The sequence below is a fragment of the Barbus barbus genome (assembly GCF_936440315.1).
Source record: "Barbus barbus genome assembly, chromosome: 24".
In the NCBI taxonomy this organism is placed as follows: Eukaryota; Metazoa; Chordata; class Actinopteri; order Cypriniformes; family Cyprinidae; genus Barbus; species Barbus barbus.
The window spans coordinates 30,320,158-30,382,681 of NC_136752.1; the positions used below are offsets into that span (position 1 = coordinate 30,320,158).

Consider the following 62,524-nt stretch of genomic DNA (forward strand, 5'->3'; position numbering starts at 1 on the left):
CTTCTGAAACCGCTCGTCAGTTTGCTGTTGAGCTGGCTTCTGAAACCGCTCGTCAGTTTGCTGTTGAGCTGGCTTCTGAAACCGCTCGTCAGTTTGCTGTTGAGCTGGCTTCTGAAACCGCTGGTCAGTTTGCCGTTGAGCTGGCTGCTGAAACCACTGGTCAGTTTGCTGGAACATCAGAGATTGAGGGTTCTGAAGCAAATTACTCCACTGTGGAACAGCATGACAGAAAGTACAAACTGCCAAAATCTGAAACAAACACCAACTTCCAGCCATTGTTCAACAGCTAGTCGCAAAGTAGAAGTGCAGCCTTTTGGTCTTTTTGTACGCTACAGATTTCAGCTAATTAATGATAGCTCCTCCCTCTTCATTAAACCTCACGATTCTCCAGACTTGCATGAGTTGGAGCTTATGCAACTGTGTGATTCAATTATCCTTGTTACATGCATGAAAAACAAACTTGAGCATAATTAAAAATAGCATACTTGTATTAATTTCTGCCATTTTGAATTCGGCCTTGGTTTTATCCTGCATTAGCTGAATCCAGGGCCACATTCAGCCCCAATAAAATGGTGCAAAGCGTTTATTGAACGGAAACGGTGGTTCGTTGAACACCTTGTTCTGATGACACAAATATTGCAACTATGGCAGCTGAGAAGGCCACTCTCTGTGTTCTTTTTGAATAATTTTCGGAGCCTGGTGAAATTGGTATAAATACGTGTTTAATACTGCAAAATACGTTTGATGTTACAGTCACTGCCCTTGCCGCCCAGAATAAAAGAGAACATCCCAGTCGAGTGAAAGGATTTATGATTATTCCTAATTATTGTGATCCAACATTTGCCTCGCATTTCAGGATGAAAATAAATTTCAGGTGAAGGATAATCCACTGTTTACCTCCGAGATCTATATGACCTTATTATTTTTATTGTGATTATCAGGCTTATCATTATTGCTGATCACTGTTTTTGTGCTATGATTTTGTAATATTTACCATTATATAATCAGAGGAGCATAGAAAAGTTTATGAAAGTGTCACTCCCCAATACAATAGCAAAATATATAAATATGTATAGTATTTTTATGTTACATTAATCAGTGTCTAGCACACCTTCCTAAGGAAAGCATACGGACCGGAACAGAAGACATTGCAATTACTACATGATATTTAGACAGACAAAGAAGTTCCAGATTTATACTTGTGCTCTTATTATTTCAGTTATTTTGCTTTTAATGTAAATAAACATGTGCAAACAATATACTTGCTCTTGTGAATTTATTTTGATGTTAATTACATTTACTTACAAATTCACCATCATCATGTTGATAAGCTATGTTACTATAAAACTCTTATGACAAACGTTTTAATATCTTCAATTGTCGCGTATACTGAGCTGCAGTGGACACATTTGTAAACGACTTCACTTGGACCCATAGTGCGAGCTGTCTCTTTAATACCGCGTGGTTTATATACACGTTGCTGCTGATTGGGCTGACATTTTTGACACACCCACCAAACATGAGAAAACGTATCTCAAACCCCGTTGCACACCGTTTCCAGGAAACATGTCGTTCAATCTGGAAACCATAGCAAACCATTAGGCAACGGTTTTGGCATACAGCTTGAAGCAAATCCAAAATGGCGGCTTGTATGTAGTGCGCGTGTTTTGTTTTCAGTTTTTATGTATAAGGATATCAAAGATTGTTTTACGATTGTTCCTGAGTTCGTTGTATAATTTTTTGCATTTTATTAAATTGTATTGCGAAAATGCGGATACACTCTGGACTCGTTTACCTGCTTGGCTGCCTGGCGTTGTGGATCCCCACTGTCGGCATGTTCTCTAACGCTAATGCTGATGAGGGGTGAGATAAGCCTGCGCTATGGCACAGGTGGACTATCCCGAGTGCTATGACTATCCTGGAGCCAGATGGCGGAGGTGGTATCCTGATGACTCGGGCGTTTGAGAAGTACCTCGTTTCTCGGATGCCTTTCGATTTGAGAGATGAACCAAGAGGTCTGCGATGCCTTTGTTCCTGGGGAAATGGAAAGTTATCTCGTTACGCAGTGTCCATCTGTAGCGATGGCCCGTCAGCCGGCTCAGCGAGGAAAAACTGGTGGGTTCTTGTTTTGCTCTTATTGTCGGGCAATATTCATCCGAATCCAGGCCCAGAGAGGGTGCAGCTTCAAACTCCAGATGAATTCAAGTCAAGCAACGGATTACGTTTTTTTTCATCTTAATGTACGCAGTCTGGTAAATAAAATGGACTTGATAAGAATATGGGCCGATTCAACAAATTCCGATATTATCGTTCTCTCTGAGACATGGTTAAATAAATCAGTGCCGAATTCCATGGTACTTATTGAGGGATTTCAACTTTTTAGATAAGACCGTACAAAAAAAGGTGGTGGAGTTGCAGTTTATGTTAAGTCTAAACTAAACTGCACTTGTATTATTTCCATCAGCAAACCAAAATGCTTTGAACGTCTTGCAATTAGATTACTTTTTCAAAATGGACCTGATATCGTCGTTGTGGGATGTTATTTCTCCCACCATCGGCATCAAGTGAAGCTATCACTTCATTAATTGACTTTCTTAACGAGTGGACAACATCAGAATTGATTTTACTTGGGGATTTGAATTGGGACTGGTCATCACATATGTCTGATCCATTCAGGGGTATTTGTGACTCTCTTTGTTTGGAGCAACTTATAAATTTGCCTGCCCGGTTAAATCAGAAAGATCCAGCTAAATCCACTCTACCTGATGTAATTTTAACAAATGCTCCTCATAGATTTACCGCAGTTGGAGTATTTTGTAATGGTGTCAGTGATCACTGTGCAATATATGTTTGAGAGATTGCAGGATTCCAAAGGGTAAATCACGTTTTATTTTGAAACGACAATTTAAATATATTAATGAACAAGCTTTTTTGCAAGATATTTATAATAGTGATTTGCGCTTTGTTTTACAAATACCTGATGTTGACTTAGCATGGGAGTATTTTAGATCAACTTTTTTAGCTTTATGTGATAAATATGCACCTTATAACAGATTTAGAATAAGTAATAGAGACAATCCATGGTTTAATGAGTCAATATCTTCACTTTTCAAAAAAAGAGATGTTGCGTGGGCTTTAGCTAAGAAAACAAATAATCAATTGGACTGGGTTAATTACAGAACAACAAGAAATAATTGTACTAAATTGGTAAAAAACTCAAAACGTGATTATTATTTAAACATGTTAAATGAAAATTTGAATGATCCAACAAAGTTTTGGAAGTTAACCAAATTAGTTTCTGGTTCAAAAACTTTTACCAGTCTGCCTGATTATTTGAAATTAAATAAGTGCGTAATTAGAGGAAAAGAAAATATTGTGAATACTTTTAATAGTCATTTTATCTCTGCTTAAAGAACAAATTAAAACATCTAACATAGATGCTATGGAAACCACATCATCTTGTTCCACTCAGTCTTTTGCCTTTACTCCAATTTCGGATATACAAGTTTACAAAGCATTATTAAATTTGGATTGTAAAAAATCAGCAGGGTTTGATAAAATAGAACCTTATTTTTAAAAAATTGCTGCAGCACTGATAACAGAGCCCATCTCTTTTATTTTTAATTTAAGTTTAACCTCAAATGCTATCCCTCGTGCATGGAAATCAGCTATAGTTCTCCCCTTGTTAAAAGGTGGCGACCCATTTGAATTAGATAATTATCGCCCGATTTCAAAGTTACTGTAATGAGGGGTCTGAGGCAGAGGGATCCATTTTCAGCTTTATTGATAAGACAGGGTCAAACAGGCAGAGATCAGTCAACAGCGACAGGGGTGTCAGAGATAAATCAGAATCCATAAACGATATCCAGGCTAGAGTCGAGGCAGGCGGCAGACAGGGGAAGTAAACAACAGTCCAGAGATCAGGTCACAAAGGCAGGTAGCAGAGAATCACAGAGTCGGATAAACAGTCCAAGGTCGTAAACGGGAGATCAATAAACATGGACTAAACGCCCAGTAGTGTAGCCGGGGCAATACAAGACTTCGCGGTGAGTTGTTGGAGATTGCCGCTTATATGGGGTAACAGTGATGGGAAACACCTGTGCTGCAATCAGTCTCAGGTACAGGGCATTGTACAGGGCAGTTCGGTTAATATTCCGGTGATGGTGCCCTCCGGTGGTGTTCAGGGAGAGCCACAGAGGGCGAGTTTGTGACAGAGCCCCCCCTCCTGCGAGCGGCTCCTGAAGTGAGGGGCGGTTCTCCGCCGGGGCCTTCCACTGGTGCGAGAAGCGGGTCTGTTGGGATGCAGACGATGGAAATCATCCGTGAGCGTGGGGTCCAGGATGTCCTGGGCGTTGACCCAGGACCTCTCCTCGGGACCGTACCTCTCCCAGTCGATGAGGTATTGTAACACCCTGCCTCGGCGTCGGGAATCCAAGATCTCCCTGACTCGATACGCCTCCTCGCCGTTTACCACGATAGGAGGGGTGCGCTACTCAGCGGCCTCCTCCTGGTTCCCTCTCCTCTCAGACCACCGGCGGGCTTGAGCAAAGACATATGAAAAGTGGGTGAGATACGATAACTGGCAGGAAGTGCTAAACGATATGAAACTGGTGTAATTTGACAAATTATTTTGAAAGGACCCACGTATCTGGGACTGAGCTTCTTGCACGGGAGACGAAGGCGAAGGTCCTTGGTGGATAACCACACCCACTGACCCGGAGCATAGGGGGGACCAGGTCTCCGACGACGATTGGCCTGTTCTCTGACCCGGCGTACAGCACGTTGCAGATGAATTCCAGGTCTCCTCACTGCGGTGTAGCCAGTCATTGACAGCGGGCAGATCAGAGGGTTCCCCTGACCAGGGAAATAGGGGAGGCTGAAACCCCTGCACACACTGGAACGGTGTTAGACCAGTCGAAGGCTTGCGTAGTGAATTCTGAGCATATTCCGCCCAAAGCAGATATCGACTCCAGTCGTTCTGATTGTTGTGGCAGTAAGATCTTAGAAACCAAATTAGTTCTTGATTGAGCCGTTCCACTTGGCCATTGAACTCGGGGTGATAGCCAGAGGTTAGACTGATGTTTATGTTGAGCTGCTGACAGAAGGCAGACCAGACTCTGGAGGTGAATTGTGGTCCACGGTCAGAGACAATGTCCTCGGGCTGTCCGTAGAATCGGAAAACGCATGTTCCAGCAAAGCCTCTGCTGTTTCGAAGGCTGTGGGGAGCTTGGGGAGAGGAATGAGGCGGCATGCTTTGGAGAAGCGGTCGATAACTGTAAGTATGGTGGTGTGATTTCTGGAAAGAGGAAGGTCAGTGACAAAGTCGATGGCGATATGGGACCAGGGTCGTTGAGGTATGGGTAGAGGTTGAAGTAAGCCAGCTGGGCATTGATGAGATGACTTGGTAATGTTGCAGGTGGCACAGTGCTGGATGAACATGGCAACGTCCTTCTGTACCGATGGCCACCAGAAACGGTTGTTAATAAGGTGAACAGTAGCTGTGATGCCGGGATGACCGGAACTGGGAGATTCGTGAATCATCCGTAGGATGCGTTGTCAAAGATCTACTGGAACAAAAGTTAAGTTAGGTGGGCATTCAGGTGGCGTGGGATCATCGGCTTGTGCCTCGGTAATCTCTGTCATAATGTCCCATTGTACGGGAGCGAGAATGAGAGATGTGGGAATGACCGGTTCGTTGGTGGTGTTTGAATTCAAATTGTCTGGAGAGAGCATCAGCTTTACCATTCCTTGAGCCAGGACGGTAAGTAACATGAAAGTCAAATCGGGAAAAGAACAGTGACCATCTTGCTTGACGGGAGTTAAGGCGTTTGGCTGACCTGATGTATTCCAGATTTCTGTGATCAGTGAGTACAATGAAAGGTCGTTTGGCGCCCTCTAGCCAATGCCTCCACTCCTCGAAAGCCAACTACTTTGACTAGTAGTTCTCGATCCCCAACATCATAGTTCTTCTCAGCAGCGTTGCGTTTCCTGGAGTAATAAGCACATGGATAGAGCTTAGCGGGGTTACCTTGACGTTGAGACAAGATGGCTCCAATGCCTGTGTGAGAGGCATCCACCTCAACCGTGAACTCGAGCTCTGGATCGGGGTGATGAAGAATCGGTGCGGAGTTAAAACGTTCCTTGAGTTGCTGAAAAGCCTCTGATGCTGCTGTAGACCAGGCGAGGTAGCGCTTGCCTCCCTTAAGCAATGACGTTAACGGAGCGGCTATGGTGCTGAAGTTGCGTATGAAACGTCTGTAGAAGTTGGCAAACCCCAGGAAACGCTGCAGATCCGTTGTGGTCTTGGGTGTGGGCCAGTTTAACACTGAGTTGATTTTCTTCTCATCCGGATAAGGTTGTATGCATTGCGAAGGTCAAGCTTGGTAAAGTATTTTGCAGAATGGAGCATTTCTAGGGCGGCTGGAACCAGTGGCAGAGGGTAGCGGAACTTGACTGTGATCTCATTGACTGTAATCCTCCATCCTTCTTTTTGACAAAGAAGAAACCTGCTGACGCTGGTGAGGTGGATGGTCGAGTTTGTGACAGTTACCGGTGATGGCAAAAGTATTTGAATCCTTTATAAATGAACAAGTAAAACAATTTTTAACTGAAAATGCAATTTTAAATAAATTTCAGTCAGGCTTCAGATCCGGTCACAGTACTATAACAGCAGCCATATCGGTCATAAATTATGTTATAAATTGCTTGGATAGTGAACAGTATTGTGCAGCTTTATTTGTAGACCTTACCGAAGCATTTGACTCTGTAGATCATACAGTTTTGTTGCAAAAACTCAGGTGTGTGGGTTTTAGACAGAAAATTATAGTTCATCAGAGTTAAAAATTATAAAAGGTGTCCCACAGGGATCTATTTTAGCACCCATTTTATTTTCAATATATATTAATGATTTGGGATGTGGGATAACCCCAGCTAAAATTCATTTCTACGCTGATGACACTGTTATTTATACAGTAGCACGTTCCTTGGACCAAGCTGTATTTTTTTGCAAGAATCTTTTAGGACATTGCAACTTTCATTGTCAAATTTAAAATTGGTATTAAATTCTAATAAAACGAAATAAATGTTTTTTACCAGACATGGCATTAAATCGGATTACTTTATTTTAAGTTTAGAGAGTGAGAGTATAGAAAGAGTTAGTTGCTACAAATATTTGTGTATATGGCTGGATGAAAGGCTGAGTTTTCAGGTACATATTGAAAATCTATTAAAAAAGTATCTGTTTTTTGTATCGTTTAAAGAAATGTTTTCCCTTTGAAGCAAGGGAGAGAATTATACAAGGTTGTTTTGCTTCGGTGCTGGATTATGGTGATGTGACTTAGATGCATGCAAGTTCTTCTATTTTAAAAAAGTCGGATTATGTATACCATGCTGCATTACGATTTGTGACTTGTGCCTCTCACACTCATCATTGTACCTTGTATGAATTAGTGGGTTGGTCCTCTTTGTTTCAGAGGAGAAAAATACTGTGGTGGGAGGAGCAAACGACAGACACAGTGGGTGTGGTGTCAAGCCTCGGAGAGGTTTTTATTAAACAATAAAAGGTAAAATAAAGTGTCCAAAGGGGGAAAAAAGTGTCCAAATAAACGGGGAATCTGGTGTCCTCGTTGTGCTGCGGGGCTTGTGCAGGAGGGTAGTGTTAAGAAGGGAAGGGGCGGAGTCCGGTGGCCACACGCGCTCCCCTCTCGGGGCCAGGAGCGAGTGGCGACGTCTCTTGCGCGGCTTCTTCCAACTCCTGGGTTCCCGGCGCTTCTGGGGGATTCGACGGCCTGGCATCCTGGCCCGTCAGCCTGGCCCGTCAGCCGTCTCACGGGTGCGGCAATCCTCCTCCTCGACGCACCCTTCCTGGACCCACGAGGACACCAGCGTGCATGCACGGGGAAGAGACCGGTCTCCCGAGGAGAGGCGCGCTCGGCATTTAAACGGCGGCGGTGATGAGGCTCTATTCACATCAGGTGCGCCTCATCACACGCCGCCAGCCCTGGCTGTTTCAGCGCCCCTCCTCTCTCACACACCCACTCCTGTCGGGAGCCTGGTGAAGGGCGGCGAATACGGGACGGGGTGGTGATGACAATAAGGGGGGAGGCAGCCGACTCGTCACAATACATATGTTGTTGTTTACAGCTAAGGCCTTGTTAGGTTAATTACCCTCTTATATATGTAGTCTACTATCTTATTATACTTGTCATTATAGTACAAGATCGACTGATAGATTGCTTTTACATGTTCCTAGAGTTTACACAGAGTTTGGCAAAACTGCTTTCTCTTTTTATGCACCTTTCTTATGGAATGAGAGAGTATTTTAATGTTGGAAAAACTTCCTTCGCTAAATACCTTTAAAAATGTTTTATGGTCTAACTGTAAGGAAACGTGTAAATGTTTTAATTAAGTATTAAGGTTTTTTTGTGTGTGTATGAGTTTTAATGTATATGTATACTGTTTTGTGTGAAACTTTTTTGCGATGCCATTTTGGCCAGGACTCCCTGGAAGAAGAGATTTTATATCTCAATGGGACTATCCTGGTAAAATAAAGGAAATATTAATAAAACGGTGTGAGCCTGAACGTGCCCCAGGTTTGAAAATGTCGTAGCGTCTGTGATAGTTCAAGACGGGTTTGGATAACTTTGCTGACCTGCTCATAATAAACGAGCTTCAGCGACCACAACGAGCACCGATTTGGTCACGATCCGGGGGTTTTGTCGCAGACTATGGAAATCTATCTACGACAACAAAATCCAGCCAAAAAGTCCCGTAGTGTGAGCCTGCCTTAAAAATAAAACAATCCAGAATTGTCAAAACGTCAACAACTGGATTCAACTAATGCAGGATAAAACCAAGGTCGAATTCAAAATGGCAGAAATTAATACAAGTATGCTATTTTTAATTATGCTCAAGTTTCACACAGTTGCATAAGCTCCAACTCATGCAAGTCTGGAGAATCGTGAGGATTAATGAAGAGGGAGGAGTTATCATTAATTAGCTGAAATCTGTAGAGTACAAAAAGACCAAAAGGCTGCACTTCTACTTTGTGACTAGCTATTGAACAATGGCTGGAAGTTGGTGTTTGTTTCAGATTTTGGCAGTTTGTGTTTTCTGTCATGCTGTCCCACAGTGGAGTAATTTGCCTCAGAACCCTCAAGCTCTGATGTTCCAGCAAACTGACCAGCGGTTTCAGAAGCCAGCTCAACAGCAAACTGACCAGCGGTTTCAGAAGCCAGCTCAACAGCAAACTGACCAGCGGTTTCAGAAGCCAGCTCAACAGCAAACTGACCAGCGGTTTCAGAAGCCAGCTCAACAGCAAACTGACCAGCGGTTTCAGAAGCCAGCTCAACAGCAAACTGACCAGCGGTTTCAGAAGCCAGCTCAACAGCAAACTGACCAGAGGTTTCAGAAGCCAGCTCAACCGCAAACTGACCAGAGGTTTCAGAAGCCAGCTCAACAGCAAACTGACCAGAGGTTTCCTCAGCAGTTTCAGAAGCCAGTGGCCCAGGCAGAGCCCCTTGATAAATGTGCTGTAGCAGATTACGAGCAGATCCAATGTGGACAACCTGGGATCAGTGGTGCTGAGTGTGACGCTATCAACTGCTGCTTTAACGGACAGCAGTGTTACTATGGGAGGGCAGGTAAGCTTTCTCAATCTTATTCTGTTCATTTTAAACAGATTCTCAGTACTAACCTGTTGTTCCAGTGACTGTCCAGTGTATTAGAGATGGTCAGTTTGTGGTAGTGGTGTCTAGAGACGTTACTCTGCCTAGACTGAGTCTGGATTCGGTTAGTCTACTGGGTGGAAATGACCCACCTTGCGGTCCTGTGGAGTCCACGCCTTATTTTGCTATATACCAGTTCCCTGTGACCGCATGTGGCACGAGCATGATGGTGAGCAGCTGCTTCTGGTGTAATTCTGCTTTGCTTATGGACTGGATGCCAACAGTGTTGCTATTCACAGGAGGACCGTGGATATGTGGTGTATGAGAACAGAATGACCTCCTCATATGAAGTTGGCATTGGACCGTTTGGTTCCATCACAAGGGACAGTCATTTTGAGTAAGTGATCTATGACTTGGTGTGAATTTTAATCTTTGATAAATGCTACAAGCTCACCGTCTGTTGTCCAGGCTTCTCTTTCAGTGTAGGTACTCTGGAACTTCTGTTGAAGCACTGGTTGTGGAGGTCAACTCTGTTCCTCCACCTCCACCAGTAGCTGCTCTTGGACCTCTCAGGGTGGAGCTCAGGCTGGCCAATGGCCAATGTGTCACCAAAGGGTGTGCAGAAGGTAAGGCCTTATCCTGTCTCCCTAAAGCCTTTCAGACTTGAGTCTGGTTAAACCCCAGTGTTCATCCTCAGGGGATGAGGCCTACATGTCCTACTACAGTGATGCTGATTATCCCGTCACAAAAGTCCTGCGGGAGCCTGTGTATGTTGAGGTGCGCATTATGGAGAGGACTGATCCCAACATTGTCCTGATGCTGGGACGTTGTTGGGCGACTTCAACCCCCAGTCCACTCAGTCTCCCCCAGTGGGACCTTCTGGTTGATGGGTGAGTGTACAGCCGATCTTATCCAGTTTGTCTACTGGGAGGCACTTTCTAACCTTCTCCCTCTCCTCTTCAGATGCCCTTACCAGGACGACCGTTATCTGACCACACTGGTTCCAGTGACTGGATCGTCTGGTCTTCAGTTCCCAACCCACTACAAGCGCTTTGTTGTGAAGATGTTCACATTTGTAGCTCCAGCCTCACTGGCTCCTCTGCAGGAAACTGTATGCCCCCGTTACTTGAACGGTTTTGTTTTTACTACTTGTGGATTCTATGACTTGCTCCTCTCTTCCCTGTCAGATCTTCATCCACTGCAGCACAGAGGTGTGCCATCCATCTTCTGGCTCTTGTGAGCAAAGCTGCACCAGGAAACGTGAGTTCTTGCTTTAACTTGACCAGCAGAACTGAAAATTTATAAGCGCGTTCACGCTCCTAAAATCTTCTCTTTCAGGAAGAGACACTGCTATCAAGGCCAGCTCGAGTGAGCAGACAGTGGTTTCTAGTGGAGAAGTTACTCTGGTCCTGTAAATCTAGTGATTTTAATAAAAAGATCTTTTTGTCTATTGGTACTTTTCACTTTGCCGAATCTGATATTACTTGCCTCTTCCGAGTTTGTGGGGTTTTTTTTTTCTCCCCCACACTTTTAAACCAAGGTTCCACGACCTTTTGTACAGTCATGCCTCGACTTGATAACCTGGGCCACCGCATAGGGTACCAAATTAAGGGTTAATCACTAACTTTTTGTTAACTGGACATTTAGCCCAACCAACATGCATTCATCACATCCAAGTCACCTTTATTTATGTAGCGCTTTTAACAATGCAAATTAAATGACAAGATTAAGCTCCTTTCAGTTAAAGGAATTTAATTGAGTTCAGTTTAAATGGTGTCTTTTGCAAGCAGGTCGACATCAGCAAGGAACCAAAATTCCATCGGTGCCAGAATGGAGAGAAACCAGGCTCTGTCGGGGGGCAAGTTCTCCTCTGGCCAAACGAACCAGCAGTTCAACTGCAGCACAGTCAGATTGTAAGGGTTCCAGTGGTCTCTTCCCGATGCTGTCTAAGTGGCGGGGTCCTCTCTGGGGCTCATCTAGGTGTCCAGGGGCCTGTTACATAAAACAAGTTTACCAAATAGGTCAGGTTTATTTTAGTTGGTTTGATTTATTGTCAGTTGATTTGGTTCTAAATAAGTCAGACTAACTGAAATAAACCTGACTTATTTGGTAAACTTGTTTTATGAAACGCGACCCTGGTCTCCACTGATGTTCAGGGCTGTAGAGGTCATCTCTGGGTGCTAATCCACCATCTGATCTGGATATGAACTGGATCTGGTGCCTGCAGTGACCATCTGGGCTGGATACGGACTGGATTGGGCGGCTAAGGTGACCTCTGAATAAGAGAAAAACAGACTAATATTAGTGTAGATGTCAATCTTCTTACGATGTAACGAGTACATTGTGTTATGGGGAGTGTTCCTGGACCTAATTAATGCAGCCTAACAATCCTTTAACGGATTTGAATATTAGAAGTGTGTGTACGCCATGATAAAGAGATGGGTCTTTAATCCAAATTTAAACTGACAGTGTGTCTGCCTCCCGAACAGTGTTCGGTACATTGTTCCAGAGTTTGGGCGCTAAATAGAAAAAGGATCTACCTCCCTCAGTTGATTTTGATATTCTAGGTATTATCAAATGGCCAGAGTTTTGAGAACGTAATGGATGTGGAGCAGAGCAGCCATCAAGTGTTAGACGATGTTCTAGGTTATTACTTTTGGGGGTTTTAGGTCCTAAATTAACACCTATTTTTAACACCTCTAACTTCGTGTTTCCTGATGATATTGTACATGTAAATCGTGAAAGTAACGGCCCTAGTACTGAGCTTTGAGGTACTCCATGCTGCACTTGTGATCGATATACCTCTTCATTCACTGCTACGAATTTATGGCGGTCAGATAAGTACGATTTGAACCATGCTAATGCACTTCCAATAATGTCAAAGTTTTCTAGTCTATTCAAAAGAATGTTGTGAACGATAGCGTTGAACGTAACGCTAAGATCCAGTACCACTAATAGAGATACAACCACGATCAGATGATAACAGCAGGTCATTTGTAACTCAGAGCAGTCTCAGTACTATGGGAAGGTCTAAATACTGACTGGAAATCCACACATATAATTTTTCTCTAAGAAGGACTATAACTGTGAGGATACTACCTTTTCTAGCATCTTTGACAGAAAAGGGAGATACGAGATCGCTCTGTAATTAACTAGATCTTGGGGGTCAAGTTGTTTTTTTTTTAATGAGAGGCTTAATAACAGCCAATTTAAAGGTTTTGGGGACATATCCTAATGACAAATTAATAATAGCCAAAAGAGGATCTATGACTTCTGGAAGCACCTCTTTTAGTAGTTTAACTGGAATAGGGTCTAACATGTTGTTGGTTTAGCTGATTTAACAAGTTCACACAATTCTTCCTTTCCTATAGTAGAGATGGCCTAGGACCTAAATGCATTGCTGATATGCTCACGGAATAGTAACCTAATGGACCACTCAGACCATTAGGATAGAGTCAGTTAGAAATACCAAGGGTTCACACAAAACAAGGGGAGTCCGCTTTTAGCTATTATGTCACACACCATTGGAACCAGCTTCCAGAAGAGATCGGGGGGCTGTTCCATAAAAGACGCTAAGAAAAGCGGGGATTAAAGTCCAAAACCTGACTTGAAATAACCTAACAAATCGGGACTAAAGCGGTTCCATAAACGACAATTCAAGTTCACGCAATCTGACTAATGCTATCCAGGTTCAGTGAGTCAGGATAATGTGATGTACACGCTTATTCTGAAGCAGCCCTTAATGTCGATCATGGATCAAATCGATCCACCATAGCAAACAGCGAATATTTGTGCTGTTTAACGCATTTGAAACATTGTGTTTTCCTCAGTGCATAATTGATACGTCACAGGTATATTTTTTACATCTGTAAATGTCAGAAAGCCATGCAAATATATCCATTTAGCTGTCAGGAGTGGGCGGGGCTTATGCGAGAGAACGAGCGCTGCGCTACACACACAGAGCAGAATAGAATACTAGCGCAAGAATTCTGAATAAAATATACATTCTGCTAAAATATGTTGTTGGACATTAAATGTGACACATAGAATTTTAATTTCCTACATATGTGTATTTTTATGATAGCCGCAACTGTTAATCACTAGCTCAAATGAGTTAAATGTGTGTTCCTCTTATCAGTTAAAATGTACTCTGATTTCTATTATAAATTTACATTTTTAATTCAGTGATTTTAACATTTGATTGTGTTTTTATGCTTTAAAGAGCCATTTTAGATTGTAATGTTTTAATGTTCTAATAACCATAAAAGGTACAGCTGTCATAAATTCAGAGAGAAAGGCTGCATGGCTAGAAACTTCTGATCAACTGAAGTAGCAACTGTGTTAAAATGTCATTCACAGGTGTATTTTCTGTATACTTTTATTTTTGGACCGATAATAAATTAAACTGACTGTATGTGAGAGTGTCAGTGGTAATATCGATGCGTTCCTATTGGTCAGAGTTAGAGGAGCTCAGCTTAGCCTGACAGTTAGCCTGCTCCGGACCAGGTTAGTTTGCCAGCATAAGTTGCCACAGTGACTGAGCTTGAGCTATGGTAATTTTGCTTTCAGAAACCAAATCAAGTGAAAATAAGTCAGAATTACTGAAATAAGCCTGGCTTATTTGGTAAACTTGTTTTATGGAACAGGCCCCAGCTGTGCAAAAAAAATTAGCCACCATTAAATCCAGACACAAAACTCATGTTTAGCTGTGCATTTGTTGAATGAGCACTGCGCTATGTCCAATAGGACTGCATTTTATGGATAATCATTTTCTCTTAACGGTTTTAAAATTAATTTAAATCAATTTGTATATCACTTTAAAATTCCTTGTTTTTATTGCTGTGATTATTTTTAATGACCTTCACTCATGTAAAGCACTTTGAATTACCACGGTGCATGTTCCATATAAATAAACTTGCCTTGATATCCGTAGCTATCAATTCTGTGCCGAATTTGAATGCTTCACAATTTTTTGACCGATGTTGATTCTGCAGCAAATTAGACCGTATAGTATAATGGGGTCACGTGATCGAGAGCAGCCTGCGGCTCCGGCCAGATTCGTTTGTCCAATGTAGCTCTTGTAAATCGGTATGAGAACACAAGGCTCTTCATTCCATTTTTCAAACTGATACAACCTTTCTTTGAATGCGTGTTGCGATGTCACAGGACATGTCCAAGTTCTGTGGCAATTACAAACATCCTGGAGGGACCGACTAGTAACCCAAAAGGTCAAGGATTCAAGTATCAGTACCAGCAGGAATTATACAAGGGAGTGAGTGTATAACACTACCTTCCATACCCACAGCTGAGGTGCCCTTGAACAACCCCAAAAACCCAGTTGCTCCCCAGCAAAGTGTATGCACACTTTGATGGGATAAGTGCATGTTGGTTGGGCCAAACGTCCTGTTAATGAAAAGCTAATGATTAACACTTAATTTGGTACCCCATGCAGTGGCCCAGGTTAACAACTGGAGGTTGGATAAGGGTCATGCCTCGTACAGAAGCATTCTGAGTCGAGGCATGACTGTACAAAAGGTCGTGGAACCTTGGTTTAAAAGTGTGGGGGAGAAAAAGGCACTCGGAAGAGGCACGTAATATCAGATTCGGCGAAGTCAAAAAGTACCAATAGACAAAAACATCTTGGTGTTCTGCAAGGTTTATTAAAAACACTAGATTTACAGGACCAGAGTAACTTCTCCACTAGAAACCACTGTCTGCTCACTAGACCTGGCCTTGATAGCGGTGTCTCTTCCTGAAAGAGAAATTTTAGGAGCGTGAACGCTTATAAATTCTCAGTTCTGCTAGTCAAGTTAAAGCAAGAACTCACGTTTCCTGGTGCAGCTTTGCTCACAAGAGCCAGAAGATGGATGGCACACCTCTGTGCTGCAGTGGATGAAGATCTGACAGGGAAGAGAGGAGCAAGTCATAGAATCCACAAGTAGTAAAAACAAAACCGGTCAAGTAATGGGGGGCATACGGTTTCCTGCAGAGGAGCCAGTGAGGCTGGAGCTACAAATGTGAACATCTTCACAACAAAGCGCTTGTAGTGGGTTGGGAACTGAAGACCAGACGATCCAGTCACTGGAACCAGTGTGGTCAGATAACGGTCGTCCTGGTAAGGGCATCTGAAGAAAGAGAGAGAAGGTTAGAAAGCGCCTCCCAGTAGACAAACTGGATAAGATCGGCTGTACACTCACCCATCAACCAGAAGGTCCCACTGGGGGAGACTGAGTGGACTGGGGGTTGAAGTTGCCCAACAACGTCCCAGCATCAGGACAATGTTGGGGTCAGTCCTCTCCATAATGCGCACCTCAACATACACAGGCTCCCGCAGGACTTTTGTGACGGGATAATCAGCGTCACTGTAGTAGGACGTGTAGGCCTCATCCCCTGAGGAACACTGGGGTTTAACCACACTCAAGTTTGAAAGGCTTTAGGGAGACACAGGATAAGACCTCACCTTCTGCGCACCCTTTGGTTACACATTGGCCATTGGCCAGCCTGAGCTCCACCCTGAGAGGTCCAGGAGCAGCTACTGGTGGAGGTGGAGGAACAGAGTTGACCTCCACAACCAGAGCTTCAACAGAAGTTCCAGAGTACCTACACTGAAAGAGAAGCCTGGACAACAGACGGTGAGCTTGTAGCATTTATCAAAGGTTAAAATTCACACCAAGTCATAGATCACTTACTCAAAATGACTGTCCCTAGTGATGGAACCAAACGGTCCAATGCCAACTTCATACGAGGAGGTCATTCTGTTCTCATACACCACATATCCGCGGTCCTCCTGTGAATAGCAACACTGTTGGCATCCAGTCCATAAGCAAAGCAGAATTACACCAGAAGCAGCTGCTCACCATCATGCTCGTGCCACATGCGGTCACAGGGAACTGGTATATAGCAAAATAAGGCGTGGACTCCACAGGACCGCAAGGTGGGTCATTTCCACCCAGTAGACTAACCGAATCCAGACTCAGTCTAGGCAGAGTAACGTCTCTAGACACCACTACCACAAACTGACCATCTCTAATACACTGGACAGTCACTGGAACAAAAGGTACAAGAACAGGTTAGTGCTGAGAATCTGTTTAACATGAACAGTAAGATTGAGAAAGCTTACCTGCCCTCCCATAGTAACACTGCTGTCCGTTAAAGCAGCAGTTGATAGCTTCACACTCAGCACCACTGATCCCAGGTTGTCCACATTGGATCTGCTCATAATCAGCTACAGCACATTTATCAAGGTACTCTGCCTGGGCCACTGGCTTCTGAAACTGCTGAGGAAACCGCTGGTCAGTTTGTATCGGAGCTGGCTTCTGAAAGCGCTGGTCAGTTTGCTGTTGAGCTGGCTTCTGAAACCGCTGGTCAGTTTGCTGTTGGGCTGGCTTCTGAAACCGCTGGTCAGTTTGCTGTTGGGCTGGCTTCTGAAACCGCTGGTCAGTTTGCTGTTGGGCTGGCTTCTGAAACCGCTGGTCAGTTTGCTGTTGGGCTGGCTTCTGAAACTGCGGAGGAAACCACTGGGCAGTTTGTTGAGCTGGCTTCTGAAACCGCTGGTCAGTTTGTATCGGAGCTGGCTTCTGAAACCGCTGGTCAGTTAGCTGTTGAACTGGCTTCTGAAACCGCTGGTCAGTTTGCTGTTGAGCTGGCTTCTGAAACCGCTGGTCAGTTTGCTGTTGAGCTGGCTTCTGAAACCGCTGGTCAGTTTGCTGTTGAGCTGGCTTCTGAAACCGCTGGTCAGTTTGCTGTTGAGCTGGCTTCTGAAACCGCTGGTCAGTTTGCTGTTGAGCTGGCTTCTGAAACCGCTGGTCAGTTTGCTGTTGGGCTGGCTTCTGAAACTGCGGAGGAAACCACTGGGCAGTTTGTTGAGCTGGCTTCTGAAACCGCTGGTCAGTTTGCTGTTGAACTGGCTTCTGAAACCGCTGGTCAGTTTGCTGGAACATCAGAGCTTGAGGATTCTGAGGCAAATTACTCCACTGTGGAACAGCATGACAGAAAGCACAAACTGCCAAAATCTGACACAACCACCAAATTCCAGCCATTGTTCAACAGCTAGTCACAATTTAGAAGTGCAGCCTTTTGGTCTTTTTGTACTCTACAGATTTCAGCTAATTAATGATAGCTCCTCCCTCTTCATTAATCCTCACGATTCTCCAGACTTGCATGAGTTGGAGCTTATGCAACTGTGTGATTCTCATTGATTCAATTATCCTTGTTACATGCATGAAAAACAAACTTGAGCATAATTAAAAATAGCATACTTGTATTAATTTCTGCCATTTTGAATTCGGTCTTGGTTTTATCCTGCATTAGCTGAATCCAGTTGTTGACGTTTTGACATTTCTGGATTGTTTTATTCTTAAGGCAGGCTCACACTACGGGACTTTTGGCTGGATTTTGCTGTCGCGGACAGATTTCCATAGTCTGCGACAAAACCCCGGGATCGTGACCAAATCGGTGCTACAATAAAAATAATAAGGTCATATAGATCATAACACAGTCTCGGAGGTAAGAAGTGGATTATCCTTCACCTGAAATGCGAGGCAAATGTTGGATCACAATAATTAGGAACCACAGTTTCCACAAATCCCTTCACTCAATTGGGATGTTGTCTTTTATTCTGGACGGCAAGAGCAATGACTGTAACATCGAGCGTATTTTGCAGTATTAAACACGTATTTACACCGATTTCATCAGACTCTGTTCAACGCACCACCGTTTACGTTTGATAAACGTTTTGCACCGTTTTTTCAGGGCTGAACTCAGCCCTGTTTGATATTATCGCCATGTGATCTGGTAATGTGAGTGACACAATGACATGATGGAACTAATCCAGCCAATCACAGTGCAGATGGTATAATCGGTCTTATCATGGATCTTTATGAAGAGAAACGAAAATCCACAAATTAATCAAATCAACTAAGTTTCATTGTACTGTTTAATTAACTCCAACTCTTTCTGCAGTACTGACAGTTCTTGTTATCCACGTCTTCCAAGTCATTGTTTCTGCCATATTCCCTTTTGTCGTGGTTTCTTCTTTCTTTCAGATAAAATAACTGCACAGACCAATTGAAGGGCCAGTTGATCATCCATGCTTGAAGATTGATTGATCCAAGATGGCGGCGCGGTCAGACGCAGCGTCTGCTCCGGGTCCCAAAGACGGTGCTTTTTATGTCTTTTAATGTCATCTGTTCGTCTCCAAATAGTGTAAAATTACCGCTAACTCACAAGGAAATCACTCCCAAACACATATATGATCGCCAAAGCCTTTTGGATATCGGCAACGCGTACAAACACCAACTCTCGCCGGCGGCTACTGAGAAGCTACGAGGCCTTTGTTTACTACTGGAGCTGGACCTCGAGACCACGGCCTCGCCTAATGACGCTACCCGCACAAGGCAGCGTCGCAAGCTGCGTGAGAGAGGACGGAAGCGCGGTAAGCGCAGAGGTATACGAGCTAGGCTAAGAGCTAACCCCACAAGACCGGCTCTTCTAACAGTCATGCTCTCAAACGTTCGCTCTCTGGAAAACAAACTGGACTTAATTCAACTCAGTCGGTCTACACAGCATGAGGCAAGGGATTGTTGTGTGTATGTTTTCACTGAAACATGGCTAAACGACAACATCCCGGAATCCGCCATTCAGCAGTACGGGCTAACCAGCTACCGAGCGGATAGAGATTCATCACTATCTGGCAAGACCCGGTGTCTTGTGTGTGTATATCAACAAAGACTGGTGTAACAATGCTGCGGTATTATCAAAACACTGTTCATCGCTGGTGGAGTTTATGTTTGTGAAGTGTCTACCGTTCTACCTACCGCGGGAGTTCACGGCCATTGTTATTGTCTCGGTTTACATCCCCCCCCCGTGTGCAAACGCTAAAGACGCGCTTCGTGAACTGTATAGCGCCATCAGTGAACAACAAACAAATAACCCCAGCGGCTTTTTCATCATAGCCGGTGACTTCAACCACACAAACTTAAAGACAGTTTTGCCAAAGTTCTACCAACATGTGACTTTGCAACAAGGGGAAACAACACACTGGACTTTGTTTACACAACAGTAAAGAACGCTTACAAGTCTGTACCCCGCCCCCACCTCGGGTACTCAGACCCCATCTCTGTTATGCTAATCCCAGCATATAGACCACTTCTCAAACTCATCAAACTGGTTCAAAAGCAGATCACAGTATGGCCAGACAATGCCACCTCAGCACTACAGGACTGCTTTCAGTGCACAGACTGGAACATGTTTAAAGAGGCAGCCACCTACAACAACCACACAGACCTGCATGAGTATACCGAAACTGTGACTGCTTACATCAAAAAGTGCACTGATGATGTGACAGTCACCAAGACCATCACCACACGTGCAAACCAGAAGCCATGGATGACAGCAGAGGTTCGTGGGCTGCTAAAGACCAGAGATGAAGCATTCAGATCAGGAGATAAAGCAGCCCTCAAAACAGCAAGAGCCAATCTGTCCTGTGGCATCAAAAATGCAAAACGGTCATATGCTCAAAAATATCAACAATCAATTCACAGACAGCAGAGACACACAGTGCCTGTGGCAAGCCATTCAGACCATCACTGACTACAAGCCCCCACCACAGGCCTGTGATGATGACACATCCCTCCCCGATGCACTGAACCACTTTTATTCATGGTTTGAAATGCAGAATGACACACCTGCACAAAAACTGCCCACACCTCCCAACGACCGGGCGCTCTGTCTGTAAGGAAAACCTTATCTAGGATTAACCCACGCAAGGCTGCGGGTCCTGACAACATACCTGGCCATGTTCTGAGAGACTGTGCTGCACAGCTGACAGATGTCCTAAGAGATATCTTCAACACCTCGCTGAGCCAGGCAGTCGTCCCCACATGTCTCAAATCCACAACAATCATACCGGTACCAAAGAAATCACCTGTGTCCTGTCTAAATGACTACCATCCCATAGCACTGACTCCAATCATGATGAAGTGCTTTGAGAGGCTAGTCATGCACAACATCAAAACCAGCCTCCCCAACACACTCGACCCGCTCCAGTTTGCATACCGTCCAAACCGCTCTACGGATTTCCTCCACCCTCCACCTGGCTCTTACTCACCTAGAAAATAAAGACTCCTATGTTAGAATGCTGTGCATTGACTTCAGCTCGGCATTCAACACAATAATCCCACAACAGCTCATAAATAAACTAAACCTGCTGGGCCTTAACAATTCCCTTTGTAATTGGATCCTGGACTTTCTAACCGGAAGACCTCAGTCAGTCCGTGTCGGACCTCAGTCCGTCCGTGTCCCTGGCTGAATGGTGTGGCACTAACAATCTGTCCCTCAATGTGGAGAAGACAAAGGAGGTTGTGATGGACTTCAGGAGAAACTTCGTTGACCACCCCCCACTGACCATCGACAGCTCGACTGTGGAGAGAGTCAGTAGCACTAAATTCCTGGGGGTGCACATCACAGAGGATCTCACCTAGACCACCAACACCATGTCACTCTCCAAAAAGGCACAATAGCGCCTACACTTTCTCCGCCGGCTGAAAAGAGCAAGTCTCCCTCCACCCATCCTCACCACATTCTACAGAGGCACCATTGAGAGTGTGCTGACCAGCTGCATCACTGTCTGGTACGGGAACTGCAGTGCTGCTGACCGCAAGACCCTCCAGCGGACAGTGAACACAGCTGCAAAGATCATCGGTGCCCCTCTCCCCTCCATCCTGGACATTTTCCTTCCTTGATGCTCCAGCAAAACCAACAGCATCGTGAAGGACTCCACCCATCCCTCCCACAGTCTCTTCCAGCTCCTACCATCAGGAAGACGGTACCGGAGCATCAGAGCCCGCTCTGCCAGACTGCTCAACAGCTTTTACCCCAGGCTGTGAGAGCCCTGAACTCAAATCACCCCGCCCCCCTCTGAAACCCCATGCAAACAGCTACCTCCTGAAACATGATATTTGTTATTGTTTTGCAGTGAAAATATACCATGGACAACCTTCTTCTATTGTTATAACTTTTCTGACTTCGAGAACCATTGTAGGGCTCCAGACTAACATTTGAGGACACCAGTGCCATTAAGTTCTACAGAAGGTGGCACCAGCACCTGACAGTAAAGCACTCACCCTAATCGCACATGTACATAACGGAGATGTCTGTTTGATGTCTGCCTTTACATATGCAAGACGTATTTTTTAGGGTGTTTGCTCATCTGCAATATACGTCTCTAAGACGTTTCCTGTCAGATGTCAAATAAACATTTATTAGAATGCATGTAAAACTGCTTCTGAGGCGTTTATCAGATTACAAGGCAGATGTTTCCCTGGGCCCGTATTCATGAAGAATTTTAATGCAAAAAGTAGCTCCTAGTGACAAAATTCTAAGACAATTCTTAGAAATGTGGGCGTTTACTCTTAAAATTAAAGAAAAAATCCCAGTAAAGAAAAAAGTAATTCAGAACGCATCTTAACTTTTAAAAGAGGTCTTAAGGTCAAACTTGTTAGGAGTACGGACGAGGACTTTTAAGGGGCTTAAGAGTTTCTTTAACAGCGGAGAAAATGGACGAAAATGAAGAGGGAGAAGAAATGTGTTGCACACAATGCATGACAGTGAGTTAATAAGACACTACACATTAGTTCGTGCAGGGATCATGTGTGTGACTGATCTTATTAAAGACATGCTAACATCTCAGACACTGCGCAGAATTGCCATAGCGCCAGAAATCACTACATTAACATATTTGGCAACTGGAAAAATGCAACTATGCAGCAGTGATGATTTGGGTCTGTTACAGCACTTATTAGGCTTATATGTCTCTGTTAATTTCCTATAAAACACAGTAAATATGCAGGGCCGGAGCCAGGGGGGCCATGCCCCCCCCCCCCCCCAAACGAGTTACTGTGCCCCCCCACTTTCCCTCCTCTCAAGTCAAGTCAAGTCAGCTTTATTGTCAATTCTTCCACATGTACAGCACATACATAGAGAGAATTGAAATTGCATTACTCTCAGACCCTTGGTGCATACAGTTAACATTAAACACGTTCAGATACAGATAAATACAGTTTAAACATATGTACATACAACTATACAAATATACAAATGAGGATATTGTAGAAAAAAACAAGAATTAGATCGATAAAGTGGCGTAAGGCGCATGGCAGATAGAGTGCAAAACCAGTAAAATAAAAACAACACTGTGTAGATATATTTGTAGTGCAAAAGAGCTTATCAGTCTGAGGACATTGTAGAAAATAAAAAAAAGAGAGATAGATAAAGTGCATAAGGCACATGGCAGAATAGATGGAGTGCAAACCAGTTGAATGTACAAAAACAAATCTGTGCAGATTTGTTTTGTTTTGTTATGAGTGTAGTGCAAGAAGAGCTTATCAGTCTGTTAAAGTGACAAGTCGAAGTGACTGTTCGGATAGATTTTTGTCAGACTACCCGAAGAGGTAATTTGCAGTCAATGTTGGATGGGTAGTGATCAGCCAATGCTGCACAAGTGACAGGTGCCGGTCACAGTTTGTTGGTCGGTGGGGGGGGGGTGTCACAGAGTCAGAGTTCCTAGTGTGTTGCTGTGTTAAATGGGGGTGAAAGAGAGGAGGGGGGGCAAGGACGGGAGGGAGTTCAGCTTCCTGACAGCCTGATGTATGAAGCTGTCCTTCAGTCTGCTGGTCCTCGCCTGGAGACTCCGCAGTCTCCTCCCTGATGGCAGCAGACTGAAGAAGCTGTGTGTCGGGTGGGTGGGATCACCTGCAATGCGGAGGGCTTTGCGGGTGAGACGGGTGCTGTAGATGTCCTGGAGGGAGGGGAGAGAGACACCAACGATCTTCTCAGCTGCTCTCACTATGCGTTGAAGTGACTTGCGGCAGGATGCGTTGCAAGCGCCATACCACACAGTGATGCAGCTAGTTAGGATGCTCTCGATGGTGCCTCTGTAGAAGGTGCACATGATGGGGGTCGGGGCTCTGGCTCTTCTGAGTTTGCGGAGGAAGTAGAGACGCTGCTGTGCTTTCTTGGCCAGTGCTACAGTGTTGTTAGTCCAGGAGAGGTCCTCAGTGATGTGCACACCCAGGAACTTGGTGCTGCTCACTCTCGCCACAGTCGCACCGTTGATGGTCAGAGGGGCATGCTGAGTGTGTACTCTCCTGAAGTCAACAACAATCTCCTTCGTCTTCTTCACATTCAGAGAGAGATTGTTGTCACTGCACCACCCGGCCAGGCGGCTCACCTCGCTCCTGTAGTTTGTCTCATCTCTGTTGCTGATGAGACCCACCACAGTCGTGTCATCCGCAAACTTAATGAAAATGTTGGAGTTGTGTGATGGTGTGCAGTCGTGGGTCAGCAGAGTGAAGAGGAGGGGGCTCAGCACACATCCTTGGGGGGCCCCAGTGTTCAGTGTGATGGTGCTGGATGTGTTACTGCCGACCCGTACTGCTTGAGGTCTCCCGGTCAGGAAGTCCAACAGCCAGTTGCACAGAGAGGTATTGAGCCCCAGCTGGGCCAGTTTGTGAGTGAGCTGTTGAGGGATGATTGTGTTGAATGCTGAACTGAAGTCTATGAACAGCATCCTGACATATGAGTCTTTTTTCTCCAGATGTGTGAGGGCTGGGTGGAGGGCAGTGGTGATGGCATCATCGGTCGAGCGGTTGGACCTATATGCAAACTGGAAGGGGTCCAGGGAGGGGGGGAGGGGGGGGAGGGCAGACTTGATGTGGTGCAAGACTAGCCGTTCAAAGCACTTCATGAGGATGGGAGTGAGTGTTATTGGACGGTAGTCATTGAAACAGGATGGAGATGACTTCTTAGGGACTGGAATGATGGTGGTAGCTTTGAAGCATGTGGGGACAACAGCCTGATTTAGTGAGATGTTGAAGATGTCTGTGAAGACCTCAGTGAGTTCCACTGCACAGTCTCTCAGTACACGCCCAGGAATGTTGTCAGGACCCGGAGCTCTCCCCTCCTTGCTGAACGCGATCGATTTTGAAAGTGAAAGTACCGATAAAACAGCGCACATAATGTGATTGCACGCTTTAGCGAGCGTCAGCAACTGCACGAGATCACAGATTGCAGCCCCCCCCCCCCCCCCGACACACACACACAACGTGATTTGTGCCCCCCTAGAAATTTAAATGTAAGTATGACAGCATGGTAAATAAAAAATTAAGAATATATATATACATATATAATGTCTGTGTGTGTGTGTGTGTGTGTGTGTGTGTGAGAAAGAGCGAGAGGAAACATTCCGCCAGTAATTTCAAAGTGAAGGCTTATAATATACCCTACTCTTAAAAGCACTCTTTTATTTCCTTCTTGACAACCAACCAATCACAGTCTTCAAAAGATTGTGTCATACATAGCAACGGGGTCAACCCCGCCTCCTCACTAAGATGAACGTTTTTGTCTTTTCCTTACTCAGAGTTGCTCTCAGATCGGTCCCGAATCACTCTTAAGCTAAGACTCCTACGTAAAAGTTTTTAAGCTAAATTAAGAGTTTTCTGAGAGGATTCTTAGGATCTTTATGAATACGGGCCCAGATCTTTAACAGACGTCTTGAAGATTTACTTGTGCTGTCAGGGTAGTTGAGATGCAGATAAAATGTACTTTTATTGTCATTCATAATGTCTCAATATAATTTGATAAAAAAAATAAATAAATAAATTAAAAAAAAATATATATATATACAGTATATATAGGGAGTGGAAATGGCCAATAAGTCTCTGCAGCCACATAGTGGTAATTTAATGTCCTTTTTATTTTTAAATAAAAAGGGGTGGTGATGGCGCAGTGGATAAGACACATGCCTTTGGTGTGAGAGACCCGGGTTCGAATCCACTGTGAGACACCAATGTGTCCCTGAGCAAGACACTTAACCCCTAGTTGCTCCAGAGGCGTGCGACCTCTGACATATATAGCAATTGTAAGTCGCTTTGGATAAAAGCGTCAGCTAAATGAATAAATGTAAATGTAAATAAGTGTTTGCTTTCCTACATTATGAAACTTTTAGTTTTATAAATGGAGGCAACCTATGAAGGATGAACAAATGACGTCAATCACACTAAAAATAATTTTCAAATTTGGTAATACTCAAAGCTTTGAAGTGTTGACTTCATTTCACCAAGTTGTTCCTGTAGTTATGTTAAATCCATGGTGAAGCGTGGAGATTTGGGTTTATTGAACAATGTTTTTCCTGGTTTCCACATCAGTGGCATTTGTTCTGATATTTTGAAACAAAAGCCCTGTTCGGACGGGACTAGTTTTCTAAACTAAGTTTGAGTTTCGATTCTTATCACCTGACGTCTGCGATTTTTCATGTACCAGTTCGGACGGGACTAACATCTCCGTGTTTATTACAGAGGTGGGAGGGTCTGGTTTGTACATCTGGGCCCGTATTACTAAAGATTCTAAGAATCCTCTTAGAGAGCTCCTAATTTAGCTTAAAAATGTCTAACTAGGAGTCTTAGCTTAAAAGTGATTCAGGACCGATCTGAGAGCAACTCTGAGCGAGGAAAAGACAAAAACTTTTATCTTAGTGAGGAGGCAGAGCTGACCCCGTTGCTAGGAATGACACAGTCGTTTGAAGACTGTGATTGGTTGGTTGTCAAGAAGGAAATAAAAGAGCGCTTTTAAGAGTAGGGTATATTATAAGCCTTACTTTGAAATTACAGACGTAATTTTTCCTGTTTTACCGTACTCGCTCTCTCTCTCTTCCTCACACACACACACACACACACACACACACACATTATATATATATATATATATATATATATTCTTTATTTTTTATTTACCATGCTGTCATACATACAGTATTTTATAGGACATGAACAGAGACATAGCCTAATAAGTGCTGTAACAGATCCAAATCATCACTGCTGCATAGTTGCATTTTTCCAGTTGCCAGATATGTTAATGTAGTGATTACGTCCATTTCTGGCGCTATGACATTTCAGCGCGGTGTCGGAGTTGTTAGTGTGTCTCTAATAAGATCGGTCACAAACATGATCCCTGCACGATCTAATGTGTAGCGTCTTATTAACTCACTGTGTGCAATGCATTTCTTCTCTCCATGTTTCCATTTTCTAAAGAAACTCTTAAGCCCCTTAAAAGTCCTTGTCTGTACTCCTAGAATCGTCCTACCTCCCCCCCCCACCCCTTACGGCGCCCCTGCTACTAGGTACTTATTGGATTGGATTGGATTGGATTCAATTTATTGTCATTGCACATGTAGGTACAAGGCAACGAAATGCAATAGAGAAGAAGAAATACAGCATAACATGAGGAAGGAGAGGAGAAAAAAAAGTGTCCTCGCACTGCGTTCTTGGAAGAGAACACAGCGCGAGAACAGACAAAAAACCTCAGCATAAAGCACAATCAACACAGGAACATAACTTGCATAGTAATCCTAGTTCAGACGAAACAGCCATCCGGCCAGCCGCCAGTACAGCGCAAACCCACGGACCCGTTAACGCCTGACAGGATGAAGCGACGAAGGCGTGGGATGGGGTTAGGGAGGTGTATGAGTTTGTGTATGTGTAAGTTCGTGTGAGTTCGTATGCCTTGAAATCCGTTTCGCCAGCACTCCAAACCAGTCGACTCAGTTCGCAGGTTGTGGTGCGACATAGCAATTGCCATGGAAACGTCCTTGGACAGAGCACAAGCGCCCGACAATAACAAGGTGTTTTTGGGAGGAGGGAATGGAAGAAAGAGCGTCTCCCTGCAGTATTCACCGGAGAGTTGATACCAGAGCGGCCTTGCCAAGCCGATCTGTTGTGGGAAGCCGGAAAGAGATAAGATTGTTTTGTCTTAGTGCGAACAGCTGTCTTCCAGTTTCACAGCTAATTCTCATTGTCCATTCTGATCTCCATGTCCGTCGATTTTTCTTTCCAAAGCCGAGAGCTTAGCCGTGATTGAATCCATATTGCGGTTAATCGCCTCAGTCTCCGAGGCGACCGCTCTGCCCACAGACTCCATCATGACGGGCAGCCGTGAGAGGTTTTGGACAGCCAGTCCCGTCTCCTTAATTTTCTGATAATTTAGGGCAAAGCCTAATCCAAATAGCAGAAACCCAGTTATCATTGTTCCGAATAAGAAGATGTCTTCAATGTCCTCCACGGAGAGAGCCGCTAGACACACGACCCGCCATCTCTCCCATGCGTCCATCGTGTAGCCAGCAGCAAACGTCCCAGCGGGACATTCCGGTTCTCCAGATCCCGCTTTCCTAGTCGAGAAGATGGTGTCAATTGCATTTAGAGACCAGTTGATCAGATCCATAATTTCGGTTTTGCAAATAGTGCAGCGAGAGTCTCTTAAGAGGACAGGACAATACAAGAGAGCAAGCAGGGAAGTTCAGGAGGGAGGGAGGGAAGAAAAATGCGACCGCCTTCGAACAGAGCCAAACGAGAATATACTACATTACTACATTATACTACATTGACTGGGTTAAATAGAATTGCATTACTAAAAAGAGACTAAAATACAATAGTCTAAAACTAGAATAGTCTAAAACTAGACTAAAATGCCATCAGTTTTTGTCGACTAAAACTAGACAAAACTAGTCATGGATAATTCTGACTAAAATAAGACTAAAATGCTCAGACGTTTAGTTGACTGAAACTTGACTAGACTAAAAAGAGTATGAACCATGACTAAAACTAATAAAAACTAAAATGACAGCTTCACACCAAGACTAGTCTAAAACCAAAATTAAAACAGGCCGCCAAAAACAACACTAATATAGTATGAGCTTGCCATTAGAAACATCTTGGAATGTACAGGCCTCTATTTTCAGACTGTCTCAAAAGAAAGTTGATTTAACATACTCATGATTACGTTGAACCTTTAAGTGTTATTTGAACCCTGTCCCAGCCATAGCTGCTCTATTCTTAAATGCTGCATTATAATTAAAATACAGTCATTCATATTATAAAGTGCTTTTAAAATCTTGCACACTGCAAGATCAATATCCTTCTGTATAGCCCAAAATGTTATTTGTCGGGGTGCAGATTAGCCCTTCACTCATGAGGAAATAAAATACTTCAAATGTATTGAATCAGAATCAGAAAGAGTTTTATTGCCAAGTGTGTTTACACACACAAGGAATTTGTCTTGGTGTTAGGAGCTTCCAGTACAGAAATACAAACATAGTGCAGACAACATATAATTAAGGTAATAAAAACACTTATAATGAAGAGAATAGACAATAAATTATAAATAACAACAGTAATAAAAATAAAAATATTCAGAAAAGAAAAAATGTCCATAGACAGAACTGTGAATGTGCATTTGTCCTATGTACGGATGAAGATTTGATGAGTTATTTACAGATGTACAGTACTGAGGTGTGTTATGTGTTGTTCAGGTGGGATATGGCCTGGGGGGAAAAAATGGTCTTGTGTCTAGCTGTTCTGGTGCTCAGTGATCTGTAGAGCCGGCCAGAGGGCAACAGTTCAAAGAGAGAATGATCTGGGTGTGAGGGGTCCAGAGTGACTTTCTTAGCCCTTTTCCTCACTCTGGAGATATAAAGATCTTGGAGGTTGGGTAGAGGGGCACCGATAATCCTCTCAGCAGTCCTGACTGTCTGTTGTAGTCTTCTGATGTATGTTTTGGTAGCTGAGCCAAACCAAAAAGATATAAATGAACAAAGGACAGACTCGATAATGGCAGAGTAGAACTGTTTCAGCAGCTCCTGTCGCAGGTTGAACTTCCTTAGCTGGCAGAGGAAATACAGCCTCTGCTGGGCCTTTCACACAATAGAGTCAATGTGAATGTCCCACTTCAGGTCCTGGGAGATGGTGGTGCCCAGGAACCTGAATGACTCGCTGCAGCCACAGTGCTGTCCGTGATGGTGAGTGGGGGGCGTGCAGGGGGTTCCTCCTAAAGTCTACTATCATCTCCACTGTTTTGAGCTTGTTGAGCTCCACGTTGTTGTGACTGCACCAGACAGCCAGCTGCTCAAACTTCAGGAACTTGACAGAGGGGTCTTTAGATGTGCAATCATTTGTGTAGAGGGAGAAGAGCAGTGGGGAGAGAACACATCCCTGAGGGGCGCCAGTGCTGATGGTGAGAGTCCTGGATGTGAGTTTGCCCAGCCTCACTAGCTGCTGCCTGTCTGTCAGGAAGCTGGTGATCCACTGACAGATGGACGTGGGCACAGAGTGCTGTGTGAGTTTGTCTGAGAGAAGGTCAGGCATGATGGTATTGAAGGCCGAGCTGAAGTCCACAAATAAGATCCTTGCGTAAGTCCCAGGTTTGTCAAGGTGTGGCAGGATGTAATGCAGTCCCATATTGACAACGTCATCCACAGAACTGTTTGCTCTGTAGGCAAACTGAAGAGGTCCAGTGATGTCCTTCAGGTAGGCCAGGACCAGTCGCTCAAATGACTTCATGATTCATCTTCATGTATTGAAATACATATGTATTGTAAAATCATCTTGGATCAATCAATCTTCAAGCATGGATGATCAACTGGCCCTTCAATTGGTCTGTGCAGTTATTTTATCTGAAAGAAAGAAGAAACCACGACAAAAGAGAATATGGCAGAAACAATGGCTTGGAAGACGTGGATAACAAGAACTGTCAGTACTGCAGAAAGAGTTGGAGTTAATTAAACAGTACAATGAAAGGTGGTATTATATGCACAATCTATGCATTTGTTAAATTTACTTCTAGTTAGTTGATTTGATTAATTTGTGGATTTTCGTTTCTGTTCATAAAGATCCATGATAAGACCGATTATACCATCTGCACTGTGATTGGCTGGATTAGTTCCATCATGTCATTGTGTCACTCACATTACCAGATCACATGGTGATAATATCAAACAAGGCTGCGTTCAGCCCCGAAAAAATGGTGCAAAACGTTTATTAAACGGAAACGGTGGTGCGTTGAACACCCTGTTCTGATGTTCTGAAGTGTTGCAACTATGGCAGCTGAGAAGGCCATTCTTTGTGTTGTTTTTGAAGAATTTTTGGAGCCTGATGAAATCGGTGTAAATACGTGTTTAATACTGCAAAATATGCTTGATGTTACAGTCATTGCCCTTGCCGTCCAGAATAAAAGACAACATCCCAATTGAGTGAAGGGATTTGTGGAAACTGTGGTTCCTAATTATTGTGATTCAACATTTGCCTCGAATTTCAGGTGAAGGATAATCCACTTCTTACCTCCGAGACTGTGTTATGATCTATTTGACCTTATTATTTTTATTGTGATTATGAGGCTTATCATTATTGCTGATCACTGTTGTTGTGCTATGATATTGTAATATTTACCATTATATAATCAGAGGAGCATAGAACATTTTATGAAAGTGTCACTCCACAATATAATAGCAAAATATAAAAATATGTATAGTATTTTTATGTTACACTAATCAGTGTCTAGCACACTTTCCTAAGGAAAGCATACGGACCGGAACAGAAGACATTGCAATTACTACATGATATTTAGACAGACCTAAAGATGTTCCAGATTTATACTTGTGCTCTTATTATTTCAGTTATTTTGCTTTTAATGTAAATAAACGTGTGCAAACAATATACTTGCTCTTGTGAATTTATTTTGATGTTAATTACTGTCACAGAGAGGCTCTGTGACTAGAGATTTTTATGATTCTTATATTGACTTGGAACTATGAACATGCATACATCCGTTTTCCTATCTGTTTCACACGAACTGAACATCAGTTAACACAGATATGTTAGTCATTGATCATGTGCTATGTAATGTTGTTCATGTCCTCAAGTCATTCCTTTCAAAGTTTGGTATTTAATGAGTCATAAATTTCAGGTTGGTTTATGTATTTTGTTGTGTTGAGTAAAGAAGTAAAGTGAGACCGGTGATCAAGTTAAATGTTTATTGTTCTGTATAACAAGTTACATGTTATAAATAGTTATACTTACGTACTGGAACAGTTTTGATGTCAAACAGTCAAAACCCGGTCACAGTAAATGCTCACCATTTTGAAGATCCCATTCCCGCCAATAGATGGCATGGTTAATTGTACTCAAGTAGGAAGGGGGATGTGGGTGATCTGCTTAATTCTGGGTTGAGCATTGTTAAGCCTTAATAATTGATTGAGTTTTTGTTTTGTTTCAAATTTCTGTGTTTTGTGTTATTATATCAGATTATTTCTTTGTTACTGTTAAAGTACATTTATTTGTTTATCTTGAGTTTTTTTCATTACCTTTAATTACAAAATGGTTTAGACCAAGTAGGAGGGGCTTTGTCTTTTTAAGATGGCCTCTCAGGTTCTTTGGGGACTCGTAGAGTGAGTTGTGAGAGAGTGTTGGAGTCGCTGTCTTTTGGGTCAATTTGTTGACATAGCCAAATGATTGTTTGAACAGTTTTTGTTATCGTTTTGTTTTATTTTTAGTTTTTGGATTTGCACTGTGAACGTTTTTGTCACACTAGAAGGATGGAGACCTTCATTTTTTCACTCATGGGAATAAACACCCTGAACTTTTGACTCCATTGTCACGTCACCTTATTTTTACGCCTCCATCTGCCGGTACATTCGGAACAGTGGTGATTATACTATTCAGAACATCCTCGGGGCCCTTCTTATTATAGTTGACACACCACTGGCTCCCTTACAGTTGGTGTCAGAAGTTTTTTTTTGTACCGATTTGGTGACGTAGACATTTTTTTTTCTCAATGCCACCAAAGACAAGGAGTCAGACTGGTGAGAACACTGGGCTAGATGGTGACCAGGGTGAAATGGAGGAGGATCCAGGCGGAAGAGTGCCGCCTCCGATGGTTCAAGGAGCTGGAGCGGATACGGCTGTTACAGCTCTGGCTCAGATGTTCAAGTCCTTTATGGAGTATCAGAAGGATAGAGACGATCGACAAGAGAGAGAGACAGTTCGACAGGAACAACATTTTAAAGTGCTCAGTCACCATGTCACACAGATGCAACTGGACATGGAAAGGATCCGTCTTGGAGCAGTATCTGACAAACCACCACCAAAGGTGATAGAACGGGAGCCTCATCTAGCGAGACTTGAGGATTCTGATGACATTGAGCACTATTTGCTGACGTTCGAGAGGTTGGCAGAGGTGTACCAATGGCCTGAAGAAAACTGGGCCATCCACCTCATACCATTACTCACTGGTAAGGCCAGATCTGCATTTGTTGCAATGGACCCTTCACACACACAAGACTATGAGTTTGTAAAGACAGCAATATTGAAAAAGTATGAGATCAGTGCAGAGACTTATAGGTTGAGGTTCCGTAACCTGAATACCCCTGCTGACGAGTCACCACAAGAGCTTTACACCCGACTCAAAGACTTGTTTTGCAAGTGGGTCCATTACTCCAGCAGCTCTAAAGAGGATATTATGGAGGCTATCGTTCTAGAACAGTTTCTACGTGTCTTGTACCCGGAGGTGAGGACTTGGGTCAAAGAGCATGAGCCAACAACTGCTGCAGAGGCTGCCAAATTGGCTGAGGCGTATATTACAGCCCGTAAAGGAGCAGGAAATTTCCAATATGCAGGAATCCTTCCGGCCAGAGGTAAGTCTGAGGGGTCTGGGGGCTGTTCAAACTCTCAAGCTAGAGTCTTTAAATTCACGCAGAGCAAACCCACTACTCCTTATGCAACTTCTCAGAGAGTAGCCAAGGAGGATGTTGTCTGTTTTCATTGTGGTCAGCCAGGCCATACTAGGCCGCTTTGCCCCCTGAAGAAGCCTAAAACGGCGAGCCTTTGTTACGTTCCTCGTTCAGTTGAGTCATCCCCCATGAAATGCAATTCACAGCCGGTAAGGTCTGTCTTGTTAAATGGTAGACCAGTTTTAGCCTTGGTGGACACTGGATGTACATGTACGCTGGTGCAGAGCAGGTATGTGCCCAGACAAGATTGGAATGACACTGACACTGTTACTGTTTGTTGTGTACATGGAGACAACACTCCTTTGCCTACTGCAGAGGTGTACATTGAAGTCTTAAATCAGGCATTTTTAATGAAGGTGGGAATTGCTGAGATTCTTCCCTATCCCATCCTACTTGGCACAGATATGCCAATGTTGTCTGAGTTATTGCAGGACACAGAGTGGTGTGGGGTAGTGACAAGGGCTCAGTCAAGGCAGGCAGTACAGACAACGCTTGATCCAGATGCAGATAATGCCTTACAAATCTTGCCTTTTTGTTCTGCTGATATTGAGATTGAGTCGGATCCAACAGAAAATCACAGGTTACATAAGCGTAGAAATTTGGTAGCAGACATAATAGATACTACAGAACAGGCTAAGGAAGAGGTTACTGAACCAGAGTTGGGTGAATCAGACATTGTGATTCCAAATGATCTAGCCCAGTTGCAGAGGGAAGACCCGACTTTAGCCGCATGCTTTGATCAGGTTAAGCAGCACGAGGACGCTGATGTTTTTTGTGAAGAGATCTTTGTGTTGAAACGCGGACTCCTGTATAAGCAAATAAAGGGGGGAGATCTTCAGCTTGTTGTACCTAAAGCACAAAGGAAAGAGGTACTGCAATTAGGTCATTCTATTCCATGGTCTGGTCATTTAGGGTTTGCAAAGACATGTCTGAGAGTCTCTAGAAGATTTTACTGGCCCAGGATGTACACAGACATTAAAGAATACTGTCAGACATGTCCTGAATGCCAACTCACTACTGGTCGGACTCCTGCATATGCCCCACTAGTCCCTTTGCCGGTAATTGATGTGCCTTTTGAAAGAATAGGAGTGGATGTTATTGGTCCACTTGAGAGGAGTCAGGCAGGAAATCGGTTTATTCTAGTAATCTCAGATTATGCCACAAGATACCCTGAAGCATACCCATTGAGAGATGTTACTGCTAAGCAGATAGCTTCAGTCTTGTTGAAATTCTTTTCCCAAGTTGGCATACCAAAAGAGGTTTTATCAGATCAAGGCACCAACTTTATGAGTCATACATTGCAACAAGTTTATCAGCTATTGGGTATTAAGAGAGTGAGAACAACCCCATATCACCCTCAGACTGATGGTCTCGTTGAAAGGTTTAATCAGACTCTAAAGAATATGTTAAAGAAGTTTGTTTCCGACTCAGGCAAAGATTGGGATAAATGGCTGCCGTACCTCCTATTTGCCTACCGGGAAGTACCCCAGGCTTCGACAGGATTCTCGCCGTTTGAATTGTTGTATGCACACCAAGTGAGAGGTCCTCTAGATGTCCTGAGAGAGTGCTGGGAGGCTACAGACAGCCCAAGGACAAAGAATATCCTTACTTATGTGCTGAAAATGAGGGAGAAACTACAACAGAGCACTGCCTTGGCACGAGAAAACCTGGTAAGATCTCAAGTACAGCAAAAACACTGGTATGACAAGGCAGCTAGATCACGAAGCTTTGAACCGGGGGAAGAAGTTCTGTTATTGCTTCCAACATCTGAAAATAAATTGTTGGCAAAGTGGCAAGGCCCGTACCAAATAAAAAGTAAGGTAGGTCCAGTGACCTATCAGATTGAAATCCCCTCACGGAATCTTCCTCTGCAAACATTTCATGTGAATATGTTAAAAAAATGGTACCCACAGCATTCCTCTGGCATAACCGAAGAGAGCAGTGACATGGTTATGCTGGTAAGAGCAGTCGAGTCTGAAGAGGAAGTGGAAGAACAATATTTGCCGACCAGTCGCAGTGACAGTCAATTAGATTTTCAACACTTGAGTGAAGAACAAAGACATCAGCTCCAGGAATGTATACCCGGTCAGCTGTTCATGGACACCCCTGGGAGGACAAATTTAGTCAACCATGTTATTATTCTCGAGGATCCCAAACCTGTCCGGCAGTCAGTGTATCGTGTGCCAGAGAAACTTCTGTCTGTTATGAAACAGGAATTGCAGACCATGAAACAACTGGGAGTTATCGAGCCTTCGTCAAGTGAGTGGAGCAGTCCCATTGTGCTGGTACCGAAGAAAGATGGTACCCTGCGGTTCTGCTTAGACTTCAGGAAGTTGAACAGCGTTAGTAAATTTGATCCTTACCCAATGCCACGGGTGGATGATCTGGTGGAGAGGCTAGGAAGAGCGAATTACCTGAGCACGTTGGATCTCTGCAAGGGATACTGGCAGGTACCGCTGAATCCAGCATGTAAGGAGTTTACTGCCTTCAGAACCCCTTTTGGCCACTTCCAGTTCCGGGTCCTTCCCTTTGGACTTCATGGGGCTGCGGCCACTTTTCAAAGGATGATGGATCAAGTCCTCTGTGGTACAGAGGACTACGCTGCAGCTTACCTTGACGACATTGTAATCTTCAGCCAAAGCTGGGAAGAGCATCTGGAGCATCTTAAGGAGGTGCTGACTCGCATTAAGGCTGCAGGACTAACCATCCGCCCAGAAAAATGTGCCCTCGCCAAACCGGAAACCCAATACCTTGGTTTTGTACTGGGTCACGGTGTGATACGGCCTCAGGTGGGGAAGGTAGAGGCCATTAAAGCAGCAGGGCGGCCAGAGACAAAGAAACAGGTTAGAGCTTTTCTTGGTCTTGTTGGTTGGTACAGGAAATTTATTCCAAATTTCTCAGCCAGGGCAATAACCCTAACAAATTTGACAAGAAAGTCTCAGCCCAACAAGCTAATATGGACGGAGGATTGTGAAAAAGCCTTTAGTGATCTGAAGGGTGCATTATGTCAGGAACCACTCCTACAAAGTCCTGATTTCGAAAAAGTATTTACAGTGCAAACTGATGCCTCGCAATATGGCATTGGTGCAGTTCTGCTGCAAGAGGAACAAGGTCAACTCAAGCCGGTTGTATACATTAGTAGGAAGCTCCTGCCTAGAGAGGTCAACTATTCCATTGTTGAAAAAGAGTGCCTTGCAGTTAAGTGGGCCCTTGACTCTTTAAGGTATTATTTGCTTGGACGAAAATTCCGGTTGGAAACTGACCACCGAGCATTGGCCTGGTTAGGCCGCATGAGAGACACAAATGCTCGCATTACTAGGTGGTTTCTGGCCATGCAGCCATTTGATTTTGAGGTACTTTATAGGTCAGGCTCACAAAATTGCACAGCAGACTTTCTCTCGAGGACACCACAAGCGGTGTCTGGAGAGGGAGGGGGAAATGTCACAGAGAGGCTCTGTGACTAGAGATTTTTATGATTCTTATATTGACTTGGAACTATGAACATGCATACATCCGTTTTCCTATCTGTTTCACACGAACTGAACATCAGTTAACACAGATATGTTAGTCATTGATCATGTGCTATGTAATGTTGTTCATGTCCTCAAGTCATTCCTTTCAAAGTTTGGTATTTAATGAGTCATAAATTTCAGGTTGGTTTATGTATTTTGTTGTGTTGAGTAAAGAAGTAAAGTGAGACCGGTGATCAAGTTAAATGTTTATTGTTCTGTATAACAAGTTACATGTTATAAATAGTTATACTTACGTACTGGAACAGTTTTGATGTCAAACAGTCAAAACCCGGTCACAGTAAATGCTCACCATTTTGAAGATCCCATTCCCGCCAATAGATGGCATGGTTAATTGTACTCAAGTAGGAAGGGGGATGTGGGTGATCTGCTTAATTCTGGGTTGAGCATTGTTAAGCCTTAATAATTGATTGAGTTTTTGTTTTGTTTCAAATTTCTGTGTTTTGTGTTATTATATCAGATTATTTCTTTGTTACTGTTAAAGTACATTTATTTGTTTATCTTGAGTTTTTTTCATTACCTTTAATTACAAAATGGTTTAGACCAAGTAGGAGGGGCTTTGTCTTTTTAAGATGGCCTCTCAGGTTCTTTGGGGACTCGTAGAGTGAGTTGTGAGAGAGTGTTGGAGTCGCTGTCTTTTGGGTCAATTTGTTGACATAGCCAAATGATTGTTTGAACAGTTTTTGTTATCGTTTTGTTTTATTTTTAGTTTTTGGATTTGCACTGTGAACGTTTTTGTCACACTAGAAGGATGGAGACCTTCATTTTTTCACTCATGGGAATAAACACCCTGAACTTTTGACTCCATTGTCACGTCACCTTATTTTTACGCCTCCATCTGCCGGTACATTCGGAACAGTGGTGATTATACTATTCAGAACATCCTCGGGGCCCTTCTTATTATAGTTGACACACCACTGGCTCCCTTACAATTACATTTACTTACAAATTCACCATCATCATGTTGATATGCTATGTTACTATAAAACTCTTATGACAAACGTCTTAATATCTTCAATTGTTGCGTATACTGAGCTGCAGTGGACACGTTTGTAAACGACTTCACTTGGACCCATAGTGCGAGCTGTCTCTTTAATACCGCGTGGTTTATATACATGTTTCTGCTGAATGGGCTGACATTTTTGAAACACCCACCAAACATGAGAAAACGTATCTCAAACCCCGTTACACACCGTTTCCAGGAAACATTTTGTTCAATCTGGAAACCATAGCAAAACGTTAGGCAACGGTGTGAGCCTGAACGTGCCCCAGGTTTGAAAATGTCGTAGCGTCTGTGATAGTTCAAGACGGGTTCGGATCACGTTGCTGACCTGCTCATACTTAACGAGCTTCAGCTACCACAACGAGCAACGATTTGGTCACGATCTAGGGGTTTTGTCGCATACTGTGGAAATCTGTCTGCGACAGCAAAATCCAGCCAAAAGCCCCGTAGTGTGAGCTTGCCTGAAGAATAAAACAATCCAGAATTGTCAAAACGTCAACAACTGGATTCAGCTAATGCAGGATAAAACCAAGGCCGAATTCAAAATGGCAGAAATTAATACAAGTATGCTATTTTTAATTATGCTCAAGTTTCACACAGTTGCATAAGCTCCAACTCATGCAAGTCTGGAGAATCGTGAGGATTAATGAAGAGGGAGGAGTTATCATTAATTAGCTGAAATCTGTAGAGTACAAAAAGACCAAAAGTACTTCTACTTTGTGACTAGCTATTGAACAATGGCTGGAAGTTGGTGTTTGTTTCAGATTTTGGCAGTTTGTGTTTTCTGTCATGCTATTCCACAGTGGAGTAATTTGCCTCAGAACCCTCAAGCTCTGATGTTCCAGCAAACTGACCAGCGGTTTCAGAAGCCAGCTCAACAGCAAACTGACCAGCGGTTTCAGAAGCCAGCTCAACAGCAAACTGACCAGCGGTTTCAGAAGCCAGCTCAACAGCAAACTGACCAGCGGTTTCAGAAGCCAGCTCAACAGCAAACTGACCAGAGGTTTCAGAAGCCAGCTCCACAGCAAACTGACCAGCGGTTTCAGAAGCCAGCACCACAGCAAACTGACCAGAGGTTTCAGAAGCCAGCTCAACAGCAAACTGACCAGCGGTTTCAGAAGCCAGCTCAACAGCAAACTGACCAGCGGTTTCAGAAGCCAGCTCAACAGCAAACTGACCAGCGGTTTCAGAAGCCAGCTCAACAGCAAACTGACCAGCGGTTTCAGAAGCCAGCTCAACAGCAAACTGACCAGAGGTTTCAGAAGCCAGCTCAACAGCAAACTGACCAGAGGTTTCCTCAGCAGTTTCAGAAGCCAGCTCAACAGCAAACTGACCAGCGGTTTCAGAAGCCAGCTCAACAGCAAACTGACCAGAGGTTTCCTCAGCAGTTTCAGAAGCCAGTGGCCCAGGCAGGGCCCCTTGATAAATGTGCTGTAGCAGATTACGAGCAGATCCAATGTGGACAACCTGGGATCAGTGGTGCTGAGTGTGACGCTATCAACTGCTGCTTTAACGGACAGCAGTGTTACTATGGGAGGGCAGGTAAGCTTTCTCAATCTTATTCTGTTCATTTTAAACAGATTCTCAGTACTAACCTGTTCTTGTACCTGTTGTTCCAGTGACTGTCCAGTGTATTAGAGATGGTCAGTTTGTGGTAGTGGTGTCTAGAGACGTTACTCTGCCTAGACTGAGTCTGGATTCGGTTAGTCTACTGGGTGGAAATGACCCACCTTGCGGTCCTGTGGAGTCCACGCCTTATTTTGCTATATACCAGTTCCCTGTGACCGCATGTGGCACGAGCATGATGGTGAGCAGCTGCTTCTGGTGTAATTCTGCTTTGCTTATGGACTGGATGCCAACAGTGTTGCTATTCACAGGAGGACCGTGGATATGTGGTGTATGAGAACAGAATGACCTCCTCATATGAAGTTGGCATTGGACCGTTTGGTTCCATCACAAGGGACAGTCATTTTGAGTAAGTGATCTATGACTTGGTGTGAATTTTAATCTTTGATAAATGCTACAAGCTCACCGTCTGTTGTCCAGGCTTCTCTTTCAGTGTAGGTACTCTGGAACTTCTGTTGAAGCACTGGTTGTGGAGGTGAACTCTGTTCCTCCACCTCCACCAGTAGCTGCTCTTGGACCTCTCAGGGTGGAGCTCAGGCTGGCCAATGGCCAATGTGTCACCAAAGGGTGTGCAGAAGGTAAGGCCTTATCCTGTCTCCCTAAAGCCTTTCAGACTTGAGTCTGGTTAAACCCCAGTGTTCATCCTCAGGGGATGAGGCCTACATGTCCTACTACAGTGATGCTGATTATCCCGTCACAAAAGTCCTGCGGGAGCCTGTGTATGTTGAGGTGCGCATTATGGAGAGGACTGATCCCAACATTGTCCTGATGCTGGGACGTTGTTGGGCGACTTCAACCCCCAGTCCACTCAGTCTCCCCCAGTGGGACCTTCTGGTTGATGGGTGAGTGTACAGCCGATCTTATCCAGTTTGTCTACTGGGAGGCACGTTCTAACCTTCTCCCTCTCCTCTTCAGATGCCCTTACCAGGACGACCGTTATCTGACCACACTGGTTCCAGTGACTGGATCGTCTGGTCTTCAGTTCCCAACCCACTACAAGCGCTTTGTTGTGAAGATGTTCACATTTGTAGCTCCAGCCTCACTGGCTCCGCTGCAGGAAACTGTATGCCCCCATTACTTGAACGGTTTTGTTTTTACTACTTGTGGATTCTATGACTTGCTCCTCTCTTCCCTGTCAGATCTTCATCCACTGCAGCACAGAGGTGTGCCATCCATCTTCTGGCTCTTGTGAGCAAAGCTGCACCAGGAAACGTGAGTTCTTGCTTTAACTTGACCAGCAGAACTGAAAATTTATAAGCGCGTTCACGCTCCTAAAATCTTCTCTTTCAGGAAGAGACACTGCTATCAAGGCCAGCTCGAGTGAGCAGACAGTGGTTTCTAGTGGAGAAGTTACTCTGGTCCTGTAAATCTAGTGATTTTAATAAAAAGATCTTTTTGTCTATTGGTACTTTTCACTTTGCCGAATCTGATATTACTTGCCTCTTCCGAGTTTGTGGGGTTTTTTTTTCTCCCCCATACTTTTAAACCAAGGTTCCACGACCTTTTGTACAGTCATGCCTCGACTTGATAACCTGGGCCACCGCATAGGGTACCAAATTAAGGGTTAATCACTAACTTTTTGTTAACTGGACATTTAGCCCAACCAACATGCATTCATCACATCCAAGTCACCTTTATTTATGTAGCGCTTTTAACAATGCAAATTAAATGACAAGATTAAGCTCCTTTCAGTTAAAGGAATTTCATTGAGTTCAGTTTAAATGGTGTCTTTTGCAAGCAGGTCGACATCAGCAAGGAACCAAAATTCCATCGGTGCCAGAATGGCGAGAAACCAGGCTCTGTCGGGGGGCAAGTTCTCCTCTGGCCAAACGAACCAGCAGTTCAACTGCAGCACAGTCAGATTGTAAGGGTTCCAGTGGTCTCTTCCCGATGCTGTCTAAGTGGCGGGGTCCTCTCTGGGGCTCATCTAGGTGTCCAGGGGCCTGTTACATAAAACAAGTTTACCAAATAGGTCAGGTTTATTTTAGTTGGTTTGATTTATTGTCAGTTGATTTGGTTCTAAATAAGTCAGACTAACTGAAATAAACCTGACTTATTTGGTAAACTTGTTTTATGAAACGCGACCCTGGTCTCCACTGATGTTCAGGGCTGTAGAGGTCATCTCTGGGTGCTAATCCACCATCTGATCTGGATATGAACTGGATCTGGTGCCTGCAGTGACCATCTGGGCTGGATACGGACTGGATTGGGCGGCTAAGGTGACCTCTGAATAAGAGAAAAACAGACTAATATTAGTGTAGATGTCAATCTTCTTACGATGTAACGAGTACATTGTGTTATGGGGAGTGTTCCTGGACCTAATTAATGCAGCCTAACAATCCTTTAACGGATTTGAATATTAGAAGTGTGTGTGTACGCCATGATAAAGAGATGGGTCTTTAATCCAAATTTAAACTGACAGTGTGTCTGCCTCCCGAACAGTGTTCGGTACATTGTTCCAGAGTTTGGGCGCTAAATAGAAAAAGGATCTACCTCCCTCAGTTGATTTTGATATTCTAGGTATTATCAAATGGCCAGAGTTTTGAGAACGTAATGGATGTGGAGCAGAGCAGCCATCAAGTGTTAGACGATGTTCTAGGTTATTACTTTTGGGGGTTTTAGGTCCTAAATTAACACCTATTTTTAACACCTCTAACTTCGTGTTTCCTGATGATATTGTACATGTAAATCGTGAAAGTAACGGCCCTAGTACTGAGCTTTGAGGTACTCCATGCTGCACTTGTGATCGATATACCTCTTCATTCACTGCTACGAATTTATGGCGGTCAGATAAGTACGATTTGAACCATGCTAATGCACTTCCAATAATGTCAAAGTTTTCTAGTCTATTCAAAAGAATGTTGTGAACGATAGCGTTGAACGTAACGCTAAGATCCAGTACCACTAATAGAGATACAACCACGATCAGATGATAACAGCAGGTCATTTGTAACTCAGAGCAGTCTCAGTACTATGGGAAGGTCTAAATACTGACTGGAAATCCACACATATAATTTTTCTCTAAGAAGGACTATAACTGTGAGGATACTACCTTTTCTAGCATCTTTGACAGAAAAGGGAGATACGAGATCGCTCTGTAATTAACTAGATCTTGGGGGTCAAGTTGTTTTTTTTTTAATGAGAGGCTTAATAACAGCCAATTTAAAGGTTTTGGGGACATATCCTAATGACAAATTAATAATAGCCAAAAGAGGATCTATGACTTCTGGAAGCACCTCTTTTAGTAGTTTAACTGGAATAGGGTCTAACATGTTGTTGGTTTAGCTGATTTAACAAGTTCACACAATTCTTCCTTTCCTATAGTAGAGATGGCCTAGGACCTAAATGCATTGCTGATATGCTCACGGAATAGTAACCTAATGGACCACTCAGACCATTAGGATAGAGTCAGTTAGAAATACCAAGGGTTCACACAAAACAAGGGGAGTCCGCTTTTAGCTATTATGTCACACACCATTGGAACCAGCTTCCAGAAGAGATCGGGGGGCTGTTCCATAAAAGACGCTAAGAAAAGCGGGGATTAAAGTCCAAAACCTGACTTGAAATAACCTAACAAATCGGGACTAAAGCGGTTCCATAAACGACAATTCAAGTTCACGCAATCTGACTAATGCTATCCAGGTTCAGTGAGTCAGGATAATGTGATGTACACGCTTATTCTGAAGCAGCCCTTAATGTCGATCATGGATCAAATCGATCCACCATAGCAAACAGCGAATATTTGTGCTGTTTAACGCATTTGAAACATTGTGTTTTCCTCAGTGCATAATTGATACGTCACAGGTATATTTTTTACATCTGTAAATGTCAGAAAGCCATGCAAATATATCCATTTAGCTGTCAGGAGTGGGCGGGGCTTATGCGAGAGAACGAGCGCTGCGCTACACACACAGAGCAGAATAGAATACTAGCGCAAGAATTCTGAATAAAATATACATTCTGCTAAAATATGTTGTTGGACATTAAATGTGACACATAGAATTTTAATTTCCTACATATGTGTATTTTTATGATAGCCGCAACTGTTAATCACTAGCTCAAATGAGTTAAATGTGTGTTCCTCTTATCAGTTAAAATGTACTCTGATTTCTATTATAAATTTACATTTTTAATTCAGTGATTTTAACATTTGATTGTGTTTTTATGCTTTAAAGAGCCATTTTAGATTGTAATGTTTTAATGTTCTAATAACCATAAAAGGTACAGCTGTCATAAATTCAGAGAGAAAGGCTGCATGGCTAGAAACTTCTGATCAACTGAAGTAGCAACTGTGTTAAAATGTCATTCGCCTACATTTTGGGCACAAAATGTAGGCAAATACACAGGTGTATTTTCTGTATACTTTTATTTTTGGACCGATAATAAATTAAACTGACTGTATGTGAGAGTGTCAGTGGTAATATCGATGCGTTCCTATTGGTCAGAGTTAGAGGAGCTCAGCTTAGCCTGACAGTTAGCCTGCTCCGGACCAGGTTAGTTTGCCAGCATAAGTTGCCACAGTGACTGAGCTTGAGCTATGGTAATTTTGCTTTCAGAAACCAAATCAAGTGAAAATAAGTCAGAATTACTGAAATAAGCCTGGCTTATTTGGTAAACTTGTTTTATGGAACAGGCCCCAGCTGTGCAAAAAAAATTAGCCACCATTAAATCCAGACACAAAACTCATGTTTAGCTGTGCATTTGTTGAATGAGCACTGCGCTATGTCCAATAGGACTGCATTTTATGGATAATCATTTTCTCTTAACGGTTTTAAAATTCATTTAAATCAATTTGTATATCACTTTAAAATTCCTTGTTTTTATTGCTGTGATTATTTTTAATGACCTTCACTCATGTAAAGCACTTTGAATTACCACGGTGCATGTTCCATATAAATAAACTTGCCTTGATATCCGTAGCTATCAATTCTGTGCCGAATTTGAATGCTTCACAATTTTTTGACCGATGTTGATTCTGCAGCAAATTAGACCGTATAGTATAATGGGGTCACGTGATCGAGAGCAGCCTGCGGCTCCGGCCAGATTCGTTTGTCCAATGTAGCTCTTGTAAATCGGTATGAGAACACAAGGCTCTTCATTCCATTTTTCAAACTGATACAACCTTTCTTTGAATGCGTGTTGCGATGTCACAGGACATGTCCAAGTCCAAGATCTGTGGCAATTACAAACATCCTGGAGGGACCGACTAGTAACCCAAAAGGTCAAGGATTCAAGTATCAGTACCAGCAGGAATTATACAAGGGAGTGAGTGTATAACACTACCTTCCATACCCACAGCTGAGGTGCCCTTGAACAACCCCAAAAACCCAGTTGCTCCCCAGCAAAGTGTATGCACACTTTGATGGGATAAGTGCATGTTGGTTGGGCCAAACGTCCTGTTAATGAAAAGCTAATGATTAACACTTAATTTGGTACCCCATGCAGTGGCCCAGGTTAACAACTGGAGGTTGGATAAGGGTCATGCCTCGTACAGAAGCATTCTGAGTCGAGGCATGACTGTACAAAAGGTCGTGGAACCTTGGTTTAAAAGTGTGGGGGAGAAAAAGGCACTCGGAAGAGGCACGTAATATCAGATTCGGCGAAGTCAAAAAGTACCAATAGACAAAAACATCTTGGTGTTCTGCAAGGTTTATTAAAAACACTAGATTTACAGGACCAGAGTAACTTCTCCACTAGAAACCACTGTCTGCTCACTAGACCTGGCCTTGATAGCGGTGTCTCTTCCTGAAAGAGAAATTTTAGGAGCGTGAACGCGCTTATAAATTCTCAGTTCTGCTAGTCAAGTTAAAGCAAGAACTCACGTTTCCTGGTGCAGCTTTGCTCACAAGAGCCAGAAGATGGATGGCACACCTCTGTGCTGCAGTGGATGAAGATCTGACAGGGAAGAGAGGAGCAAGTCATAGAATCCACAAGTAGTAAAAACAAAACCGGTCAAGTAATGGGGGGCATACGGTTTCCTGCAGAGGAGCCAGTGAGGCTGGAGCTACAAATGTGAACATCTTCACAACAAAGCGCTTGTAGTGGGTTGGGAACTGAAGACCAGACGATCCAGTCACTGGAACCAGTGTGGTCAGATAACGGTCGTCCTGGTAAGGGCATCTGAAGAAAGAGAGAGAAGGTTAGAAAGCGCCTCCCAGTAGACAAACTGGATAAGATCGGCTGTACACTCACCCATCAACCAGAAGGTCCCACTGGGGGAGACTGAGTGGACTGGGGGTTGAAGTTGCCCAACAACGTCCCAGCATCAGGACAATGTTGGGGTCAGTCCTCTCCATAATGCGCACCTCAACATACACAGGCTCCCGCAGGACTTTTGTGACGGGATAATCAGCGTCACTGTAGTAGGACGTGTAGGCCTCATCCCCTGAGGAACACTGGGGTTTAACCACACTCAAGTTTGAAAGGCTTTAGGGAGACACAGGATAAGACCTCACCTTCTGCGCACCCTTTGGTTACACATTGGCCATTGGCCAGCCTGAGCTCCACCCTGAGAGGTCCAGGAGCAGCTACTGGTGGAGGTGGAGGAACAGAGTTGACCTCCACAACCAGAGCTTCAACAGAAGTTCCAGAGTACCTACACTGAAAGAGAAGCCTGGACAACAGACGGTGAGCTTGTAGCATTTATCAAAGGTTAAAATTCACACCAAGTCATAGATCACTTACTCAAAATGACTGTCCCTAGTGATGGAACCAAACGGTCCAATGCCAACTTCATACGAGGAGGTCATTCTGTTCTCATACACCACATATCCGCGGTCCTCCTGTGAATAGCAACACTGTTGGCATCCAGTCCATAAGCAAAGCAGAATTACACCAGAAGCAGCTGCTCACCATCATGCTCGTGCCACATGCGGTCACAGGGAACTGGTATATAGCAAAATAAGGCGTGGACTCCACAGGACCGCAAGGTGGGTCATTTCCACCCAGTAGACTAACCGAATCCAGACTCAGTCTAGGCAGAGTAACGTCTCTAGACACCACTACCACAAACTGACCATCTCTAATACACTGGACAGTCACTGGAACAAAAGGTACAAGAACAGGTTAGTGCTGAGAATCTGTTTAACATGAACAGTAAGATTGAGAAAGCTTACCTGCCCTCCCATAGTAACACTGCTGTCCGTTAAAGCAGCAGTTGATAGCTTCACACTCAGCACCACTGATCCCAGGTTGTCCACATTGGATCTGCTCATAATCAGCTACAGCACATTTATCAAGGTACTCTGCCTGGGCCACTGGCTTCTGAAACTGCTGAGGAAACCGCTGGTCAGTTTGCTGTTGAGCTGGCTTCTGAAACCGCTGGTCAGTTTGCTGTTGGGCTGGCTTCTGAAACCGCTGGTCAGTTTGCTGTTGAGCTGGCTTCTGAAACCGCTGGTCAGTTTGCTGTTGAACTGGCTTCTGAAACTGCGGAGGAAACCACTGGGCAGTTTGTTGAGCTGGCTTCTGAAACCGCTGGTCAGTTTGTATCGGAGCTGGCTTCTGAAACCGCTGGTCAGTTTGCTGTTGGGCTGGCTTCTGAAACCGCTGGTCAGTTTGCTGTTGAGCTGGCTTCTGAAAGCGCTGGTCAGTTTGCTGTTGAGCTGGCTTCTGAAAGCGCTGGTCAGTTTGCTGTTGAGCTGGCTTCTGAAAGCGCTGGTCAGTTTGCTGTTGAGCTGGCTTCTGAAACTGCAGAGGAAACCACTGGGCAGTTTGTTGCGCTGGCTTCTGAAACCGCTGGTCAGTTTGTATCGGAGCTGGCTTCTGAAACCGCTGGTCAATTAGCTGTTGAACTGGCTTCTGAAACCGCTGGTCAGTTTGCTGTTGAGCTGGCTTCTGAAACCGCTGGTCAGTTTGCTGTTGGGCTGGCTTCTGAAACCGCTCGTCAGTTTGCTGTTGAGCTGGCTTCTGAAACCGCTCGTCAGTTCGCTGTTGAGCTGGCTTCTGAAACCGCTCGTCAGTTTGCTGTTGAGCTGGCTTCTGAAACCGCTCGTCAGTTTGCTGTTGAGCTGGCTTCTGAAACCGCTCGTCAGTTTGCTGTTGAGCTGGCTTCTGAAACCGCTGGTCAGTTTGCCGTTGAGCTGGCTGCTGAAACCACTGGTCAGTTTGCTGGAACATCAGAGATTGAGGGTTCTGAAGCAAATTACTCCACTGTGGAACAGCATGACAGAAAGTACAAACTGCCAAAATCTGAAACAAACACCAACTTCCAGCCATTGTTCAACAGCTAGTCGCAAAGTAGAAGTGCAGCCTTTTGGTCTTTTTGTACGCTACAGATTTCAGCTAATTAATGATAGCTCCTCCCTCTTCATTAAACCTCACGATTCTCCAGACTTGCATGAGTTGGAGCTTATGCAACTGTGTGATTCAATTATCCTTGTTACATGCATGAAAAACAAACTTGAGCATAATTAAAAATAGCATACTTGTATTAATTTCTGCCATTTTGAATTCGGCCTTGGTTTTATCCTGCATTAGCTGAATCCAGGGCCACATTCAGCCCCGATAAAATGGTGCAAAGCGTTTATTGAACGGAAACGGTGGTTCGTTGAACACCTTGTTCTGATGACACAAATATTGCAACTATGGCAGCTGAGAAGGCCACTCTCTGTGTTCTTTTTGAATAATTTTCGGAGCCTGGTGAAATTGGTATAAATACGTGTTTAATACTGCAAAATACGTTTGATGTTACAGTCACTGCCCTTGCCGCCCAGAATAAAAGAGAACATCCCAGTCGAGTGAAAGGATTTATGATTATTCCTAATTATTGTGATCCAACATTTGCCTCGCATTTCAGGATGAAAATAAATTTCAGGTGAAGGATAATCCACTGTTTACCTCCGAGATCTATATGACCTTATTATTTTTATTGTGATTATCAGGCTTATCATTATTGCTGATCACTGTTTTTGTGCTATGATATTGTAATATTTACCATTATATAATCAGAGGAGCATAGAAAAGTTTATGAAAGTGTCACTCCCCAATACAATAGCAAAATATATAAATATGTATAGTATTTTTATGTTACATTAATCAGTGTCTAGCACACCTTCCTAAGGAAAGCATACGGACCGGAACAGAAGACATTGCAATTACTACATGATATTTAGACAGACAAAGAAGTTCCAGATTTATACTTGTGCTCTTATTATTTCAGTTATTTTGCTTTTAATGTAAATAAACATGTGCAAACAATATACTTGCTCTTGTGAATTTATTTTGATGTTAATTACATTTACTTACAAATTCACCATCATCATGTTGATCAGCTATGTTACTATAAAACTCTTATGACAAACGTTTTAATATCTTCAATTGTCGCGTATACTGAGCTGCAGTGGACACATTTGTAAACGACTTCACTTGGACCCATAGTGCGAGCTGTCTCTTTAATACCGCGTGGTTTATATACACGTTGCTGCTGATTGGGCTGACATTTTTGACACACCCACCAAACATGAGAAAACGTATCTCAAACCCCGTTGCACACCGTTTCCAGGAAACATGTCGTTCAATCTGGAAACCATAGCAAACCATTAGGCAACGGTTTTGGCATACAGCTTGAAGCAAATCCAAAATGGCGGCTTGTATGTAGTGCGCGTGTTTTGTTTTCAGTTTTTATGTATAAGGATATCAAAGATTGTTTTACGATTGTTCCTGAGTTCGTTGTATAATTTTTTGCATTTTATTAAATTGTATTGCGAAAATGCGGATACACTCTGGACTCGTTTACCTGCTTGGCTGCCTGGCGTTGTGGATCCCCACTGTCGGCATGTTCTCTAACGCTAATGCTGATGAGGGGTGAGATAAGCCTGCGCTATGGCACAGGTGGACTATCCCGAGTGCTATGACTATCCTGGAGCCAGATGGCGGAGGTGGTATCCTGATGACTCGGGCGTTTGAGAAGTACCTCGTTTCTCGGATGCCTTTCGATTTGAGAGATGAACCAAGAGGTCTGCGATGCCTTTGTTCCTGGGGAAATGGAAAGTTATCTCGTTACGCAGTGTCCATCTGTAGCGATGGCCCGTCAGCCGGCTCAGCGAGGAAAAACTGGTGGGTTCTTGTTTTGCTCTTATTGTCGGGCAATATTCATCCGAATCCAGGCCCAGAGAGGGTGCAGCTTCAAACTCCAGATGAATTCAAGTCAAGCAACGGATTACGTTTTTTTTCATCTTAATGTACGCAGTCTGGTAAATAAAATGGACTTGATAAGAATATGGGCCGATTCAACAAATTCCGATATTATCGTTCTCTCTGAGACATGGTTAAATAAATCAGTGCCGAATTCCATGGTACTTATTGAGGGATTTCAACTTTTTAGATAAGACCGTACAAAAAAAGGTGGTGGAGTTGCAGTTTATGTTAAGTCTAAACTAAACTGCACTTGTATTATTTCCATCAGCAAACCAAAATGCTTTGAACGTCTTGCAATTAGATTACTTTTTCAAAATGGACCTGATATCGTCGTTGTGGGATGTTATTTCTCCCACCATCGGCATCAAGTGAAGCTATCACTTCATTAATTGACTTTCTTAACGAGTGGACAACATCAGAATTGATTTTACTTGGGGATTTGAATTGGGACTGGTCATCACATATGTCTGATCCATTCAGGGGTATTTGTGACTCTCTTTGTTTGGAGCAACTTATAAATTTGCCTGCCCGGTTAAATCAGAAAGATCCAGCTAAATCCACTCTACCTGATGTAATTTTAACAAATGCTCCTCATAGATTTACCGCAGTTGGAGTATTTTGTAATGGTGTCAGTGATCACTGTGCAATATATGTTTGAGAGATTGCAGGATTCCAAAGGGTAAATCACGTTTTATTTTGAAACGACAATTTAAATATATTAATGAACAAGCTTTTTTGCAAGATATTTATAATAGTGATTTGCGCTTTGTTTTACAAATACCTGATGTTGACTTAGCATGGGAGTATTTTAGATCAACTTTTTTAGCTTTATGTGATAAATATGCACCTTATAACAGATTTAGAATAAGTAATAGAGACAATCCATGGTTTAATGAGTCAATATCTTCACTTTTCAAAAAAAGAGATGTTGCGTGGGCTTTAGCTAAGAAAACAAATAATCAATTGGACTGGGTTAATTACAGAACAACAAGAAATAATTGTACTAAATTGGTAAAAAACTCAAAACGTGATTATTATTTAAACATGTTAAATGAAAATTTGAATGATCCAACAAAGTTTTGGAAGTTAACCAAATTAGTTTCTGGTTCAAAAACTTTTACCAGTCTGCCTGATTATTTGAAATTAAATAAGTGCGTAATTAGAGGAAAAGAAAATATTGTGAATACTTTTAATAGTCATTTTATCTCTGCTTAAAGAACAAATTAAAACATCTAACATAGATGCTATGGAAACCACATCATCTTGTTCCACTCAGTCTTTTGCCTTTACTCCAATTTCGGATATACAAGTTTACAAAGCATTATTAAATTTGGATTGTAAAAAATCAGCAGGGTTTGATAAAATAGAACCTTATTTTTAAAAAATTGCTGCAGCACTGATAACAGAGCCCATCTCTTTTATTTTTAATTTAAGTTTAACCTCAAATGCTATCCCTCGTGCATGGAAATCAGCTATAGTTCTCCCCTTGTTAAAAGGTGGCGACCCATTTGAATTAGATAATTATCGCCCCGATTTCAAAGTTACTGTAATGAGGGGTCTGAGGCAGAGGGATCCATTTTCAGCTTTATTGATAAGACAGGGTCAAACAGGCAGAGATCAGTCAACAGCGACAGGGGTGTCAGAGATAAATCAGAATCCATAAACGATATCCAGGCTAGAGTCGAGGCAGGCGGCAGACAGGGGAAGTAAACAACAGTCCAGAGATCAGGTCACAAAGGCAGGTAGCAGAGAATCACAGAGTCGGATAAACAGTCCAAGGTCGTAAACGGGAGATCAATAAACATGGACTAAACGCCCAGTAGTGTAGCCGGGGCAATACAAGACTTCGCGGTGAGTTGTTGGAGATTGCCGCTTATATGGGGTAACAGTGATGGGAAACACCTGTGCTGCAATCAGTCTCAGGTACAGGGCATTGTACAGGGCAGTTCGGTTAATATTCCGGTGATGGTGCCCTCCGGTGGTGTTCAGGGAGAGCCACAGAGGGCGAGTTTGTGACAGAGCCCCCCCTCCTGCGAGCGGCTCCTGAAGCGAGGCGCGGTTCTCTTCCACGGGTGCGAGAAGCGGGTCTGTTGGGATGCAGACGATGGAAATCATCCGTGAGCGTGGGGTCCAGGATGTCCTGGGCGTTGACCCAGGACCTCTCCTCGGGACCGTACCTCTCCCAGTCGATGAGGTATTGTAACACCCTGCCTCGGCGTCGGGAATCCAAGATCTCCCTGACTCGATACGCCTCCTCGCCGTTTACCACGATAGGAGGGGTGCGCTACTCAGCGGCCTCCTCCTGGTTCCCTCTCCTCTCAGACCACCGGCGGGCTTGAGCAAAGACATATGAAAAGTGGGTGAGATACGATAACTGGCAGGAAGTGCTAAACGATATGAAACTGGTGTAATTTGACAAATTATTTTGAAAGGACCCACGTATCTGGGACTGAGCTTCTTGCACGGGAGACGAAGGCGAAGGTCCTTGGTGGATAACCACACCCACTGACCCGGAGCATAGGGGGGACCAGGTCTCCGACGACGATTGGCCTGTTCTCTGACCCGGCGTACAGCACGTTGCAGATGAATTCCAGGTCTCCTCACTGCGGTGTAGCCAGTCATTGACAGCGGGCAGATCAGAGGGTTCCCCTGACCAGGGAAATAGGGGAGGCTGAAACCCCTGCACACACTGGAACGGTGTTAGACCAGTCGAAGGCTTGCGTAGTGAATTCTGAGCATATTCCGCCCAAAGCAGATATCGACTCCAGTCGTTCTGATTGTTGTGGCAGTAAGATCTTAGAAACCAAATTAGTTCTTGATTGAGCCGTTCCACTTGGCCATTGAACTCGGGGTGATAGCCAGAGGTTAGACTGATGTTTATGTTGAGCTGCTGACAGAAGGCAGACCAGACTCTGGAGGTGAATTGTGGTCCACGGTCAGAGACAATGTCCTCGGGCTGTCCGTAGAATCGGAAAACGCATGTTCCAGCAAAGCCTCTGCTGTTTCGAAGGCTGTGGGGAGCTTGGGGAGAGGAATGAGGCGGCATGCTTTGGAGAAGCGGTCGATAACTGTAAGTATGGTGGTGTGATTTCTGGAAAGAGGAAGGTCAGTGACAAAGTCGATGGCGATATGGGACCAGGGTCGTTGAGGTATGGGTAGAGGTTGAAGTAAGCCAGCTGGGCATTGATGAGATGACTTGGTAATGTTGCAGGTGGCACAGTGCTGGATGAACATGGCAACGTCCTTCTGTACCGATGGCCACCAGAAACGGTTGTTAATAAGGTGAACAGTAGCTGTGATGCCGGGATGACCGGAACTGGGAGATTCGTGAATCATCCGTAGGATGCGTTGTCAAAGATCTACTGGAACAAAAGTTAAGTTAGGTGGGCATTCAGGTGGCGTGGGATCATCGGCTTGTGCCTCGGTAATCTCTGTCATAATGTCCCATTGTACGGGAGCGAGAATGAGAGATGTGGGAATGACCGGTTCGTTGGTGGTGTTTGAATTCAAATTGTCTGGAGAGAGCATCAGCTTTACCATTCCTTGAGCCAGGACGGTAAGTAACATGAAAGTCAAATCGGGAAAAGAACAGTGACCATCTTGCTTGACGGGAGTTAAGGCGTTTGGCTGACCTGATGTATTCCAGATTTCTGTGATCAGTGAGTACAATGAAAGGTCGTTTGGCGCCCTCTAGCCAATGCCTCCACTCCTCGAAAGCCAACTACTTTGGCTAGTAGTTCTCGATCCCCAACATCATAGTTCTTCTCAGCAGCGTTGCGTTTCCTGGAGTAATAAGCACATGGATAGAGCTTAGCGGGGTTACCTTGACGTTGAGACAAGATGGCTCCAATGCCTGTGTGAGAGGCATCCACCTCAACCGTGAACTCGAGCTCTGGATCGGGGTGATGAAGAATCGGTGCGGAGTTAAAACGTTCCTTGAGTTGCTGAAAAGCCTCTGATGCTGCTGTAGGCCAGGCGAGGTAGCGCTTGCCTCCCTTAAGCAATGACGTTAACGGAGCGGCTATGGTGCTGAAGTTGCGTATGAAACGTCTGTAGAAGTTGGCAAACCCCAGGAAACGCTGCAGATCCGTTGTGGTCTTGGGTGTGGGCCAGTTTAACACTGAGTTGATTTTCTTCTCATCCGGATAAGGTTGTATGCATTGCGAAGGTCAAGCTTGGTAAAGTATTTTGCAGAATGGAGCATTTCTAGGGCGGCTGGAACCAGTGGCAGAGGGTAGCGGAACTTGACTGTGATCTCATTGACTGTAATCCTCCATCCTTCTTTTTGACAAAGAAGAAACCTGCTGACGCTGGTGAGGTGGATGGTCGAGTTTGTGACAGTTACCGGTGATGGCAAAAGTATTTGAATCCTTTATAAATGAACAAGTAAAACAATTTTTAACTGAAAATGCAATTTTAAATAAATTTCAGTCAGGCTTCAGATCCGGTCACAGTACTATAACAGCAGCCATATCGGTCATAAATTATGTTATAAATTGCTTGGATAGTGAACAGTATTGTGCAGCTTTATTTGTAGACCTTACCGAAGCATTTGACTCTGTAGATCATACAGTTTTGTTGCAAAAACTCAGGTGTGTGGGTTTTAGACAGAAAATTATAGTTCATCAGAGTTAAAAATTATAAAAGGTGTCCCACAGGGATCTATTTTAGCACCCATTTTATTTTCAATATATATTAATGATTTGGGATGTGGGATAACCCCAGCTAAAATTCATTTCTACGCTGATGACACTGTTATTTATACAGTAGCACGTTCCTTGGACCAAGCTGTATTTTTTTGCAAGAATCTTTTAGGACATTGCAACTTTCATTGTCAAATTTAAAATTGGTATTAAATTCTAATAAAACGAAATAAATGTTTTTTACCAGACATGGCATTAAATCGGATTACTTTATTTTAAGTTTAGAGAGTGAGAGTATAGAAAGAGTTAGTTGCTACAAATATTTGGGTATATGGCTGGATGAAAGGCTGAGTTTTCAGGTACATATTGAAAATCTATTAAAAAAGTATCTGTTTTTTGTATCGTTTAAAGAAATGTTTTCCCTTTGAAGCAAGGGAGAGAATTATACAAGGTTGTTTTGCTTCGGTGCTGGATTATGGTGATGTGACTTAGATGCATGCAAGTTCTTCTATTTTAAAAAAGTCGGATTATGTATACCATGCTGCATTACGATTTGTGACTTGTGCTTCTTCTCACACTCATCATTGTACCTTGTATGAATTAGTGGGTTGGTCCTCTTTGTTTCAGAGGAGAAAAATACTGTGGTGGGAGGAGCAAACGACAGACACAGTGGGTGTGGTGTCAAGCCTCGGAGAGGTTTTTATTAAACAATAAAAGGTAAAATAAAGTGTCCAAAGGGGGAAAAAAGTGTCCAAATAAACGGGGAATCTGGTGTCCTCGTTGTGCTGCGGGGCTTGTGCAGGAGGGTAGTGTTAAGAAGGGAAGGGGCGGAGTCCGGTGGCCACACGCGCTCCCCTCTCGGGGCCAGGAGCGAGTGGCGACATCTCTTGCGCGGCTTCTTCCAACTCCTGGGTTCCCGGCGCTTCTGGGGGATTCGACGGCCTGGCATCCTGGCCCGTCAGCCTGGCCCGTCAGCCGTCTCACGGGTGCGGCAATCCTCCTCCTCGACGCACCCTTCCTGGACCCACGAGGACACCAGCGTGCATGCACGGGGAAGAGACCGGTCTCCCGAGGAGAGGCGCGCTCGGCATTTAAACGGCGGCGGTGATGAGGCTCTATTCACATCAGGTGCGCCTCATCACACGCCGCCAGCCCTGGCTGTTTCAGCGCCCCTCCTCTCTCACACACCCACTCCTGTCGGGAGCCTGGTGAAGGGCGGCGAATACGGGACGGGGTGGTGATGACAATAAGGGGGGAGGCAGCCGACTCGTCACAATACATATGTTGTTGTTTACAGCTAAGGCCTTGTTAGGTTAATTACCCTCTTATATATGTAGTCTACTATCTTATTATACTTGTCATTATAGTACAAGATCGACTGATAGATTGCTTTTACATGTTCCTAGAGTTTACACAGAGTTTGGCAAAACTGCTTTCTCTTTTTATGCACCTTTCTTATGGAATGAGAGAGTATTTTAATGTTGGAAAAACTTCCTTCGCTAAATACCTTTAAAAATGTTTTATGGTCTAACTGTAAGGAAACGTGTAAATGTTTTAATTAAGTATTAAGGTTTTTTTGTGTGTGTATGAGTTTTAATGTATATGTATACTGTTTTGTGTGAAACTTTTTTGCGATGCCATTTTGGCCAGGACTCCCTGGAAGAAGAGATTTTATATCTCAATGGGACTATCCTGGTAAAATAAAGGAAATATTAATAAAACGGTGTGAGCCTGAACGTGCCCCAGGTTTGAAAATGTCGTAGCGTCTGTGATAGTTCAAGACGGGTTTGGATAACTTTGCTGACCTGCTCATAATAAACGAGCTTCAGCGACCACAACGAGCACCGATTTGGTCACGATCCGGGGGTTTTGTCGCAGACTATGGAAATCTATCTACGACAACAAAATCCAGCCAAAAAGTCCCGTAGTGTGAGCCTGCCTTAAAAATAAAACAATCCAGAATTGTCAAAACGTCAACAACTGGATTCAGCTAATGCAGGATAAAACCAAGGCCGAATTCAAAATGGCAGAAATTAATACAAGTATGCTATTTTTAATTATGCTCAAGTTTCACACAGTTGCATAAGCTCCAACTCATGCAAGTCTGGAGAATCGTGAGGATTAATGAAGAGGGAGGAGTTATCATTAATTAGCTGAAATCTGTAGAGTACAAAAAGACCAAAAGGCTGCACTTCTACTTTGTGACTAGCTATTGAACAATGGCTGGAAGTTGGTGTTTGTTTCAGATTTTGGCAGTTTGTGTTTTCTGTCATGCTGTCCCACAGTGGAGTAATTTGCCTCAGAACCCTCAAGCTCTGATGTTCCAGCAAACTGACCAGCGGTTTCAGAAGCCAGCTCAACAGCAAACTGACCAGCGGTTTCAGAAGCCAGCTCAACAGCAAACTGACCAGCGGTTTCAGAAGCCAGCTCAACAGCAAACTGACCAGCGGTTTCAGAAGCCAGCTCAACAGCAAACTGACCAGAGGTTTCAGAAGCCAGCTCCACAGCAAACTGACCAGCGGTTTCAGAAGCCAGCTCCACAGCAAACTGACCAGCGGTTTCAGAAGCCAGCTCCACAGCAAACTGACCAGCGTTTTCAGAAGCCAGCTCAACAGCAAACTGACCAGCGGTTTCAGAAGCCAGCTCAACAGCAAACTGACCAGAGGTTTCAGAAGCCAGCTCAACAGCAAACTGACCAGAGGTTTCAGAAGCCAGCTCAACAGCAAACTGACCAGAGGTTTCAGAAGCCAGCTCAACAGCAAACTGACCAAAGGTTTCCTCAGCAGTTTCAGAAGCCAGTGGCCCAGGCAGAGCCCCTTGATAAATGTGCTGTAGCAGATTACGAGCAGATCCAATGTGGACAACCTGGGATCAGTGGTGCTGAGTGTGACGCTATCAACTGCTGCTTTAACGGACAGCAGTGTTACTATGGGAGGGCAGGTAAGCTTTCTCAATCTTATTCTGTTCATTTTAAACAGATTCTCAGTACTAACCTGTTCTTGTACCTGTTGTTCCAGTGACTGTCCAGTGTATTAGAGATGGTCAGTTTGTGGTAGTGGTGTCTAGAGACGTTACTCTGCCTAGACTGAGTCTGGATTCGGTTAGTCTACTGGGTGGAAATGACCCACCTTGCGGTCCTGTGGAGTCCACGCCTTATTTTGCTATATACCAGTTCCCTGTGACCGCATGTGGCACGAGCATGATGGTGAGCAGCTGCTTCTGGTGTAATTCTGCTTTGCTTATGGACTGGATGCCAACAGTGTTGCTATTCACAGGAGGACCGTGGATATGTGGTGTATGAGAACAGAATGACCTCCTCATATGAAGTTGGCATTGGACCGTTTGGTTCCATCACAAGGGACAGTCATTTTGAGTAAGTGATCTATGACTTGGTGTGAATTTTAACCTTTGATAAATGCTACAAGCTCACCGTCTGTTGTCCAGGCTTCTCTTTCAGTGTAGGTACTCTGGAACTTCTGTTGAAGCACTGGTTGTGGAGGTGAACTCTGTTCCTCCACCTCCACCAGTAGCTGCTCCTGGACCTCTCAGGGTGGAGCTCAGGCTGGCCAATGGCCAATGTGTCACCAAAGGGTGTGCAGAAGGTAAGGCCTTATCCTGTCTCCCTAAAGCCTTTCAGACTTGAGTCTGGTTAAACCCCAGTGTTCATCCTCAGGGGATGAGGCCTACATGTCTTACTACAGTGACGCTGATTATCCCGTCACAAAAGTCCTGCGGGAGCCTGTGTATGTTGAGGTGCGCATTATGGAGAGGACTGACCCCAACATTGTCCTGATGCTGGGACGTTGTTGGGCGACTTCAACCCCCAGTCCACTCAGTCTCCCCCAGTGGGACCTTCTGGTTGATGGGTGAGTGTACAGCCGATCTTTTATCCAGTTTGTCTACTGGGAGGCACTTTCTAACCTTCTCCCTCTCCTCTTCAGATGCCCTTACCAGGACGACCGTTATCTGACCACACTGGTTCCAGTGACTGGATCGTCTGGTCTTCAGTTCCCAACCCACTACAAGCGCTTTGTTGTGAAGATGTTCACATTTGTAGCTCCAGCCTCACTGGCTCCTCTGCAGGAAACTGTATGCCCCCATTACTTGAACGGTTTTGTTTTTACTAGTGGATTCTATGACTTGCTCCTCTCTTCCCTGTCAGATCTTCATCCACTGCAGCACAGAGGTGTGCCATCCGTCTTCTGGCTCTTGTGAGCAAAGCTGCACCAGGAAACGTGAGTTCTTGCTTTAACTTGACCAGCAGAACTGAAAATTTATAAGAGCGTTCACGCCCCTAAAATCTTCTCTTTCAGGAAGAGACACTGCTATCAAGGCCAGCTCGAGTGAGCAGACAGTGGTTTCTAGTGGAGAAGTTACTCTGGTCCTGTAAATCTAGTGATTTTAATAAAAAGATCTTTTTGTCTAATGGTACTTTTCACTTTGCCGAATCTGATATTACTTGCCTCTTCCGAGTTTGTGGGGGTTTTTTTTTTTCTCCCCCACACTTTTAAACCAAGGTTCCACGACCTTTTGTACAGTCATGCCTCGACTTGATAACCTGGGCCACCGCATAGGGTACCAAATTAAGGGTTAATCACTAACTTTTTGTTAACTGGACATTTAGCCCAACATGCATTCATCACATCCAAGTCACCTTTATTTATGTAGCGCTTTTAACAATGCAAATTGTCAAAGCAAAACTGCACTATCAAAATAGGAAAATGTTGTCAACGTAAAATGACAAGATTAAGCTCCTTTCAGTTAAAGGAATTTCATTATTGAATTCAGTGTTCAGTTTAAATGGTGTCTTTTGCAATCAGGTCGACATCAGCAAGGAACCAAAATTCCATCGGTGCCAGAATGGAGAGAAACCAGGCTCTGTCGGGGGGCAAGTTCTCCTCTGGCCAAACGAACCAGCAGTTCAACTGCAGCACAGTCAGATTGTAAGGGTTCCAGTGGTCTCTTCCCGATGCTGTCTAAGTGGCGGGGTCCTCTCTGGGGCTCATCTAGGTGTCCAGGGGCCTGTTACATAAAACAAGTTTACCAAATAGGTCAGGTTTATTTTAGTTGGTTTGATTTATTGTCAGTTGATTTGGTTCTAAATAAGTCAGACTAACTGAAATAAACCTGACTTATTTGGTAAACTTGTTTTATGAAACGCGACCCTGGTCTCCACTGATGTTCAGGGCTGTAGAGGTCATCTCTGGGTGCTAATCCACCATCTGATCTGGATATGAACTGGATCTGGTGCCTGCAGTGACCATCTGGGCTGGATACGGACTGGATTGGGCGGCTAAGGTGACCTCTGAATAAGAGAAAAACAGACTAATATTAGTGTAGATGTCAATCTTCTTACGATGTAACGAGTACATTGTGTTATGGGGAGTGTTCCTGGACCTAATTAATGCAGCCTAACAATCCTTTAACGGATTTGAATATTAGAAGTGTGTGTGTGTGTACGCCATGATAAAGAGATGGGTCTTTAATCCAAATTTAAACTGACAGTGTGTCTGCCTCCCGAACAGTGTTCGGTACATTGTTCCAGAGTTTGGGCGCTAAATAGAAAAAGGATCTACCTCCCTCAGTTGATTTTGATATTCTAGGTATTATCAAATGGCCAGAGTTTTGAGAACGTAATGGATGTGGAGCAGAGCAGCCATCAAGTGTTAGACGATGTTCTAGGTTATTACTTTTGGGGGTTTTAGGTCCTAAATTAACACCTATTTTTAACACCTCTAACTTCGTGTTTCCTGATGATATTGTACATGTAAATCGTGAAAGTAACGGCCCTAGTACTGAGCTTTGAGGTACTCCATGCTGCACTTGTGATCGATATACCTCTTCATTCACTGCTACGAATTTATGGCGGTCAGATAAGTACGATTTGAACCATGCTAATGCACTTCCAATAATGTCAAAGTTTTCTAGTCTATTCAAAAGAATGTTGTGAACGATAGCGTTGAACGTAACGCTAAGATCCAGTACCACTAATAGAGATACAACCACGATCAGATGATAACAGCAGGTCATTTGTAACTCAGAGCAGTCTCAGTACTATGGGAAGGTCTAAATACTGACTGGAAATCCACACATATAATTTTTCTCTAAGAAGGACTATAACTGTGAGGATACTACCTTTTCTAGCATCTTTGACAGAAAAGGGAGATACGAGATCGCTCTGTAATTAACTAGATCTTGGGGGTCAAGTTGTTTTTTTTTTAATGAGAGGCTTAATAACAGCCAATTTAAAGGTTTTGGGGACATATCCTAATGACAAATTAATAATAGCCAAAAGAGGATCTATGACTTCTGGAAGCACCTCTTTTAGTAGTTTAACTGGAATAGGGTCTAACATGTTGTTGGTTTAGCTGATTTAACAAGTTCACACAATTCTTCCTTTCCTATAGTAGAGATGGCCTAGGACCTAAATGCATTGCTGATATGCTCACGGAATAGTAACCTAATGGACCACTCAGACCATTAGTATAGAGTCAGTTAGAAATACCAAGGGTTCACACAAAACAAGGGGAGTCCGCTTTTAGCTATTATGTCACACACCATTGGAACCAGCTTCCAGAAGAGATCGGGGGGCTGTTCCATAAAAGACGCTAAGAAAAGCGGGGATTAAAGTCCAAAACCTGACTTGAAATAACCTAACAAATCGGGACTAAAGCGGTTCCATAAACGACAATTCAAGTTCACGCAATCTGACTAATGCTATCCAGGTTCAGTGAGTCAGGATAATGTGATGTACACGCTTATTCTGAAGCAGCCCTTAATGTCGATCATGGATCAAATCGATCCACCATAGCAAACAGCGAATATTTGTGCTGTTTAACGCATTTGAAACATTGTGTTTTCCTCAGTGCATAATTGATACGTCACAGGTATATTTTTTACATCTGTAAATGTCAGAAAGCCATGCAAATATATCCATTTAGCTGTCAGGAGTGGGCGGGGCTTATGCGAGAGAACGAGCGCTGCGCTACACACACAGAGCAGAATAGAATACTAGCGCAAGAATTCTGAATAAAATATACATTCTGCTAAAATATGTTGTTGGACATTAAATGTGACACATAGAATTTTAATTTCCTACATATGTGTATTTTTATGATAGCCGCAACTGTTAATCACTAGCTCAAATGAGTTAAATGTGTGTTCCTCTTATCAGTTAAAATGTACTCTGATTTCTATTATAAATTTACATTTTTAATTCAGTGATTTTAACATTTGATTGTGTTTTTATGCTTTAAAGAGCCATTTTAGATTGTAATGTTTTAATGTTCTAATAACCATAAAAGGTACAGCTGTCATAAATTCAGAGAGAAAGGCTGCATGGCTAGAAACTTCTGATCAACTGAAGTAGCAACTGTGTTAAAATGTCATTCGCCTACATTTTGGGCACAAAATGTAGGCAAATACACAGGTGTATTTTCTGTATACTTTTATTTTTGGACCGATAATAAATTAAACTGACTGTATGTGAGAGTGTCAGTGGTAATATCGATGCGTTCCTATTGGTCAGAGTTAGAGGAGCTCAGCTTAGCCTGACAGTTAGCCTGCTCCGGACCAGGTTAGTTTGCCAGCATAAGTTGCCACAGTGACTGAGCTTGAGCTATGGTAATTTTGCTTTCAGAAACCAAATCAAGTGAAAATAAGTCAGAATTACTGAAATAAGCCTGGCTTATTTGGTAAACTTGTTTTATGGAACAGGCCCCAGCTGTGCAAAAAAAATTAGCCACCATTAAATCCAGACACAAAACTCATGTTTAGCTGTGCATTTGTTGAATGAGCACTGCGCTATGTCCAATAGGACTGCATTTTATGGATAATCATTTTCTCTTAACGGTTTTAAAATTCATTTAAATCAATTTGTATATCACTTTAAAATTCCTTGTTTTTATTGCTGTGATTATTTTTAATGACCTTCACTCATGTAAAGCACTTTGAATTACCACGGTGCATGTTCCATATAAATAAACTTGCCTTGATATCCGTAGCTATCAATTCTGTGCCGAATTTGAATGCTTCACAATTTTTTGACCGATGTTGATTCTGCAGCAAATTAGACCGTATAGTATAATGGGGTCACGTGATCGAGAGCAGCCTGCGGCTCCGGCCAGATTCGTTTGTCCAATGTAGCTCTTGTAAATCGGTATGAGAACACAAGGCTCTTCATTCCATTTTTCAAACTGATACAACCTTTCTTTGAATGCGTGTTGCGATGTCACAGGACATGTCCAAGTCCAAGATCTGTGGCAATTACAAACATCCTGGAGGGACCGACTAGTAACCCAAAAGGTCAAGGATTC

The 62,524-nt window shown here is 43.6% G+C and overlaps 5 protein-coding genes across 5 annotated transcripts in view; 2 read left to right on the forward strand and 3 right to left on the reverse strand.

The window, feature by feature from the left end:
- LOC306843554 (zona pellucida sperm-binding protein 4-like) overlaps nucleotides 1–1,836 on the reverse strand; it is a gene marked incomplete at both ends in the record, with an annotated part of 4,212 nt that extends 2,376 nt beyond the window's left edge. Inside the window, 2 exons of the mRNA XM_079375082.1 lie at nucleotides 1,112–1,115; nucleotides 1,796–1,836. Of these exons, the coding sequence (XP_079231208.1) occupies nucleotides 1,112–1,115; nucleotides 1,796–1,836 (45 nt within the window). The remainder of the gene's footprint in view (nucleotides 1–1,111; nucleotides 1,116–1,795) is intronic.
- A 6,890-nt stretch (nucleotides 1,837–8,726) lies between these two features.
- On the forward strand, nucleotides 8,727–11,582 carry LOC306843555 (zona pellucida sperm-binding protein 4-like; the record flags this gene model as incomplete). The annotated part of the gene is made up of 10 exons (XM_079375083.1): nucleotides 8,727–8,774; nucleotides 9,488–9,641; nucleotides 9,707–9,894; nucleotides 9,965–10,062; nucleotides 10,134–10,291; nucleotides 10,363–10,555; nucleotides 10,629–10,776; nucleotides 10,853–10,925; nucleotides 11,004–11,076; nucleotides 11,456–11,582. 10 exons carry the CDS (start codon nucleotides 8,727–8,729, stop codon nucleotides 11,580–11,582), a joined length of 1,260 nt encoding a protein of 419 aa, XP_079231209.1.
- Nucleotides 11,583–15,340: 3,758 nt separating this feature from the next.
- On the reverse strand, nucleotides 15,341–31,656 carry LOC306843556 (zona pellucida sperm-binding protein 4-like; the record flags this gene model as incomplete). The annotated part of the gene is made up of 9 exons (XM_079375084.1): nucleotides 15,341–15,417; nucleotides 15,493–15,565; nucleotides 15,643–15,790; nucleotides 15,863–16,055; nucleotides 16,126–16,283; nucleotides 16,355–16,452; nucleotides 16,523–16,710; nucleotides 16,786–16,939; nucleotides 31,621–31,656. The coding sequence occupies 9 exons, from the start codon at nucleotides 31,654–31,656 to the stop codon at nucleotides 15,341–15,343; spliced, it is 1,125 nt and encodes a 374-aa protein (XP_079231210.1).
- A 13,444-nt stretch (nucleotides 31,657–45,100) lies between these two features.
- On the reverse strand, nucleotides 45,101–49,206 carry LOC306843557 (zona pellucida sperm-binding protein 4-like; the record flags this gene model as incomplete). The annotated part of the gene is made up of 10 exons (XM_079375085.1): nucleotides 45,101–45,177; nucleotides 45,255–45,327; nucleotides 45,405–45,552; nucleotides 45,625–45,817; nucleotides 45,888–46,045; nucleotides 46,117–46,214; nucleotides 46,285–46,472; nucleotides 46,548–46,701; nucleotides 48,482–48,485; nucleotides 49,166–49,206. The coding sequence occupies 10 exons, from the start codon at nucleotides 49,204–49,206 to the stop codon at nucleotides 45,101–45,103; spliced, it is 1,134 nt and encodes a 377-aa protein (XP_079231211.1).
- A 7,222-nt stretch (nucleotides 49,207–56,428) lies between these two features.
- Nucleotides 56,429–58,599, forward strand: LOC306843558 (zona pellucida sperm-binding protein 4-like; the record flags this gene model as incomplete). The annotated part of the gene is made up of 9 exons (XM_079375086.1): nucleotides 56,429–56,438; nucleotides 57,045–57,149; nucleotides 57,227–57,414; nucleotides 57,485–57,582; nucleotides 57,654–57,811; nucleotides 57,883–58,075; nucleotides 58,151–58,298; nucleotides 58,372–58,444; nucleotides 58,523–58,599. 9 exons carry the CDS (start codon nucleotides 56,429–56,431, stop codon nucleotides 58,597–58,599), a joined length of 1,050 nt encoding a protein of 349 aa, XP_079231212.1.
- Between the last annotated feature and the right edge of the window lie 3,925 nt (nucleotides 58,600–62,524).